The following is a 72,089-nucleotide window of genomic DNA, read 5'->3' as shown; positions in this document are numbered from 1 at the left end:
GGCTAAAATTAGAAAGACTTACAGTTTTAGGGAAAATGAGTGAAGGGACTTAAGAAGAAGTTTTGTTTGAACTACAATGGTTATTAGACCAATGAGTAAGACGGGGTACCTATAATAGGCAAGTAACAACAAGGAGAGACCATTGGAAGCATATCAGACACTGATCTGCAGATCAAGCTGCCCATAAAAAGACCTGAGATTTGACAACAAGGTATTTGTTCAGATTTTGCCAAATGGCTTTAGTTGTCTGAGAGGGATAGAAGGCTAAGTTGTACTGTACTAGACTTTAGAGGTCTTGTCAGATAAATTGTGACCTGAAGATGAGATGAAAGGCTTTTGTAGAACAGGAAAGGAGTCTCTCTCTCTCTCTCTCTCTCTCTCTCTCTCTCTCTCTCTCTCTCTCTCTCTCTCTCTCTCTCTCTCTCTCTCTCTCTCTCTTTCTGTGTGTTATATAAGTATAAAAATATGTCACTTAGATGTGTATTTACTACAAATATTTTATTCATTTTACGATAAAACATTTCTATATTTTTGGACATAAATTGACTGTCAATTAGGAAATAACTTGTCCACAGCACTGTAAAAGGATTAGGGTGACAGTTCCTTCTGTTTTCCAGAATTCTAGCTTCAAAACACCATACTTTTGATTAAATGAAATACATAATGTGATTTTGTTTGTTTGTGTTCATTTTTCTTGCAATAATAAGGGAACTCTGAAAGATTTATAATTGTAGTTTATTAAACATAGCATTCACACTGAATCTGACAGCCAATTAGTCAAGAGTATGTTGAATTAAGTAAAAGAGCAATTCACACACTGTAAATAAAATAGAAATGAAATAGAAATAACATTAGTTAAAGAATTTATAAGATTTAAAACTTTTAGAACTGACCTTTTTTTCACATTAGTGCACTTATGTACACAGAGAGAAATGTAAGAATAGAAGATGTACCTTTAATTCAATTAAAAGAATGGCCCAAAGTCCCTAATTATGTTGTTCATAGTGGTAAGCAATTATTGTCAGTTTTAATGCCTCACCACTGTATCAGCCTTAGGCAAATGCTGTCCGTGTTCATGAATATTGGAGAAAGCATGTCATAAATCTGTAAAGTGAAAATGAGCATCTTTCAAGCTGTCCAGCCTCTTGCAGAGTTTGCAAAGCTAAACATATATTTTAATCTGTACATCTGCTGTTTATATTTGGTTCCATCCATCTTTCTGTCTGTCTTGTTGCATCCTTCCTTCTATTGATCCATCATTCCTCCTAACTAAGGGCAAGTAAGTTGACAGACAAGACAGGCATTGACTGTCCTTAGCCACAGAGTCCAAGCAGAAATAATTACTGTGTATGAAGCTGATGCAGTCTAACAGTACCAACACCTCAGGTCTCCATGTCAGTCAGCTTACTTGTTGGAATGACAATAATGGAATGTAGGGAAGGGCAGGGAACAGAAATCCTACGTTATTATTTAGGTTTCTTCTCTTTTTAATAAATGAAAAAATAAATTTTAGGTTTCTCTGAGTTTATAATTGAGAGCATAATTTCTAACTATATACTCTACCTACTACAAGCAATGCAACATTGGAGGGGAAGAGTTTTAGAAAACTTCTATATGCTAAGTGACATCATATCTTTGATTTTTCTTTTACCACAGGTCTTGTTAATAGCACTAACTTGTAGCTGGACTATGATAAAGGTGTTTATATATTTAGCCATAATTATAAGGTGAATTATGTATATTATTGCATACATAAACATGTGTATATCAGTATATGTGATTTTACACATTTATCACATTTCAAATTTCAGTTTCAAACCAAATAGCATAAATTGTAGATCTTTAATGTGAATATTGAGTTAGCAGTTTAAAATGTGTTTTAAAAATTCAAATGAACAGTACAACCATATTGCATGTAATATAATGATGAGATCATGTTAAATGTAAGAGATGCTTTTCTTGTCCTGCAGTGATAAATACCAAATTATGTTTATAAGGAAGAATTAATACCAGTTTTAACTAGTTTTAGGGTTTTTAACTCTATCATAAATTCAAAAACTCTTAAATTTTTGAAAAGATTAAGTTGCTTTTTATGTTTAAGGAAGAAAATATGCAAGACAGTTGCCATGCATATTTTGAACCATTCAATGAATGAAATGGAGAAAACATCAGGGACTCTTGCTGGAATCCTATAGATAAGGGAGCCTACAGTAGAATTTAGAGGGAGAAACAATGAAGTAAAGTTGGCTAAAACTCTTCAAAAGTAGGTTCCATTTATAAACTCTTGAGTCAAACTATTAAGACATTTACAAAATAATTAAGCAATAGGAAATCACAATAATAAAGCCATGTGAGTTAACTAAAACACTTTTCATTATTTTGCATCTAGGTAAGTAAATATAAATGAATCCTCATTCTACTGGTATGAACTTTATTTTGAAGGCAGCTATATAACTTTAAAGATGTCTGTTATAGAGGTAGAATGTTGGATAAAAGAAGAAGAAATTATCAGATGAAGTCAGTTATTTTGACTATGTGTTGAAATAAATCAATTTAGTTTCATGGTAACTGGTACCATAAACTAAGACCTGTTGTTAAAATTAGGGCATATTATCATGAAGTCTTCAATAGCAAAAAGTGGCCACCCTTTCTACCCAAGTGAGATTTTTTTCTCTCTATTTATGTTTTCAGTACAAGTTCACTTTGTGTTATCAAGCTAGTCTTGGGATTGGGACCATCCCTGGTATGTGCTCACCTACCAAGTGCCATATCATTAAAGCAAACTGACTTTCCCTGTCATAGCAACTATCAAAATATCAATAACTCCTTGGCTAAGAGTCAATTTCACACCTACTCTCCCTTTTCTGTGCTGAAATTTTTGTCTAATTTGAAATTATACAAGTCTGTGCATGCTTCCACAACTGCTAGAAGCTCCTAAATGCCTCTTCTCTTCTGTGTCTAGAAAACATAGTTGGTTTCACTGAGTATCTAAGAATGCTATTACCAAGATGAAATGACTATTAATGGCATGGTTGCAAAGATTTGAAAATCACTTGTGATAAAATCTCATATGCGTATTATTTTAAATGTTGCCACAAGTCACAACAAAAATACAAAAATCTAGATCATAGTACAATGGATTGGAGTGTATGTTTTTCAAAGACAATATACAGATGACTAGTAAATAGATGAAGAATAATTTATGGGTAGTAAATATTTCAGATCAAGAACATTCTGGTATTTCACTTCTCATCCATCAGAATGGCTGTTTTCAAACGATTAAAAAAAACTAAAACAAACAAAAAAAAAACATAAAAGTTGTTAGAAAAGTAAAAAGTTTGGAAGCCTGTACCTTGTTGCACAAAGTATGAAACACTTTTTTATAAATCCCATCCTATTTCTTTAAATTGTTATATGGCCCTGCTATATAATTATGTAGTTCCAAACCTAATGTTGAGTTAATGGTGCTTAACTCCTTGATCTTTTATATTCTGCACCATGATTTTTTTTAAGTGGAGGAGGGTTGACGCAACCACTTGAATAGGAATTGGAAAGATACTAGTCAAAGGTAACATGTGTATGTGGTTAGAGATGTTCCAGTCTTGGAAGGAAGACAGGTCTGACACAGACAACATGGCCAATCCTTGACAGCATTATGCTAGTGAAACAGTCCAGTCAAAGAAAGTCAAATACCACATGCTTCTATTAGTTGGATGACTAGAATGAACAATGTATGCTACTGTTCAATCTTAGTAACCAGAAAAGATCCTTGTATTCAAACGTTGGTTCAGAGAAAGGCAATAGTGAGACATGTAGGAATCTCAATCTTGCCCTGGAGGTATGTCTGCAAATCACTGGATGGTCAACAAGAAGGAAACAGGAGACTACTGTTCTCTTCCTTGTTTTCATTTCCTGCCTATAAGAGGCCCTCCTCTATCACACACTCACTGTCCCAGTGTGATTCCTCATTTCAGCCCCACAATGTGGTTAATAAAATCATGTATAGTAACTTCCAGACCTTTGAACCAAAAAAAAAAATTTCCCTTTATAAATTGATGTTACCATGATAAAAAAGATGAATAACACACTTAACATACATGCATGGAATAGAATAGTGGTTTCTCGGGTCCATAAAGTATGGAGAATTAATGAACTTGGATCACTGAGAAATTTTCATTTGAACAGCACACAAAGGTTCTGGAGAAGAATGCTAATGACATTTTGTTCTGAACTCTCTTCAAAAAAATGGTTAAAACTTCAATTTTTTCCGCAATACTAGAAACATTAAATGGATGAACAGTCAACCTTCATCATACAAAGTCTAGTTCTCTAATTTTTTCTAATTCTCAAAGTATAAATCAAAACACTGTTTATAAACTACCAACCATGTATAAAAGTACTGTTTGAAAAGGTATAGGTAAGTTTTCATCTTATATAATTTTTGGTGCTAACAAATTATTGTTTTTCAAACAGGTCTATTGAGTTTCCATATGGCTGTGACACAGGTCCTATTATTGTTGGAAGGTCCTGCTGTAAAGGTCACAGGGCATCCTTTTGGGATAGTGCTCTTAGTTAGGCATAAAAGCTAGAACTCCCTTTTCAGTGGGGCTTCCTCTTTCCTGCCTAATCTCAACTGGAGTGTGTATCTAAGCACAGATACCTGAGCTTATCTGAAAGGTGATCCTGCACGAAGCTTCCTTCCTACAGTGCTCTAACCTGTATAATAATTAGGAGCTGTGTCAGACATTCCTGCCCATAACTCTGAGAGCCCTTATATACCTTACCCCTGAAAAAGTAAAATGAGCTGTCTCTCTGAACCTGACTCCCAGAAGTTCTTACCAGCAAAGTCACAGCCAACTGTAGCCTGCCTGCCTCTTCTGCCTCTTCTGCCTCTTCATTTGGCCTCATGGGCCTGAGGCCATCAACCCACAGGATAAAGGGAGACCCACACTACAAAACAAGAACATAAAACAAACAAAATTATTTGTAATATATTCATTACTTAAAACAATGAAAAACAAATGTCATTGAATGGTCATTTATTAACTGTTAGATAATGTAAGAAGCATGAAGCCTGGAACAGCTATATAATGATAGCATAGTGAAAAAGGAGCAGGTATGTACCCAGAGCATGGGCTAGCTCTGGCTACATTTCCCAAATTTCAACTTCTACTATTCAGGTAATTTAATTTTAATATTTCTCACACTTGAGGTTAACAACATATACATCCATTTTACATAATACTACAATGTTAGGGAATTCATTGTGTAATTTACAAATTTATAAAATAAACTTAGTGCCATTAAGTTCATAATAAATAAGTAAATGTATCAATTCTAACATGTTTTTTCAGTTAGAAACAAAAACTCTGACCCCTTTGATTCAAAGTACACCAGCAGGCCTCCATCTGTGTAATATCTAGGAGTTATCTGAGGAATCTTCCATGTCTTGAAGATGCAGGTAAACACTAAATCTAATGTACACAGTACAAACTTAAGATTTACTCACGTAAACATGCTGATTTAACCTCTCTAACTTCTATTTGTATCTTGGCCACTTGGGTTTTATTGCTATGAAAAGATACCAGAACCCACATAACTCTTAATAAAGAAAACATTTAATTGGTACTGGCTTCCAGTTTCAGAGGGTTAGTCTGTTAGTGTCATAGCAGGAAGCAGGGCAGCAAGTAGGTAGGTATTGTACAGAAGCATCTGAGAGTTTTACATCTCAATCTGAAGGCAGTAGGAGACTGTGTACCTCATTGGCATAGCTTAAGCATAGAAGACCTCAAAGCCCACTCTGGTGGTGGCACACTTCCTCCAATAAAGCCACACCTACTCCCACAAGGCTGTACCTCTCAATAGTGCCACTCCTTATGGGCCAACTATTCAAACACATGATTTGGACTGGGGGGGATACTTATTTAAACCACCACATTCCACTCTAGCCTCATAGGCTTGTAGCCACAATATAATATACTGCAAAATTCACTTAATCCAACTTCAAATGTTCTCATAGTTTATCACAGTTTCAACAATGTTTAAAAGTCCACAGTTCAAAGTCTCTTTGGGGATTAAGGGCAATACCCTATGAATTAAAAAAAAAAAAAAAAAGCAGATCATATACTTCCAACATACCATGCCACAGGATATTCACTGTCTTTCCAAAATGTAGGGAAGGGGGCATTGTGAGGAAATACTGCACCAAAGCAAGGCCAAAAACCAGCTTGGCAAACTCCAAACTTTACATCTCCATGTCCGTTGTCAAAATGCTCTTCAGATCTCCAACTCCATTAACCTTTATTGACACTTCTTTCCCTTTGGCTTGTTCCACACCCTGTTTGCAGCTTTCCTCAGCAGCTTTCCTCAGGAGCTGTCCCATGGTTCTAGCCTCTCTCACCTTCTGGGATCTCCAAGGCAATTCAGGCTTCTGCTTCAAGGCTTCACAAAATGGCCTTTCACAGTTTCACACAATGGCCTCTCTGGACCTCAGTGCCAGGACACCCTTGCCACATATCTGGGCTTGGTGAATTTTCTTAGTTGAGTAGGAAGATTCTATAATCCTCCCTTTGTTTTTTTGTTTTTTGTTCATTTGTTGTTTGTTTTGTTTTGTTTTGTTTTGTTTTGTTTTGTTTTGTTTTGTTTTGTTTTGTTTTGTTTTGTTTTGTTTTGTTATTAACCTTGACTCTAAAGCCAGAACCATAGGGCTAAATTTTCCAAGTTCTTCTGATTTCTGGGGCTGGAACATGGCCCCCTCATTTAATTACATTTTCATTGGCTTTCTGGTTTCTATGGTTTCCTTTACTGCTTAAGCTTGGCTATCCTGGAGTATGCTCTATAGACCAGGCTCGCTTTGTACCCAGAGATCTGCATGCCTCTGTCTCCCAAGTGCTAGGATTGAAGGTGTGTGAATCATGCCTGTACCTAAGCTTTTCTTTGATTTCTTTTCAAAGACGAAAGCTTATCTGGGTGGGGGTCTTGCCTAGAGATCACCACTTTCTTAATTCCATTTGATATCTTTAACCTATTTATCTTCTTGAACACAGGATTTAGTTCCATTTGACTTCCTAGTGTCCATTTAATCCTTGAACCATACATTTTGTATTTTTCAAATACTTTTTTCACATGAGTGAACAAAAGGAAATAGTATATACTGGATTGTCTTGAAATTTCCAATGAAATGATCTCTATCTTTTCAGCTTAGCCTCAGGTAGAGTCTTTTGATAAAAGCAAAAAGCAGCCACATTTTCCACAAAATATTGCAATAGTCTCTAGGCACCATATAAAATTTTTTTCCTTTGAAATTTTTATTATTAATACTAATTTCTTTCCTTTTTATTAATCATTCCATTTGTTTACATCCATTTGTTTACTGATATCCCTCCAACCTCCCCATTCCACATTCACCCTCTCTTCTTTTCTCTTTTTTGCCTCCATGAGGGTGTTCCCAACCCACCCACCCCCTTCAGTCCCACCAGTCCAGCATTTCCCTACTCTTGGGCATAAAACCCCCACAGGACAAAGCAATTCCCCTCCCATTGCTGTCAGACAGGGCCATCCTCTGCTACATATGTATCTGTAGTCAAGGAGCCTTCCCTGTACACTTCTTCATTGGTAGTCTAGTCTTTGGGAGAGCACTGGGTGGTCCAGCCAGCCAATGTTGTTCTTCCTATGTGGTTGCCATCCCCCTCTGCTCTTCGAATCCTTCTGCCAGCTCCCCAACCAGGTCCCTGAGCTCAGTCTGATGGTAGTTCCAGGCATCCACATCTACATTGGTCAGTTGTTGGCCAGACCTCCGAAGGAGCAGTCACACCAAGTTCCTGTCAGCAAGCACCTCTTGACTACAGCAATAGTGTTGGGTTTGGTGTCTGCAGACATGATAGATCCTCAGGTGGCCCTTCCTTCAGTCTCTGCTCCATTTTTTGTCCCTTTTCTTCATTTGGACAAGAATGTTCCTGGGTTAAAAACTTTGAGATGGGTGGGTGGCCCCACTTGACCGGTGGGCCATGCCAACCTGCTGGAGGTGGTCTCTACAGGTTCTATCTTTCTCTTCTCTGTGTATATCAGCTAAAGTCATTTCTATTGGGTCATGGGAGCCTATTTTTTCCATGGTGTTTGGGATCCTTCAAGTGGCTATTCCCAGTTCCTCATTCCCCTCCCCAGCCCCCCCCCCACTGATACATTTTTTATTTGATTTCCTGACTCTTTGTACATCTCCCCCATCCCCTCCAGTACCTGATACTGCCACTTATTCCCCCCCCCCATCTCTCCCAGGTACCCCTCTCCCTCCAACTCTGTCAATGATCCTGTTCACTCCTTCAAGGTAGGAATGAAGTATCTATACCCTGGTCTTCCTTCCTACTAAGCTCCATATGGTCTGTGGGTTGAATCATGGGTATTGTGAATCTTTGGTCTAATATCCACTTATCAGTGAATACATACCATTTGTGTTCTTTTGTGTCTAGGTTACCTCACTCAGGATGATACGTTCAAGTTCCATCTATTTGCCTGCCAATTTCATGAAGTACTTGTTTTTAATTGCTGAAATTACTCTACTGTGTAAATGAACCACATTTTGTATCAGGGACATCTGGGTTCTTTCCAGCTTCTGGCTTTTATAAATAAGGCTGCTATAAACATAATGGAACATGTCTTTATTATATGTTGGAAGATTTTTTGGGTATATGCCCCAGATTGGTATAGCTGGGTCCTCAGGTAATACTGTGTCCAATTTTCTGAGGAACTGCCAACTTATTTCCGGAGTGGTTGTACCTTCTTGCAATTGCACCTGCAATGGAGGAGTGTTCCTTTCTCCATATCACCCTAACCACTACTGTCTTCAGTGATTTTATTATTATTGTCCATTAAGACCCACTTAAAGCATTCAACCACTTTCCAATGTCCCAAAAGTTCACATTCCTCCAAACAAAGTCATGGTCAGGACAGTCATAGCAACACTCTGGTCCCTTGTCTGTTCCTTCTGCCTTAGTTTGGGTCTGATTTCTGTGAAAAAAATACCATGACCAAGGCAATTCTTAATTAAAAAGGAAAATATTTAATTGGGTGTGGCTTGCAGTTTCAGAGTCCAATATCCTTATGGAGGGAAGCATGGTAGTGTGCAGGTAGACATGGTGCTGGAGAAGGACTTAGGAAGTCTATATCTTGATTCATAGGTAGCAGGAGATTGGATACTATACTGGGTTAAGCTGCACTCCCTCACAAAGCTCACTCCCTCAGTGACATACTTCCTTCAACAAAGCCACAGTGCCATTCTTTATGGGCCACTCATGAAAATGCATAAGACTATGGGGGCCTCATCTACTCAACCACCTAGCTTAAAACAAAACTTACAATACACACATTTCTTTCACTAAACCACTTTGACATTTCTAGATATTTAGTCTATATGTATTTTTCCCATTTCTCCTAAAATTTTACTGCTTGCTCATAACACTAAAGTTTGAAAGAAAACATTAATTATGACATGCTTTTAAAGCTTACCTTTCTTTGACACTCATGGGTGTAAATATGGCAGCTTATGTAAATCATATTAACTTAACTACTTTGTGCCTGCCTCTGCCTCCCAAGTGCTGGGATTAAAGGCATGGGCCATCACCGCCCGGCTGTGTGTTTTCATACAAGTAATATTATGTAGTTTTTGTGGTTTTTTTTTTTTTTTTTGGTCTGGCTCCTTTCATTTAGTATGACCTTCACAGTTATCTTTGCTACTGCAAATGACAGAACTTCTTCCAATGTTTAAAGATATTTCGTGTTAGTATACTAGTATATGTATTTATGTGTCACAGATATGAAAGAATGTCATACTTGCTTTATTTGTGCACCCACTAACAGTCATTTGACCTGCCACTGTACCTTGGTTTTCATTGGTAATACTGACACTAACCTGTGAATTCAGGGAGTTATAACCTCTTACAGCCTAGGCAGACTGGTTCAGACCTTATGCCACTGAGGCGGGGCCACGTACCGGTGCAGCTCCTCTGACTCAGCTAGTTTCCTTTGATGTGACACTGCCTATCACCTGCCATGAGGCCAAACCGGTTCTCTGAAAAGGCTGTGCTGACAACTTGGCATCAAGAAACTTGGCATGGCAGGGGATGGGTTCCCCCCTTTATAAGCGAAGACTTTTATTAAACATTTGAGCTTTGATCAGGAATCTTGACTTAGCTTCATTTTTTTTCTCTCGTCCGCCAAGTTTCCCCTCTCTTTTCAGCCCCAGCTTGCCTCCCAGGTGAAACCCAGTTCATGTTAGCTGCAGGCCGGCTTCCAACAGGTAGTTTCAAGATACTCATTTTATTTCATTTCAATATATGCCCAGAAGCAGAACAACTGAATCATGTACTATACCTGTTTTTAGTTTTCATGAACTTCTGTACTGGAATTTGTATTTCCAAATACAATTTGTATTTCTACCAACATGGTACAAAAATTACCTTTACTAGGAATTCTCAATCTTGCTATTTGCCAAAACTGTTATCATCTAATCTTCATGAACTTTATATCAACATGAGATTGCATTAGGTTGTAGTTTTGCATCTCATCTCTTGGGAATGCTATACTCAACATTTCTTCTTCTTCTTTTTTTTTTTCTTTTCTTCTACTGGATATTTTATTTATTTATATTTCAAATGTTATCCCCTTTCCCGATTTCCCCCTCAGAAACCCTCTCTCCCACCCCCTTCTCCTGTTTCTCTGAGAGTATGCCCAGACCCACCCATTCACTCCCAACTCCTCACCCTCACATTCCCCTATAATGGGGCAGCAAGCCTTCACAGAACCAAGGGTCTCTTTTTCGCATTGATGCCCAACAAAGTCATTCTCTGCTACATATATGGCTGGAGCCATGGGTCCCTACACGTGTATTTCTCCATTGGTGGTTTTGACCCTGGGAGCTCTAGTTGGTAAATATTGTGGTTCTTTCTATGGGGTTGAAAGTCACTTCTAACTCTAATTTTCTCTAACTACTCCATTGGGGACCCCGTGTTCAGTTTAATGGTTGGCTATGAGCATCTGCCTCTTTGTCAGGCACTGGCAGAGCTTCTCAGGAAACAGATCAGACTCTTGTCAACATTTCTTTAGATGACCAATGAAACAAGGGCTGTATTGGTGCTATTGGTGGAGACAGGCAGAATAATGAGGAAGTTGGGTACCCAGTCCAGCTCTCACTGATTCTATCCATCCCATCATGATGTAGTCTATGCTATAAATGTACAGTCCAAATTTTAACAACAATAGTTCCCCAAATAAAGTGAATTTGGCATGAATTAAAGAAACATTGATAAGTTGCATCCTTCTGTTTATGGATGAAGCTCAAAACAAGTATAAACCAAGATGTTTTACTATGGCTAAAATTCACTTAACTTTATACATAGAGAAAAACTCCAAACCAATTTCAAGACGCATACCTGGTATTATTAGTATGTGTACTGGAGATGGCATCAGGTATAGGCAAGAAGAGAGGAGAGTGGTAAGAAATGATTTACCCTTTTATGGCCACTGTGTGAACAAAGCAGGAGAGGAGTCTGAGCTGAGTCTAGGACTGTGGGTAGACAATTTTAATAAGTTTGAAACCTGCCCATGAATTCACCCAGTAGGTCATTAAGACATCTGAATTTAATGTTTTTAATAATTCTGCTAATTAAATATTTTTCTCTTTTATTTTCTACGTTATATAGAAATGATCTTATTGTGTGTTTCTAACAAAGATATAAATAAATGAAAATGATTTTATGAATCAAAATACTGATAATGATCAATTAGAATAAGTTATACAGAGAAAATAAAAATACCTATTGTTAATTTTCTGTCTTATAGTTCGATAGGTCAAGATGACAAAGGGGAGTGGTTCCTGTATAATTTGGGGAAAATACAACATATATCTACTCAACCCTGGGAACTTCGTATTTGTTTTATTTTCTGCCCCAATTAGTGAATAAGAATGGATTCCTACAAATCTTGGCAAGGTTCTCAGCCTGTATTTTTTTTCTCTCTTTCTTTCTTTCTTTCTTTCTTTCTTTCTTTCTTTCTTTCTTTCTTTCTTTCTTTCTTTCTTTCTTTCTTTTCTTTCTTTCTTTCTTTCTTTCTTTCTCTCTTTCTCTCTTTCTCTCTTTCTCTCTTTCTCTCCCTCTTTCCCTCTCCCCCTCTCCTTCTCTCTCTCTCTCTCTCTCTCTCTCTCTCTCTCTCTTTCTCTCTCTCTCTCAGCTATTAGTGGCACATCTGCTTGAAACATTTAGCAATGCTAAGGGTGCACTTAGATCCTCAAGAGGATCTGCAACTTAAGTTCAGAGAACAACAAAGTGAGCACATGACATAGTTGTGATGTGTGCTTCTAAGCTCATTTTGACATAACTGTCCTTCTGATTAAAGAATTAATATCTTAAGATAAGTACTAGAATATGCCTGCAATGCTGATTCAATTTCTCAAAAAAGGTAATTTATAAAGTCTTGCCATATAATTTTATCTTTGAGATCAAATTGAACAATCCAATGAGTACAGTGTCACAATGTGATTCAGATCCACCTGTGTATTTATATTTTCTCAACTTTCCACAAGGCTTTAAAGAAAAAAAAATAACAACACATCTTGGTTTGAATATTTTAATACATATTTGTAGATAAATATACATAATAGATACATTTTATCTCAAAAATCACTTCATCAGAGAAAATAGTTTATTCAGTTTGTAAGGAACTCAAGCTACAAGGTCATTGTAACATAATATGTGAGAGAAAAATGAATAAATCAATCGTCCTAGAAACTTCTTCCTGAGAGAAAGACAATAGTGACATTAATATATTTATCTACCTTTCTATGAGTCTGTATTCAAATTTTTCTTGCTAATTTTGAAGCATTATGAATTAAATTTAATATTTATTTTCTTGGGATACTTTACTAAATAACAGAGAAAATATATGTGAAACTCTATGAAAATTAGTAAAAACTTACAGAACTGACTTAGTCGGTAATCAACTAGAGCAGTGGAAACACTCACAATATATATGCTGAGTAAATTATGAAAGAATTTTAACAACATGTTTAAATATTTCAAACATTTTTGGAAAGTTACCAGGGTTACTCCCTGAAAAAAAAAAAATGGTGCTCATCAGCCATTGACTAAGTGTAACTCTTGATCTGTTGGTGACATCTCCCTCCATACAAGATGCATGGGAACTAGTATTGTCATTATTCATGTCTTGTGCAGGAATCAATAATCATTATATAAAAATTTTCAAGGGCTGGCGAGATGGCTCAGTGCGTAAGAGCACTGGCTGCTCTTTCCAAGGTCCTGTGTTCAAATCCCAGTAACCACATGGTGGTTCACAACCACCCATAGTGAGATCTGATGCCCTCTTCTGTTGTGTCAGAAAACAGCTACAGTGTACTTATGTATAACAATAAATAAATCTTTTAAAAAAACTTTCAACAGAGGCTTATAGGTGACATGGACAGGTTTAAACTTGTAGGCATGACTAATGTGTAGTCATATATGATATTCTCCATTTAAAAATAAGTGGAGGCTCATGCTGATAATCTGAGCACACAGAGGTGGAGCCAAGAAGTTCAGAATTTAAGGTTTTTTTTTTTTTTTTGTTATAAAAAGTTCACAGTCTGAGTGGTGGCGCACACCTTTAATCCCAGCACTCAGGAGACAGAGGCAGGCGTATTTCTGAGTTCGAGGCCAGCCTGGTCTACAAAGTGAATTCCAGGACAGCCAGGGCTACACAGAGAAACCCTGTCTGGAAAGACAAAAACAAAAACAAAAACAAAAAACAAAACAAAAACAAAAACAAACAAAGAAAAGAAAAGAAAAAGAAAGAAAATAAAAGAAAAGAAGAGAAAAGAAAAAACAAAAACAAAAACAAACAAAGAAAAGAAAAGAAAAGAAAAGAAAAGAAAAGAAAAAGAAAGAAAAGAAAAGAAAAGAAGAGAAAAGAAGAGAAAAGAAAAAGTGTTTTGGCCTAAAATTGGCTATATTTTAGATAGGTTAATTTATTATTTTCTTCAAATAAAATAGTTGTAATGAGCTGAATATTTGGTTAATATTGCAAGATTTCTTATTCCTAAACATTATTTATTCATTAAATATAAAAGGTATTTCTAGGTTTCTACTTAGGCTTGTGTTTAATTATGCACTCAATGCCTTTGTAATAATTTTGATTTATGGGCTCACAGAGAAAAATACATGACCACAAGGTGGCAGTAGCACACAATGAGCATTGCTTTGGAAGCCTTTGGACCTGCGGTAGGTGGATGAATATCTTTCAGAGTCTTCATCTCATAGACTACAGGACAAGATCACAATCTAAAAGAAGCAGAACAAGGGTTTTATAAGGAAAGAGAATTGAAGAGTAGGATTGATTCTTTATTACCTTTTACTGAGTCTTCAGATATATCATTTGTGAGAGAAAATTATGAAGGAAATATCTTGAATGTTTTAATGAACTTGGAATTTATCTTTTCTATGAAGAAAGAATTGTTCAATGCAGTTTCACATGGCATGGAAAGCAGATAAGGCGTAGATGGCTTAAGTGCCCTGTTGGCTCATATTTAATACAACTACGTGGATAAGAATTTGAGTTTGGCACAAGTAGACATTTGCACTAACAGTTTTGTCTGCAAATTAAAGAATGCACAAAACAAATCTTAGGTATTGTAAACACTGAAGTATCAGAAAAAAAGCAAAACAAAACAAACCTCTATCAGTATGCTAGTGCATAGGCACTGTGTATATGTGTGTAAATATGTGTACATTACATATATATATATATGTGTGTGTGTGTGTGTGTGTGTGTGTGTGTGTGTTTATATATGTGAGGGTGCATATATATACTCACCAATCATAGTATAAGGTTTGCACAGCTCCAGGAATGCACTTTTCACTGTTTACCAATGCCAGAATTCCAAACACATGCCCAGCTGAGAACATAAACTGAATACTTCTACAATGCATGCCAAACTCTTCAGAAACTGGTGTCTCTCTTTTTTATTTTATTTTTTTTAGGTTTCCTGTTTCCTGTACCTTTTGGCATTCTGCCCTTGGATAACCCTACATAGTTTAGGTGTTTTCTAAAACATGTCATTATTTTCATACAATCCAGAGGCTGAGATGTACAAGAAGTTGTTCGACATTTTTGCTTCCTTCTAAGATCTCTCTTTCTTTATTTTCTGAAGATCACTTTCTAATCTATCCTCCTGGAAGTATTTCACGGTGAGTACACATTCTTCCACCTTCACTTTAAGGATAGAATTTCTCTTCACAACTCCACTCTGACTTCAGGGTATCCTTAACTACCCCTTTTAAAGGCTCTTCTAAATAACAGAGTATTAGGGAATTATAAGAATTTACATGTGAATGAGTAAGATACTGCATCAACTGAGACAATATTATTTAACAAAGTTACCTTACGAGATATGGCCATGACATTTGTGCTCCCACTTCTCCTCGCCTGTATTTTCTGCATTTTAGTGCTACAGAGTGTTGAGACTCACATCTCTCATAATGGCTCCATTCCCACTACTGTGGAGTCTATCTCTAATAACATCTCCACTATTATGAACCAAAATAAATCTGTTCTCCTTTAAGTTGTTTCTGTCATGTCTTCTGTTCCAGTTGTGAAAATAAAATGAAATGTATACAAGTTTCATATGGAGTTTTGGTTTGTATTTTCATAATTCAATCACAATGAATCATTTTAATTTTGGGGTGGAGGGTTTCTGAATTCTGATAGATTATAATCTGCTCCCTGTGTTATTTCATACTTTTCACAGTGTGTGTTATATCCCACATGTCTGCTTTCACTGAATGAAAAGTCAATGCTCATTAGCTCCTGGGATTCAGCTCATTTACATCACAGTGCTGCACAGGACTTCCATCAGAACTTACAATTAACTTTCATTACAGTGTCTGCTGAATACTCATCTCAGTGCTGATGCTCATAGCAAGTGGAGTGGCCATGCCATTAGGAGATTCAAATCATGATGAAGACAATGCTTCATTGAAATCAATGAGTTACATTAAAATATCATTAAAATGAATGAACTAATTAACGTTTTTAAAAGTAGCAATGGCTATGTGTTACTGAAACTTTAATTCTATAAAATAGTTTATTATTATTATTAATTTTACTGATTTAAACAAATAGAAGCCAACCTGATAGCATTATTGATAAAATAACCCTATATTAAATGTACTTTTCTCTACCAACATTTTATTAATTTAAAATTTATATTTACACGTATAGCTCTTTTCTGGGATCTCAGGACCGAAGAATAAATAAATATACTTACTGGTCTCATGAACATTTGTTCTATCCCAGATATAACTAATCAAATACTAAATTTGGGTCCACAACTCAGAGCTTTTCAGGGTAGTTAAAACATATTTATCAATATTCAATTCGTAAAGATACATTAATACAATTGAACACACAAATTCATATACTATTACATTTCAACAATGTATACATAATACATTAGTATTGATATACTAATGCATTTCTTGGTAGACATAATATTAAAAGAAAAAATAGTAAAAACAAGTATTCAGTTGTATTTACTAATTGTAAATAAGAACATGAAAAACGAGTCAATATATCATTAAGAAATTAGGCTTGTTGGCCCTTGTGCTCACATATAAGCACTTGGGGAACAAGGAATGTTAAGTTTCCAAGGTTTTCTTCTCAAAAGAGGAGATCTATACCTGCTATTCACACAGAAGGCTGGGAAAAGCCTTAGTGAATAGCCTAGTAATATTTGCACTACCTGTGTGTCCAGGCTACAGTAGTTTCTCCCCTGAATTATTATCTTGAGCATGTTTGTCTCAGTTTATCTCTAGTGGAATTCTTCTTCAGGGTTTTTCTTAAACTTGTCTTCTAAATTAATCTGTAGCACCCATCTTTATGAAAAATGTCACTTGTGCTTCACAAATAATTTTAATGTAGTCATGTCTAAATCTGTTTTCTTCATGATATTGAATTACTTATCCTCAGTAGACATTTTTTTTCAACTTGTTCTTAAACACTTCTAATGTAAAGTATTCAAGGTAAGACATGAAGTTGGAATGAACAACGGTTACTGGGTCATATTGGACTGAAATACCTCCTTTTTCCCCCATTAATTAATTGATTGATTGATTGATTGATTGATTCACTTTACATCTTGATCACTACTCCTCTCCTAGTATCCCTTCCCACACTCCATCTAAATGCCCCCCTCTCCTTATTCTCTGAGAAGGTAGATTCTCCCCCACACCAGGTAACCCCACCCCCCACACACACACATACCACTAAACATCAAGTCTATATAAGAATTGACTTGATTATAGTGGGTTTTTTTTTTGTTTTTGTTCTTTTGTTTTTGTTTTTGTTTTTGTTTTTGTTTTTCTTTTTCTTTTTCTTTTTCTTTTTCTTTTTCTTTTTCGTTTTTTGTTTTCACAGCAATGGAAACCTTAACTAAGACAGAAATTGGTACCAAGATCTGGGGTATGGCTGTAATAGGCCTGGCCATGTTTTTATTTGGAAGAACATGATGTTGGGACTTTGGATTTGGAAAGCAGTGGAGTGTTTTAAGAAGGATTTATTGGGCCATCCCACTAGGAATACAGAGGATACGGGTACTGAGGGTGATTTGAACTAGCTCAAGAGTTTCCAAAGGAGAAGAATATTACTATGTGGGCTAGATACTGTTCTTGTGATACTTTGGTGCTTTTTCTCCTTGTCTGAAAAGTCTGCCTGGGCTAAAGTGGAAAGATTTGGATTACTTGCCCTGACAAAGGTAGTCTCAAAAAAACCCTAGTTTAGACATCGTGCTGTGATTCAGTTTTATGAGGAGTGTTTTGATGAAGTATAGCAAGCCTAAAAAGAGAATGTACAAAATGTATGGTCCAAGTATAAAGGGGGCAGCAAGAAGTGAAATGGAGTTAAATCCTGTGTACATTGTGATAAACAGAATAAGGGAGTGGTGACTTTGTGGCAAGATCCCACCCAGCTAAACTTATTGTTTGCTTGGCTATTGTTTTCATTTGGACTTTTAATCTGGAAAGAACTACATTCCAGAAATGGAAAACACATGCTGTTGATATGGATCCTGAGGTATAGTGGCCATGAAAAGCTTAGGCCCAGGCAAGGTAGTACACACCTTTAATTACAAGAGCCAGGGAAAGAGATCAGCCTAATATAGAGCAAGTGACAAGAAGAAAATGCCTAGGCCCAGGTGTGGTGGTACATACAAATGTTAATCCTAGAACTCAGGAGAGAGAGGCATGCATATCTGAATTTAAGGTCAGTTTACAGAGCAAGTTGCAGGACATCCAAGCTTAGGCAATAAAGGATATAATAGAACCAAGAGGCTGTGTTCCAGCTCCAGCAAGCAGCAGAACGTTAACTTCAGCCACATGGCTCTGGCTTTAGAGTCAAGAATAGAAGGAACTACTGGGACAATTGATGCTGGCTATCTGGAGATAAAAAAAATTAGCAGTGATTAGAAGAGGGCAGCATCACTGAAGTGAAATCCTCTGGGAAGTGTGTTATGAATGCACAAAGCAACTGTGTTCCAGAAATGGCTAAGGTTTTGCTTCATGCTGCAGCTGGACTTGGAATGTGTAAGAATCACCCAGGTGATGCTCCTTTTGAAAGTGTGAAGGGATCATGAAGAGAAGCTGATGCATGGCTCTGTGAGAGGCCATGAAGGTCATTAGTGAAGGTGCAGTGTCATTTACAATTGATGGCCCAGGACTGAATGAATCATGCAAAAGTTTGAAGCTTGATACCATGATTGGAGATTATTGAAGAACATTGATACATCCTAGTTGCAACGTAAGACTCTAGAGAATTGAATATGCCAGTACCTTGGGATGATCGACAAAAACAGTAGCAAAAGTAGAGTAGAGTCCACTAGAGCCTAGAGTGCTCAAGAGGACAGAGATGGAGAAGTGACCCAAACCCTTTAGAGGATCCCAGATAATATATAGATTCCAGACATTTGAACAAGAAGCTGTGAAGTTGAAATTGCCTTAGAAATTCCAAGATATTTGAGATGCCAAAGCTCTGGGATACCTGTTAAAGAATGTAGCTTTTAAAGAATGTAGTCAGGAAGTAGAACCAGCCAAAGAAAAAGAATTATACTGTAGACAACAAAGAAGAAATGAGTTGGACATCTGAAGAGTGCTTTAACATTAGACATGAAGAAACAGAGCTTTCCCAGCTAGCTTTTGGTCTTGCTATGGTCCAGTATCCTCACTATGATGTTTTGGAATGGTAATGAATAACTTTTAATGTTGGAGGTCTGTGATCTCTTTTTTGATTTTGGTTTTATAAGAGATTACAGTTAAGACAATACCTAAATCCGAGACTTTTAACCTTGGACTTTTAATATTGTGGAGACAGTTACAGACTATGTGACTTTTGAAGTTGGACTAAATATATTTTGCATTATGGTATGTGCAGGTAAGGTCACCATAGACTCATGCATTTGAACAAGCCTATGGGGGCCAGGGAGTGGAATGTGATGGTTTTGAGTATGCTTGGTCCATAAGGAATGCTATTGTTAGGAGGTGTGACCTTGTTTGATGAAGTATGTCACTGTGGTGGTGGGTTTTGAAATTCTTCCCTGTATAGTTGAGTCAGTTTTTCTCCTGCCTGCCGTCAGGTTTAGATTCAGAACTTTCAGCAACTCCTAAGACATGCCTCTCTGAAAGCTTCAATGCTTCCACCTTGATAATAATTGACTGACCTCTGAACCTATAAACCAGGCTCAATTAAATCTTGACCTTTATAAGAGTTGCCTTGGTTATGGTGCCTTTTCACAACAGTGGAAACCCTAACTAAGGTATAGGAAAAGTGAAGATTTTTTTCTCCCAATCTGTAGGTTGATAGTTTGTCCTACAGACAGTGCCCTTTGCCTTACAGAAACATTTCAAGTTCCTGAGTTCGCATTTATCAAATGTTGATCTTAGAGCTTGAGCCATTAGTTTTCTATTCAGGAAAATGTCTCCTGTATCCATATGATCAAGACTAACTTCCACTTGCACTCCAATTATATTTATTGTCTCTGGTTTTGTTGAAATCTTTGATCTACTTGGACTTGGGTTTTGTGCAGTGTGACAAATATGAATCAATTTGCATTCTTGCACACACTGACAACCAGTAAGCAGAAACATTTGTTGAAGATACTATTTTTGTTGTGAGGTGTGTTTCTTATATGTAACAGAATGATGTTTAATTATCCACTCTGTAACTCTGTTCCTTTTTATTGGTGAATTGAGTCCATTGATGTTAAGAGGTATTAATGACCAATAATTTTTAGTTCCTGTTATTTGGATGTTGGCAATATTAGTGTGTGTATGTTTCTCTTCTTTTGGTTTTGTGTTAATTTCTTCTTTTTTCTTGGGTATAGTTACCTACCTTGTGATGGAGTTTTCCTTCTAGTATTTTCTTGTAGGGCTGGATGAGTAGAAAAATATTGTTTAATTTTTGTGTTGTCATGGGGTATCTTGGTTTCTCCATCTATGGTGATTAAAAGTTTTGCTGAGTAACATATACTTAGCTGACACCTATGTTCTCTTTGAGTCTGCAAAATATCTCTCCAGGATATTCTGGCTTTTAGTGTCTTTGTTAAGAAGTCAAGTGTAATTTTGATAGGTTTGCCATCATATATTACTTGGCCCTTTTTCCTTGCAGCTATAACATTAATATTCTTGCTTTATTCTGTACATTTACTGTTTTGAGTATTATGTGGTTGGAGGATTTTCTTTTCTGACTCAATCTATTTAGTGTTTTGTAAGTTTCTTGTGTGTTTGCAGGCATGTCTTTTTTTAGGTTAGGGAAGTTTCCTTCTCTGATTTTGTTGAAGATATTTTCTGGGCCTTTGAGGTGGGAATCTTCTTCTCTTCTATTTCTATTATTCTTAGCTTTCTAATTTTCATAACATCCCAAATTTCTTGGATGTTTTGTGTTAGAAACATTTTAGGTTTCACCTTATTTGATGATGAATCAATTTCTTCTACACCTGAGATTAACTCTTCCATCTCTTGTATTGTGTAGGCGATGCTGGAATCTATGACTTCTGTTCTCCTTCCTAGGTTTCCCATCACCAGGGTAACCTACATTTGTGTTTTCTTTATTGCTCAGTTTTACGTTTTCAGGTCTTGAGTAGTTGTATTAATTTCCCTTACCTGTTTAATTGTATATTCCTGTATTTCTTTATATTTATTTGTTCCCCTTTTAGAGGCACCTAAGGTTTGTTTGTTTTTTCTTTAAGGGCTTTATCCTCTTCATAAGTTGATATTAAAGATCATTTTATTACTTCACATGTATGCTAGTGTACCCAGAACTTGCTGTAGCAGGAGCGGTAGCTTTTGATGGTTCCATATTGCACTGGCTTTTGTTGATTTTGTAACACTTATATAAAGAAACTATTGTCTCATGTTTGTGTAAACTATTTTTAAAATTTATGCTTTGCCTGCCAATAAATGCTAATCACCCAAGGGAATTGTTTTCTATTTTTAATCTGGAAATATGCTTTATTTTGCTTCATTTATGTGCCCCATACACCATTTTTTTCCTCTAAAGATATCCTATCACTGCCTTATCAATTTCTGTAATTCTTCCAGTCTTTCTCCCATTAGAAGGAGTTAGTTGTTTTTGTACCCAGTCTTGCCTCCTCTACTGAGTGATTCAGATGCAGTTTCTAAAGATGTTTTGTTGTTGTTCTTGTTGACACTATGCTATTCTAATCATCTGTGATATACCTGTGACATTAAAACCTGATGTCATCACATAAGAAGTTTATCCTTTAGATTTATGCAAAGAAGTAACAAAGAAAAAGAATCACAGAGAGGCCTTATAGTATTTTAAGTATGCTCATGAATCTGTGTTGAGCTACATTCTTGGAAATACTTGGTGTCATATAGCTGCAAGTGACATGCTGGTCTCAGTTTGGATGTGCCTGCTGGTATAGGTCTATTTATAATGTGTGACAGAAACCTTGCCCTTAAACATTTAAAGTACAGTTTACCGAATCATCAAAAAACTATGCTGAGATAGAAATTCTTAGGTTCTGCTTTGTAATCATAATGAAAATAATGGTAGAGTGTAAAAAAAAAAAATTGAAGGTGATGACCATGTTCATGTCACAGGATAGTTAGGTGTGTATTCACATGAAAATTCTTCAATGGTTATAGATTGATTTTAAATAGCAAATAAGTTTAGAAGTATTTTATGTAGGTTGAAAGTTTGATATTTTACATAATTTGTATTAACTCAATTTTGTCTCTTGGTTGTTCAAGGTTTATGTTTCTCATATTTTTATTTATACTAAAATAAGGTTGAACAACAGTTTCTTTGATTTAGCATGTTATTTCCTATATTTTAGTTATTATTTGATTTATGTCTGACAATAAAGTGTCTACTTATCAATCCTATTGTAGAGATAGCCTTAAGTCCCTGAACCTATTTCAATACTGTGAATCAATTTGGATATTCTCTCTCTCTTTTTCTCTCATGTGTGTATGTAGGGTGTGTGTGTGTGTGCTGAGTACAATATCAATGCTCATTCATGTTGGTTACAAATGTGTAATATTCTTTATTTCCTGCTTTGCTTACAGTTCCTGATCAGGAAGACCTTAGAAAATATATTATCTCAGGTTTTGTGAGACTATGCATGGACTAATAATTGATGGCTCCTGAGATATATGGGGATCTTGCAATGCTCCCTGTGCACATGTCAACTTCAATTTTTCAGTTTTTACCTTCTTGGATGTCCTTTTGTTAACTCCAACTGCTAATGCCACCTTAAATAACTATAGCATTAGACAACAAATACTAATTACTTTTAGCAAATTCTCTGCAGGTAGGACTGTGGTCATACAGAGAGCTCAAAATCAAGCCAAATAAAGAGAAATCCTGGGAACAGAATCTGTTAGCAATGCCCAGTCTTATCTCTTGGTCTATGATAATTAAATTCCATCAGATCTATGAGAATGAGCATTTGCAGAACTCAGATGTGTGTTTCCCTGCTTCATCATTTCTAAAGACTAATGTATCTTCTTGAATGTCTGCTGATTTCTAACCCTGCTATGAAGGCTGACAGAACAGGAAGGTATCAGAACAATTTGAAATGCATACATATTTAATATTCACCATCATTTCCTTGAATGTATCTAAGCTAAATATTTTAAAACATTTTCAGAAAATCTATTTTAACCTTTATGTGCCAGGCTAATGATCAGTTTTCATAAGTCTTTACACAGCTATTCCAGCAGTTGGTCCCCAGATATTGTTTCATGATTTTTGTGCAACTTAGCTTTCTTCAGATTATAACAAAACAACACTTGACCCAATTATAATTAAAGGTTGTGCTGTTCAGCACTTTTCAGGGACAAGGGGGAAACATGAGTTTGATATTAGTTCCCACTTCAGTACAATGCTGTCAGCAGAAAGCGACCTATAGGACACACAGTGTGATAGGTCTCCTGTAAGTATATTATCCAGGAGAGATAGAGGATGGTTAGAAGGAAAAACTATGACTTTAGTACATGGGAACCAGACTGACTGTCAACTTTAAGCTCACCTGAGTGACAGTCAGTAAACTTGCAATAACGACAAAGACTCAAAAAAAAATACAATTAAGTCAGATGACCCTACATATTTTCATATTGTGAAATGAGAGTTGTTTGCCATCTTTAAAGTACAAGTGGAGGAAAAGTAGAAAATTGGTGATACCCAATGCATAGCCCCTCATGTTTATTTTACAACACATTTTTAAATGCACTCTAAGTTGTTGACATAAATAGAATCTGATTGCTTAGATGGTAACAAATTATTTTAAAAAGGATTTCATTACCATTCTGAGTAATTAGCAATATATTAGTACAATAAAAATATATTTTATGAGGAGGTTTTGATTAAGATAAATGTTAGCAGGTTTCTTAAACTAAAACCACATTTAAATAAATTAAAAATGCATTAATAATACCTATTACATATAAAACTCTTAGTATTTTTTTAAGACATTTTAAACTAATTTCACTAACATGAGCCTTTCTACCATGTTATTTGTCAAATATCAGAGAACTAATATTCAGTGACTATAGTGTTCCTCATTTCTGGTTATTTTTAAGATATTTCTACCAAGGAATTGTTCCATGATAGGTTATAAAATCCCAGAATATTGACCCTAAACCATGATCCTAAGGATAAAAATAACTAGTATTGATTATATATATATGGGAAAAAAAAGGTAGTTGGAAGGCTGAGGTTTGCCGGTCAGTGATAGAGAACTTGTCTACTTTGTGTCTGTAATACCTTGGTTTTAGTCCCAGTACTGTAATATGTAGTCATGGCATAGTAATAGGAGAAGCATACTGAAGATTTCTGTTACTTGGTAAGTCAATACATACTGTTCTTTGTTCAGTCAGGTAAAACTATCCTGATTTTACATAAACATGAAGTAATAACAGAACAGTACATTTTGCCCTTTCTTTTGCTTATTTGTTTGTATGTTTGTTTGTATTCATTGGGAATTGAATTACCTGCTTTACAAAAAGCAGGTAAATGTCCTACATAGGTTTTAAATAAAATCTGGGGTGTCTGACTGTTAGTAGAAACTATTTTAAATTGGGTAGCTATTAGTAGTATAAATTACTTGTCACAATTACAAATACAGATCCTGTAATTAGAAATCAGTATGGCATCATATTCAGTTGACAGAGAAATAATGAGAACAAAAGGTATTTTAAAATATTTTTATATTATAATTATATTATTTTCCCTTTATTTTTATCACTCCAAGCCCTCCTACATACTTTGTCTTCTTCCTTTTCAAATTCATATATTTTTTAAATTAATGGTTGTTAAACACACACAGATATATAAACATATTTTCATAAATATAATCTGTTCAATTTACAAAAATTATTTATATACATGTTTTCAGTACTGGCAATCTGGTTAATGTATATGAGTTGCCACTTGGGACTTATCATACACGTATTAATGTATTTGAAGAAAAGAATAAAATCATTACTTTTGCAGTTTAGAACAGTTACCAGTATGGCAATAAATGGATTTAGCATCATGACAAATATTGCAACTTATCTCAATGATTTCTGTGACTGTGATGGCATCATTCACATATTCTTATTTATTGAATTCTGAAGAATATAACGGGATGAATAGAAACATAATACCTAAATGTAAAAGGATATAAGTGTAAACTACAAAAGGTCTTGCTCTACTGGACAAGACCTTCTGGTGACTTTTATTAGGAATGCAGAAAGCACCAAACAGTTTCCTGGCACATATTACTTTATGTCTTTAACTAAAAGAAAATTAGACCCATAAAGAAAATATGCTTGCAATACTAAGGTAGGACTTCCCCTATAAAATCTTAAACTCCGATGTAGATTTCTTTCCATGAGTCATTGCTCCTGAAGATTATGTTTACTCTAACTCTTTGAAAGTCTAATTCCATAGGAATATCTCCTTCTTCTCTATTATGACTGATTGGATCTATAAATCTTAAAGACAACATGTAATTCAACATCTCTCAACAATTTTACTTCTGGCCACCTGACAGATTTCTAGATTTAAGTCAAACCATTAAACTATGGGATATATTGGTTTTGGAAACAAGAAATGTAATCAAATAATTTACAAAATTCTATGATACCTGTCAGATGCAGTTTGGGAGATATAGGTAGTTCTTAGATTAGATGGCTATTCATCAAAAAGTGAAATATAAAATTGGAACAAAATAATTTATTTACCTAATATCCTCTGGAGGAAACTGATTTCACAAAACAGCATAACTCATAACTAATAAGATAGCTCCCAAAATCATAGTATACTAGTGACCTAGCTGAGAAACTTCAAGATGCATGAATTGCCTTGACAGATGATGGATAAAGGAATTAAAGAGTTCAAGAAAGTGGACTTGCTAGAGTGGATTTAATATGTGCAGCCATAAGGCACAAAGGATGATGAAGTTTCTTAGGATAGCCCTAAGGAAATATGATCCATCAAATACAAGAAATGTCCTGGTTTAAAAGGCAACTGAAACACCAAAATGCTCAAAGATGATTTTCTGGTACAAGGCTGGAAGGAAGAAAGGTGGTTAGTAGAACTTCTCAGATTGATTTCTAAAAATACTGGGATTGAAAGAACATTGAAACATTACAGTTCCAAGTGGTAGCACTTATCCAACAGCAATAAGGAATTTTAGCCACAGATGGTGTAGTAACTGTTCTGTCTGGGTAGCAGCCCCAAGCACCAACTCAATAGACATTTTAGGGCAGTTAAATGAATGTGATATTCTTAGGTATACAATATGCTGGTGGAAAACTAACTCAATATGTTGCTTAAACCAAAAGAAATAAAAGCTGTGCTGCAGAGGTTGTGAATGGTGTATTTTTAATGAAATAATATTGGTTTTGTATAGCTACTAACAATTTTTCTTTTTGTTAAAATTGAGGCCTATCAAATACATGATAGTTTTCTCAAACAAACTATGCTGGTTAGTTTTTGTCAACTTTACACAAACAAGAATCACCTAGAAAAAGTGATGCTAGTTGAGGAGTTACCTCTATCAGATTGACCTGTGGGCAAGTTTGTGGGGCAGTAATCTTGATCAGTAATTTTGTTCATTAATTGGTAATGATTGGTGGGAAAGCACTTAGCCATTGTGGCCCATGCCACAACTTAGCAAGTGACCCTCAGTCGTATGAAAAAGCCAGTTGAGCAAGTGAATGGAGGCAAGCTAGTAGGCAGCATTTCTCCATAATTTCTGAATCTATTCATAGTCTTCCCTTGATGACAGTTTTTGATTCAAGTATATAAATCAAACAAAGCTTCCATCTCTGAGTTGTTTTGGTTCTGTGTTTATTGCAGCAAGAAAAATCAAAGTAGGATGAAAAGTGATGTTCCTGTACTATAGTATGCATACATGCTTACCATTTCTTCATTACTCACACAAGATGAAGTACAAACATTTAGTCAATTGTACCTGAGAGAACAGACTGCACACATATGTGTACCATGAATGTAAGATGAGTTGGTCAATACTCTGAAGCATTGTTAAACACTTCTTAACCTTGGAGGCACTTGGGAAACCAATAATAAAACAGTTTACACAAATAATTGTAGGCAATCTATGAAGCTTGACTGATTCGTTGTCCTTTTGACATTTAGAATTTAGCACTCTTTCCTACTGGTTCCTTGGTCACGGAAAACTTTCACAAATTTGAAATCTAAATGGAATCTTATGAAAGTGCTAACTCATAATAATGCTACTTAGTGGGTATGTAATATATTATATATACTGTATATAATATATACAGTGTATTTGTGCATATATGTGTGTGTATATATATATATATGCATTTGTGTGTGTGTGTGTGTGTGTGTGTGTGTGTGTGTGTGTGTTCGTGCATGCAGGAAAGAGTAGAAGGCATTTGAACTTCCCAAAACTGTGGAGATAGTCATTCTTATTCTATTTTCACTTAAGGTGTCTGGAATTTGCTTTGAATAAATTTTTGGAAAGTAGTTGTAAAATAATGTCAGCTACAACCAGTGTGTGCTCTTTCTTTCTGTGACAAATATTGGAACAAGTTTTATGGATCTTTATACAACACATATATTAGTGGGTTTTTTTTTCATTTTAAATGAATAAGTTTAGAAAGAATATTCATATAAGATGACGATATTTTCAACATTTTCTCTTAGGCTATTTTAACATATCTTCCATCTGCTATAACATAGTTCAAATTAATTTGAAATATCAAGACATTTCAAGGAGCATAAAGGGAATCCATTGCATTGAGAGTAGCATGGTGACCTGGACAAATGACTCACAGCATGGCCATTGGAGTGAGAAGTAGTTATACAACATGAGTAGAGAGGCTGTTGGCAGGGATACAAGCCAAGAGTCTTTATCCCCTCTGACCTTCAAGAGGCAGCCAAGATGCAAGCAAAACCGCTTAAAAACATGAGGCCTTAAACAAAGTTGCTATATTCTATTGTAAAGAGTAACATGGTCAGCAACAAAGACAGTAGCTGAAATGAGTCTGTTAGAAAAAGAAATGCCTATAACTAGGAATCAAAAACTTAAAGAACAGGAATTAATTGTGCTCTTGTCAAAGACCTAAATTCACAGTGACACAGAATATAATGTGTTCATACAATGCGAATTTTGAAGAATGGGATAATTCAAGCTACAAGAAGATAAAATGTTTTTGTATTTAAACATGTAAGAATCTGTTATGAGTATAAGAAATACTAAGTACTTAAATTTTCTTATATTAAAAACCCTTATGTTGCTAATAAATCAACTTATTTATTATCTTTGTTTTCTTCTAGTATTTTTGTATAAAATTTAAATACAGTCTATTTTGCTGTATTAATAATGTATGTATGACTTGTAGTATGAATAAATGTATGGATGGCTTTTATAGTAGGAGGGGTTAAATTTATTGTTAAAATAATTCATATTGTTACGTTTATTTTGCTTCCTGTATTTTTATGAAATTCAAATATATCTTTCTAATTTCATTAAAAATGTATGCATGGTTGTATGTATGGCTTTTATAATATGAATGAATATATGTATAGCTTTTTCAATGGGACTGGTTAAATTTATAGATCATCCTGGCAGTGTACGCCTGAATGGGGTTTTAATGTTAGTGGTCAAACTAAGGAAAACAAATGACTCACCCTGATCTTGGAGGCATCAACCACCAATTGAATACTGAATGAAAAATAATTTGAAAAGGAGAGAACTAATGGGTTACTATTGAACAGAGCACAATCTTTTTCTGTCATTAAAATAACTAAAAGAAACCTTTGTAAAATTGAATTTAAACTTGTTAGAACTTCATATATGAACACAATATTTCCACTATTGTCACTGCCTCCTCTCCTTCCATCTCTTCCTTAAACTACCCACTCTCATTCAAATCCATCATTATTGTTTTACAAGGACACACACACAACCAATGTAAATTCTAAAAATTTCCATGTAGGCTGACACCAATTGGCTTATATTTCTTTGCTAGTTGAAAATTTGGAGATGTTTAGTGAACTTCTGTTATCACCTGAGTCCATTGCAAATGTATATGTGTCACAGTTGGCTTTCTATTGTTTTGATAAATACCATGATCAAAGATAACTTGGGAAGAAATGGTTTCTTTGATTTACACACCCCAGATCATAGTCCATAGCAGAGGAAAATCAAGGTAGGACTTTAAGGCAGGAACATTCAGGGAGGTAATGAAGCAAAGACCATGGAGGAAATTATGCGTACGGGGTTACTCTTGATAGTTTCTTCAATTTGCTTTCTTACTCAATATAGGACTATTTACTAAGGTGTAGTACTAGCCACAGCTGATTGTAAACTCCCACCCAAATCATTAATCAAGAAAACTACATAGCCGGGCGTGGTGACACATGCCTTTAATCCCAGCACTCCGGAGGCAGATACAGGCAGATTTCTGAGTTCCAGGACAGCCAGAGCTACACAGAAAAGCCCTATCTCGAAACATAAAACAAAACAAAACCAAAAAAAAAAAAGAAGAAGAAAAAGAAGAAAAGAAAATTACAGTCAAATTTTCTTACAGGCTAAACAGATGGGACATTTTTCTCAATGTGGATTCTGTCTTCCAAGATGATCAAAGTTTGTGTCAAGTTGATGAAAATTGGTTAACACAATATGTTTCTGAACACATATCTATGTGCATCTTTATCTACCATTTATTTATTTTCCATAATCTACTTACCTATCACCCATTATCTATCTAGTATCATTAATTATACCATATTTCGTTGTTCCAGTATTTCTGACAAATAAACTAGATATTTACATTTCAGCGGAGAAAATTCTTTTGTAGAAAATAGTGTTTAGCTTCATTTTCAAAGATGATACTGCTTTGTGCTGTCTTAGTTTGGTACCCAAATAAGGGTTCTGTTGTGTGGTAATGGCTGAGTCCCAGAAAAAAAAAAAAAAAAAAAAACAAAAAAACAAAAAAACATGTCTGGCACTGGAACTGTAGTCTTCTCTCCTATGTTCTTGACACAAGAATAAGAATGTATGTTTACATGTGTGCTCTGACACATGTGTGATATTTTCTATGCTGTTCAATAAAATATAGAGCTAAAGAGCTAAATCCTTTGCTGGTGACAGGCAAACACACACACACACACACACACACACACACACAGTATAGAAATAACTTATATTCACCAGATGCAAATGTCATCACAGAGACTTCCTGTTGAATAAAATCACCCTTTCTAGTACTTTTCAAACTCCGGCTGGCTGGTTCAACTCAGCAGTTCTGGCTCAGACTCCTCTCCCAGCTGTCTGATTCAAAGTGACATTACTCAGCTTCTCCCTGAATTGCTCTGCTTATCCTCAAACTAATTCTCAAAATTTGTTCTAATCTTCTGGCCCTTTTTATTCTCTGAATTCAACTGCCTCTGATGGCCTACACTTCACTGCACAAACTGCAAAAGGTGAACAGAACTCGGGAACAATCTCAACTGAGCTTCACTACCCTGCACAAACTGCCCTGACTGAACTCAACTGAACTCCACCACACTGCCTGAACTTTAATGAAGTGAACTCACTGAACTGTCTTCCTTTTCTGACTCATTCTGTGCTGCTTTTTAAGAAGCTGCTTTTTCCCATCTGTTCTCAGAGAGTTCTCAGACAGGTGTATCCTACCTCTGACTCATTCTGTCAAATCTTTCTTTGATTTGTCACTTTGACTGGCCCTCAATTAAACATCACTTTCATACATGGCTGCTTCCTTCTATAACCTAAACTTACCTTCATTGTTTAGGATTAAAGGTATGTACTAAGGGGATGTCTGCATTCCTGCTTAGTTATATAGGCTTATATGATCTGCCTGGAAAATAGACATATCCTGGTTCACATAGACCTATAATGACTTTTGATGCGATCCCTTACCATAGAAGCCATGTTACTGTATTAAAATTCTTTTATGTACACACACACACACACACACACACAGGAGGGGGAGAGAGAGAGAGAGAGAAGGAAGAGACATAGACAACAGAAAAGGGAGAATGAAGCAGAGAATTCAAATACTACTGGCTCTTGGTTAAATGACACCATGGAGGAACTGCACTGATGTCATTACATATTTGAAAAGTGAAAGTTAATAGTGACTCAGAGTTTGTTATTAATGCATTCAAACTGATTATGAATATTGAAAAAATTCCACATTTTCATTGAAAATTTTATACATTTTAATTCCAGTGACTAAAAGCGGTACCTGAGATGTATAACTCAAATATAATTTTAAAATTTACAGATCAAAGTTGAGTTGTTCATTTGCATAAATGTTAGTATTTTCTTGATTAATTTTAATATAAGAATTTATTGGTAAAGCCAAGAAATCATGAGCTAAAAATCCGAGGAGTCAGTAATTCTAGTTTCATTCTCCCTTGATCAGATTTCTGTTTCTCTAGGGCACAGAACACTTTCTTTTTCTCAAGACCTTCCCTCAAATAATTTCAAAAAAGTATTAACAGCACCATGACCCATATCACATTGCTGAAGCATTAATGTGCAAATTTTATTTGCAATTTTTTAGCACTGCTTAATGTAAGATATATTTACCCCATCTCCAAAGAACCTCAAGTGTCAAGACTTTGTGCAGTTTGCTACATTAAGTCCAATTACCCAATGTTTTACAAATTAAAAAAAAAAAGAAAAACAAAGTTGATATTTACTCAGAGAGACCCAGAAACATAGTAAACTAGAACCCTACTGAGTCCTTTAGTTTTATTTAAAACCATTTTTGAGGTGTAGCAAGAAAAAATATTTGATTAAGATACTAAATATTTCCTTTCCTGTAGCATCCTCTATTCAAAAAATACCATATAAGCAATGACTTACTGGATGAAGAATAGTTTGAAATAACACTATATTTTTAATATACTTTTTCTCCTTAATTACTACAAATATTATTTTCTTCAGTATGTTGATAAATAATTACCTTAAACAATGATTTTATTGGTAACATGTTAGAATGTGTTGCTAAGTATCTAAAAAGTTACTAGAATTAATTTTGACAGCCTATGGGTACCTACTGTGCTGTGGCTACCTTTCCTCAACACCAAATCATTATGCTAATAGAGACTGTGTGATATAAACAGTTTAAAATCACACATTCTTAAAAGATTCTGATAATTTTAGTAAAAATATGTTTGAAATTTATAGATAAAATTACAGATGGAATCAAGGGGTTTTCACTCTTTAAAATCTAAACTCTAGTGTATGTTCAACAATTTCTTTGAATTTCACTGTCTACTTATTGCACACATTCAATTTATCTTTCTCTGTACCCTGTGAACCAGATTCCATTGCCAGTTGACTGGTAGCAGAATTTCCCTCTCTGCTCTTGATTCCCAGTGCTGTCACTAGAGAGAAACGACTCTGTGTTCTGTTGAGGAAAACACCCTCTGATAAATTGAAACATCCATATGAAGAGACAATTCTCATGTACACATCATTATGTGTGTGTGTTAGTGTGTGTGTTCATGTGTGTGTGTGTGTATGTATGTGTATGTGTGTTTGACTGTCACCAGCAAAGGCCTTAGCTAATATTTTTAAGTCATATGGGCTTTTATTATCTATTTCATTGTAAGGATGAGTGAATTTATTCTTTATTAGGTAGATTTTAATATGTTGAGGATTTTTTTAGTTGACCCTTCTTATTTCTATAAAGGTTCCTATAAATGTTTGATTATGGTTGCACATGTACTATTATGCAATACACTATCTGACAAAGGAGGTGAAGCATTGTTTGATATAATATTTGCTGCTAAATGATTTGGTTGGCCATGGTGAGATGGAGCAATGTGTATTGGGGGTACCTCCAAACCTGACAACCTGACTTCAAAACTTCAAATCCCATATAAATCCCACACACATACAAAAATAGCTAAGGTCTAGAGAACTGGTGCGAGTACTGAGAGCACATTTCACTCTGATGGACTAGCGTTTATTTCCCAGCACTCATGTACAGTACATTACACCTGCCTATAACCTTAGCTCCAGAAGATCTCATGTTCTCTTCTGAGTTTACACACACGTGCACACACACATGCACGTGCACACACACAAACATACACATATACATACATGTATATAGAAATAAACATTACATGTTTCAATAACCTGTGATTTACAAATTAAAAATATGAGTTTTGGGTTATTACTTATAATTAAATTCATAGATGATCTTGAAAAATTCTAAGAATGGTTATTTTATGTTTTTTTTTTATGTTTGTACTGAAACCATTCTCTATTTAAAACCTTTTCAATACTACCTAGAAAATAAATAACTTCAAAAACCCTTGCAACAGTCTTTTATAATTAAAATTCCTATAAAATTTTTCCTCCAAAATCGTCTTTCTTCATACTTTTGTTCCAAAAATAGGCTAATAGAATTCACCAGAGATCCATGCTAATAAATTTGTATTTCTCTCTCTCTCTCTCTCTCTCTCTCTCTCTCTCTCTCTCTCTCTCTCTCTCTCTCTCTCTCTCTCTCTCTCTCTCTCTCTCTCTTTATTGGATATTTTCTTTATTTACATTCCAAATGTTTTTCCCTTTTCACGTCTGTCTCCCGTTCTGAAGCCCTCCTCCCCCTACCTCTATGAGGGTGCTCCCCCCCTCTCTAATTTCTGCCTTCCTGCCCTGGCATTCCCCTACACTGGGGTACTGAGCACCCTCAGGCACAAGGGCTGCTACATTTGTATTTCTAAAAGCATTATCTAACTAGAATAAATTAATTCATTATTAAGGACTAAGAATCTTTTCTGTCCAATATAAATCTCCTAATTTCCTTTTTTTCAAAAAAAGTAGAGTTCTTTGCATATATTTAATATTAAACAAACTTATTTTAGAGAAAATCTAAGAAATGACCTATGTATCAAGTACAGATTTCAAAAGTTCTTACTTAATACTTTTATTACAAATCTGTGTTTATACAAATTAAGTAAAATCCTGTCTTTGATTGGTCATTTCCTACTTAATTTTCTTCATTGGCTTAAACAATTTGAAAATGGTTACAAATACTGAGAATTGCCATTATAATAGGAATATTCTTTTTGTTTTGTTTGGTTGGTTGTTTTTCTTTTTTTCTTTTTTCTGTTTTTTGACACAGAGATCTGTGTAGTCCTAGATGTCCTGAAACTTGATCTTTAGACCAGAATGGACTCAAACTCACAGAAATTCCTCTGCCTCAGCCTCCTGAGTGCTAGAATTAAAGGTGTATACTACTACCACCAGCCAAACAGGAATATGTTTGAAGCAATTATGCACACAATGTTGTTCAGGGTTCTTTGGTCAGTTTGCTTGAGTTTTAATTTTATTCTTTGCTGTATGTGCTGCATAGGATATGCTACATAGTTTCTTCAAATGGTAGCCCCGTTTGCTCTAAAATGGAGTAAATTTTGAGCTCCAAGTGTTCACAATATGGCTGTGAACTTGTGAACGTAATTATCATATAATTCACACTCTGCTCTTTGTCCAAGATATTTGTAAAATAATATTTGATGTTCCATTTTCTTTCTTTACCTCAAAACAATTAAGCTGTACCTTTACGAGGAGATATGAAAGTCTTATATTTTATCACCTTGGCATCAATGCTTTGTCAGAGGATAGTTGATTCTTTCCTATCACAGAGCTAACATATCTTTTTTTTCCCTTTGAAAATGTATGCTGCTATTAAATATCAAAAACCAAGTCATATGGAGAGACCTTTCTGTCAGGGTGTGCTGTTAGTGTTATATCATCAGTTTGCACCATCATTAAGCACAAATGCTTTGAAGTCAGACCGAAAGCCAAAATCCTCACAGATGTTACATGGAAATAAACTTCAAAAGAGATGTTCAGTGTGCATTCATAGACAGGTAAACATCTGTGGGACAAAGAAAGGAAAGCAAGGTAGAGACTTAAAGGCACAGCTGGGAGTAGAACAGGCTCAAGGCCTTCTATTTCATATTGATGTCTCTATTTATATGGCTTCCTGTGTCTTGGGTATTTCTGAAGTCTCACATTTGAAGTAATTTCCATTGACCCTTTTCTTGTGTTCCCAACAGTTCTTCTCACAGTGAGGTTTGTTTTCTCTAATGAGCCTCATCTACAAACAGGAGTGACCTAGAAAGAAATCCCTTGAACAAATCCCATCTTAACTTAGGTTTATTTGTATAAGAAGCCAGACCATGGGAAAATAGAAAACCACACACTTCTTATTGCTGTGGCCAGGAAAACATCATGTTCCAACTAATTACTAATGTTTTTGGTAATAAAATACACTTTAGCTGCTTGGCTACAGAGTCATATAAACAGATCCATAGAAAGGATACTTATAGGCAGTGAACTCTCTATATTTTGAAAACGTGGCCAATATTTACTTGTTCACATTAATAAGGGACTTTTGCATCTTTATCCCTTTAGTCTTATCACACAGGTGTCGTAATTCTGGTGCCATTACAAAATAAAAGCAGACACAAAACTAACTTTAGAATAGGTCAATCTATTAGCATTTCTTTTCCCTTCACAATGCCTAAAGCTTACTCAAAAAGTCCAAATAATTTCATCAAACAGTGTTATAACTGAGACAAACGGCCCAGTTCCTTTGAATTTTCAAGCCCGAAGTCTTTCATTATTAGTTTATCATATGATACGTGTTTCAAAAAGGAAAAAAAAAAGGGGATCTATCAAATTCCTGCCAGTAAATGTTTTAGTCATTTGATCTCCATTTATGCTTCAAGGCAAAACAGCCAATGCCATGCTAGGCTTTTGAAATGCATATTGTTAGCCCTTCCTTTACCAGCCAAGCTTCCCTTACCTCCAAGCATTCTGAACACTGCCAATCTCTGCCTCAGAGTGTGCTTTCTCTCACTCTCAGTGAAATGTAACCAGAGATGGGGAAGATCAGGTCGTGATGATGCTGAAGTCTGGGAACAAGGTTGAACATTTCTGAGCTCTGCTGAGGGTGCTTAACCTTGACTCAGTGTTTCAATTTTCTCCTTTCTTCTGTGGATGCCATTAGGATTGCTTTGCCTCCTAGCCTCAGAGACATAAGAGGGTGTCTTTCCTTTTTGACTTCACTGTTACTGGCTCATGGTGAGATGTAATAATATCTCTAATTGAGACCTCATCAATGGAAAACTAAAAGCATATTAATGGAAAAATAAGCTGCCTATTAATCAGATGGTAAGAAATGACATTTCTCCTAGAAATACACTATCTTAATGCTATTGTTGCTATTATTATTACTATTTTTATCCTCTATTCTATCTGTTCAAAATTCATGAGAGTCCGACTAGATTCATAAGCATTGTTATAAAGGTAGTTGTATAGGCTTTCAAATGCTATTCTGCTTGTTTATTACAGCAAATTCCACTATTATTCAAGTGAGGAAATCCTACAGGCTAAGTACTGTTGTTATTGTTTTTAATTATCTGAATATTCTGAATATGCCCTAAATATAATTCCTTCTCTGTATTAATTAAATACACTTATTGTGTATTAGGAGTTCTATGAGCCCTACATTTCCTGTAGTAATCAGCACTTCATTGTTTGTAATCATTGTTCCCAGAAGTTTATGCCAGTTTTTGTCAGCATTGCCTTTTGGGGAAAAACATAAAATTATATATATATATATATATATATATATATATATATATATATTGTACCGTTCTTGTAAAAGAATTGCATATTTTTATGACAAAGACCAGACAAAATGGGAGGAACTGGGGAAGTTATGTTTAGAGTGTACAGAGTACACTGACTCAGCATCAGCCAGAATATATCTGAGTGTTCAAATGCTGTATGAGGCAAAGATTCTCTTCTGTAGTCTCCATGAAAATAACTGACCTAAATAAATGTAAGGTAGGCATCTCACTTTCATAATCATATACAATGGTCCAGTTTCTACCAAATCAGTTTGTAGAAAGAATTGTAATACTACCAAAGATAACTGATATATTGCTGTTTGTTTGTTTGTTTGTTTGTTTGTTTGTTTTCTTCTCAAAATATCCCTGTGCATGCTGGAAAGCTAGGTCAGTAGACTATTAGAAAATGCAAAGTGAACATCACATTTGATTCATTGGGGACTGGACTCATTATGGAAAGCAAAATCATATGCATGGAAAAGGCAGAAGAGGATTCATGCCTGGATATGTGAATACCCAAATCAATAAGCTAATTATTCCAGGTATAGTTCTGAAACATGGTGATTAATAATACATTGGTAGACAGTCTGAAAAATTGCCATATGATCCATAGATATACTCTGAAGAAGGGGTACAAAGAAATGTGAATTCATGCTGTGAAGGTCTTCTTTTCACTAACAAATCATCAGCAAACAATCTAAGTAAAAGTCTTCATATATTATATCAGTTGACCTTCCCAATTCCTGGACTATGTGTATAGATTTTCAGGGTTATTGTTCCTATTCTCATAAAATGAAAAGGAATGATAAAGCTGAAAAGCAAAACCTCCTCACAGAGACATCATAAGACTTAAACTAGGACTGCCTGCATGGGATGCAATAGAAGAAGATGTGCTTAGTGCTACTGGGACTGGATGTCCCAGGGTGAGGCAGCGTCCCCTCTCTGAGAAGATGGAGAGCAATAATGGTGTGAATGATTTGTAAGTGTGGGACTGGGAGGAGAAGAGGGAGGGAGGAGGCTGTGATAGGTTGTAAAATGAAGAAAGGAAGAAAGAGAGAGAAAGAAGGAAAGAAAGAAAGAAAGAAAGAAAGAAAGAAAGAAGGAAGGAAGGAAGGAAGGAAGGAAGGAAGGAAGGAAGGAAGGAAGGAAGGAAGGAAGGAAGGGGAAGAGGAGAGACAAAGAGAGAGAGAGGAGAGAGAGAGAGAGAGAGAGAGAGAGAGAGAGAGAGAGAGAGAGAGAGGAGAGAGAGAGAAGAGTAAGTATCTTGGTTCAATTTCAGAATTTCAGAATTGGTTCAATTTCAATTCCAGTGTAGTTTCCAACACTCAACTGTCTATTACTCAAGCTGTAGGCGATCTGATGCCCTTTCCTTGCCTCTGTGTTTACACTCATGCCAAACGCACACACGAATGTAAATAAATCTTAAGTCCAAAAGAAGCCATGTACAACTGTTTAGCCTTAGGACCGGAAAAAAGCCAAAGGGAGGGGTCTTTATGAAGAGCAGGCCCTCACCAGATATTGCATCAATTGGAGCCTGTTCAATTAACTTTCCAAAAAGTAACAAGTCCATGTATGTGTTTTACAAGTGATGATACCAGTGCTTGGTATTTGTAAAGCAACTGAGGAATGAACTCACTGTAAGAGAAATAAAAAGATCTTTGGAGAACTAGTGATCTGACTAGAATTTGTTGGTGAAATAAATATGAATATTTGTATATATGATTAGAAACTTCTCACACTAAAATAAAGAGAGAAGGAAGAAGTATGGGAGAGGGAAGAGGGAGGTAAAGTTAGAAGATTCAGTGGATATACCATATACATCTTTCATCCCAGTATTTTGAAGGTGGAACTATTTTAGGATCAATTGGTTGACATTGTATTACTCTGCCACAAAGGGGTGAAATAATAAAAGAAACATTCAAAAAATTAGAGGATAATAATCCCCAAACTGGAGGACAGATATAAAATTAAGAGAAAATAATGAATAGGACAAATTTGTCAAAGTGATCATGATAGAAAATTGGATATAATTAATTACAGTTACCAAAGCTCAATTCAAGGCAGTTCATAGAACACTATAAAAGACTATTAGATGTGTTATATTCAGACTGGCAGACAATTGAAGACAAGCAAAATGAAAGAAGTTGAAAAATGGTTGATGAACTTTGTAGAACCCAGGCAGAACTGCAGTTGGCTTCTTTTCAGAAAACAGCAAGAAAGAAAACAAGTGGAAAATATAGAGTTTCTGAGAAACTATCCCTAGAAGAAGAGACAAAATGTCTTTCTTTCCAATAAAAATCTAGTGAATTTGCTTTCAATAAATCTGCTTAAGAAAGTGTATACAAAGATGTTTCTTAGAAGTAAAATAATGAACTAGAGAAGAGACCTTGGTCTAATTAAAGATAGGAAGAACAGTATCAACGGAATAAATAAATCAAAACAAAGTCTTTCACATTCATTAGAGGCCTCTGCCATTTTGCAGCTATCTGCTGGAATTTATTAAAAAGTGAAATACCCTTAGAGCTATTTGTTTCAAAATCAAGAAGTCTTTATTACTCATAGAAATATAAATGAAAACAGTGAAAACTTATTAGATCCTTGTTTCTTTTTAAATTTCATAGAAAGCCCTGATAATGATGATAATGGAATTTCTATTATCACAAAGAGTTAAACAGGCCAGATATGTATGTTGCCTCTGGCTATACCATAGTCACTATTTCAATGAAGAATTCATACTTGGACTACAAATATAGGTTTTAGTGTAAATTAATTTTTTCCACTTGATATATGCTGATTCCATTTTTCCTCCCTCATCTCATTGAAAATCATCTCTACCTCTCTATCTCCAGCTTCTTTTATCTTTCTCTTTAACAAAGAAACGGCACACTACAATCCATATAATCACAGAGGTTGAATATAATAAAGGAACTAGGAAGGAGTATGGTATTTCCCAAGAAAGGGGGAATAAACAATAATTCTTCATCACTAGAATACAAGGTAATTACCAATTTCTTTTGTTACTCCAGAAACAGTACTGGGTTAATCAAAATATGAAGACATGAAGTTGAGGGAACCAATGTGAGGGTCAGGACATAAGGCAGTCAGACAACCACAAATGGAGTAGCATGGAAGCCAGGGTTGGTATGGAGAGTCACAAGTCCTTAGTGGAAACGGGCAGTAACTAAGATGAAGGTAGGGAAAGGTTTCTCCTGGGATGTTGATCAACAATTACATAGATAATGATACCAATGCAAAGGTATACTGAGTGAAGTAGTTCTCATAAGGATTTATGGTTTTCCTGTGTTCAGGACCTGAGCATGAACATAAACACTTTGTTATAGCATAGTTTTATTTTTCTTATTTTGTCTTGTACATTTCTTTTCATGAAATTTCTACCTTTCTAATTTTCTCCCTTCATTTGTAACTTTTCTTCTGTCTTTCCTCATTTCTGTTCTCTCTTTCTCTGTATTTGTATGTGTTTTTGTCTCTGTGTGTGTCTCTGTTTCTCTATCTTTTCTTGGCTCCACTCTTTCTCCCTCTCTTTAGATAAATTCTTACTATGCAATGCAGACGACCTCCAAACTTTTGGTTCTCCTGCTCAAGCTTCTACAGTGACAGAGACCCATGGCACTACAATACCAAAAGTATAAATTCCTTTGACAAACATTATATGAAAGAACAAAAAGTATAATTGTGATTTGGTATTTTTTAACATGAAGTCCTTTTTTTATTGGTTATTTTATTTTTTTACATATCAAACGTTGTGCCTGTTCCTGGTTTCCTCTTTGCAAACCCCCTATTCTATCCCCTTTCCCCTTTGCCTCTATGAAGGTGCTGCAACATCCACCTTCCCATTCCTGCCTCACCAATCAAGCATCCCTTTATTATGGGGTATCAAGCCTCCACAGAACCAAGGACCTCCCCTCCCATTGATAAAATTGTGATTTGTATTTCCTATACTGATTTTTAGACAATGCCATCCTTCAAAAAGCTGTTTGAAAATTTTGTATAGTGATTACTGAATATATTACTTTCGAATTTAAGATATATTCTTAGAAGTCACAATATTGTGCTTACTAAAGCATATTACATAAATTGACACTTGCAGAATTTTAATTTAACACCCTTTATTTTTATTTGTGAAACTTTTTTTTTTTTTTTTTTTGCAAATCTCAAAGCCCTTTTTTATTAGATATTTTCTTTATTGACATTTCAAATCTCATCCCCTTTCCTGGCTTCTGAAAACCCCTCATGCCCTCCCCTGCTCACCAACCCAACCACTCCTGATTTCCTGGCCCTGGCACTCCTCTACACTGGGACATAGAGCCTTCACAGCACTAAGGGCCTTCCTCCTCCCATTGATGCCAGACTAGGCCATCTTCTGCTACATATGCAGCTGGAGTCATGTGTCCCACCATGTGTCCTCTTTGGTTGGTGGTTTAGTCCCTGGGAGCTCTGTGGTTACTGGCTAGTTCATATTGTTGCTCCTCCTATGGGGCTGCAAACCCCTTCAGCTCCTTGGGTCCTTTCTCTAGCTGCTTCATTAGGGACCCTGTGCTCAGTCCTTTATATTTCATTTTTTGCCTGGAAGGAGAAGGAGAAACAGAGAGATGGAGAAAGAAAACGGGGGATAGAGAGAGATCATGAAGTGGAGTAGGTAGGGAAGACATGAGATGAGTTAGAGGAGGGAAAAATATTATCAAAATAAAGTGTGTAAAAATATTTAAATAGACTGTTCATTGATTAATTAAAAACTACTCTGAGTTAAACACTTTGAGAAATATCCTTTCTTCATTTTGCTTTTTTCAATATGTTTCACAACATGTTTCTTAAAAACATACACCATATTTTATTACATAATTTCTGTTTTTCAATTTTAGTTTTGCTTAAAATAGGGACTGAGTTATTTTGTGGAAAATATGTAAAGGATATATTCATGGAAGGTAAATGAAAGTATTACCAGAAAATTAAGGGAAATATTACTGTATAAAGTAAAAAGAAAATGTGGAAATGATCTAGAAACCATTTCTGAAGTACATTTTGTTCAATCTACCCTTTCTTACATTATGATACATCAGTTTTATTTTTCCTTCTATAACAACTTCCTATTTCAATTTAAACAAATTTTCTTGCACATTTTGCATGGTAACCTCATCCCTTTTTCTCTTAAGGTGTGGGGTAGCTTTCACTTTTTTTGTATCTTGTGTTGTTTCATCTCATGGGAAACGCAAGTACTTACCCAAATCAGAACCTTGTTCCAGATGAATCCTTCTATGTATAATTTGAAATTTTCAGCTGAATGTGGAGGCAAATTAAACATGTATTTTTTCACTTCACTGTAAATAAAGACAATGTATACATGAGCTAAAATATATCCTAGTTTTGATGTTCAGATTCTCAAAACCTCAACATTTAAAATGACACTATATGTAAATATTTTATGAAAAATATACAAATACTATCCGTGTTAATTATAATTGATTATCAATAGATTAAAAACAAATACAAGAAAATACTATGAAATTTTTCTCTAAACTAAAACCATGTATAGGAAATGTAGGCAGAAAGTTGCTCAAACCGACAGGATTCAAAATTAAATGATGACTCTAAAATTCAAGCACTTGTATTTAAGCTTACACATGTTTTATTCCAAAGTATATTTAATTTAATAAACAATGTATATATTATTTTGGCACATTGGTAGAAATGAATTTAATAGCATACAAATTTCATTGTTACCCAACCTTTATTTTTGGTTTATGATTTCTCTTTTGGATTATAAAATCTCAAAAGACTCAAACTTTTATATTATAACTAATATGTTGGTATAAGTCTGAAAAGTTGTAAATAAACAGTATTTTAAGTAAGTTTAACCCTATATACAAGCAGTATGTAACATTTCATTACCATGCGGGGCTAGTGTTGAGTTTACACAATATTTTAAACGCAACTCATCAATTCAGCAACTTAAATATTTAATTTCCTAGGATGTTAAGCTGTTATCACATTGGAAAAAGAGTTAGACACACAACTGAAGCTGTAGTTTGAATAAGAACCAAACACGTTAACAAGTACAAGTTAAGGTGTACTGGACGTGGATATTGAATATGCCTTTGACACAGAACTTTTAGGGTTTTCTATGAACATAGTTGTATTTTTTAAAAATTCAACGAAAAGATCAGTCACTATTTTTATGGTTAAGTATATAGCTATAAAATGATATCAGATAGAGGGTTGGATTCATATACTGTATTTTCTGTCTTAAATTTGAGATCCATTGCACCTGTCTACACTGAGATGCCTAATGAGCTGTCCTTGGACCTTCCTGTTTATTTCCATTAATTCCCCTGTGCCTCTCTGGTCAAGTTTGAAATGGTTTTTCCCAGCTTTTCCACTAATAATCTTGTTCCAGATACTCTTTTCATCTCTTACTCTTTGAATTGCATATCTGTGGCTGTATCTATGAGGTAATACACAGATATTGTATATGCAGACAAGAAGATAGGCTTGAAAATTGTCTTCACTTACTAGTACGTCCAATCTCCCTCTTCTCATTCATTGTCACATTCAGCGGGAAAGGGTGAGGGACCGGTATTTCACTCCTGGCAGGCATTTGAAAGACTCGTCCTGCTTTTTACTTTAAGATGATGAGATTTTCCCATCTGCTCCACAGAGATAATATTTCAAGATGCACCCTCCTCAGTCAACACCAAATGCACAAATATCTCTACTTAAGGATGTACTTTGTTCTTTGCAAAGAACAGAGAACCTGTGGTCATACTTATAACACCCTGGGAGTTCAGAAGGCCAGTAGTGTGTTGGAGATAGCAAGTTATTTTTACTTCTTCTGGTATATGTCAAATAGAGCAAGTGGTTTCAAGATTGTTGAATTTGAAGAATTTCCACAACAGTGGGAAAGAGGGGCTTTGCTTAGTTTTTTTCCCCCTTGCTCTGTTATAATTTAGTGTGAAAGTATTATAACTTAGAGTATGAGAATATTTGGTACATGGTTATGCATGTGGATATAATTAGTTGTTTAAGGAGAACTAACAGGCCATGTATAATTTGTCCTCTGAGCATATTCATCAGAAGCAGCTATGACTCTGAGAGACTCTTGAGATTGGGCCTGTTGGCTGGTGAATTTCTCTAAAGTGGGTAAATGTTACTCCTGCAAATGTTTTTGCTAGTTATGGCTGTGGTTTGTGCAGCATGTCCCCAACAGCCTAATATGATGGATGCAGATGCAACAGTGACAGCTACATTCATAGAGACAACCTGAGCTAGTGAGACCCAGGGATCCAAGAGTGCATGTCGGGAAAGCAGGGTTTTTTCCCTCCTTATTCCCAATGTGAGCTGAGCAGACTATGTTAGGTCTACTGAGTTCACTAGGAATGAAGAAATGTGAGAATCTATGCAATGGCAGAAGCTTACAAGGAGCTGAATAAGTTAGTTTCTCCTATTTATGCTTCTTACCCAACCTGTGTTATTATATCACTCTGTAGATGAGGAGTTAAAAATTGTGTTGAAAAAAAGAAGGTACACAGTTTAAATCCAAAACAGAGGTGCTCTCAAAGCCTGAGAGGCCATAATGATCTTTGTAGGATACAATAAATACAAATTCATGGAACATTTTTATACTGTATTAACCTTTGGTTCTGTTTGACCTCATTATTAGGTGTGGGCTTCTGGGGTTACCCACTAACTTGCTCAGATTATATGATAAGAGACTTTGTTATTGGTTGGTGGTTCAGGATGTTCTCCTATCCTGCTCATCTTCTGGAAAAGAGTTTGTTATACAGAAATAATGCTGATCTCTGAGTGTTTTGCAGATTTGGAAAGCTACTGGTGAAATAACCAGATACAATGGTATTTCTATTTACTTTACAACCCTGCAGGGACTGGGTTAATTAAAAGATAATATGGGTTGTTAAAACAATAGCAACAGAGTTTAAATGCAGTGATGCCCTACATGGATAAAATAGGTGCTCCCAGTGGTTACTGAAATAAAGTCTCAGTGTCAGGAGTGTGCTCATTCCTTTGAGTTGTTGGCCAAGGAAGCCCCCGAGGCCACATAAACCTATACTTACTGCGTTTGGTTGTATGATAGAACTAGATAGTAAAACCATATTGCTGAAATCTCTACCTGGGGATGCTCTAACTACAGAACTTGTGAGAATAATGGTGAGACTGAACTGGAAATTCCTGCCCTGATGAATGGGTTTCATCACATCAGAAGACATCATACAGAATGTTAGTGGGGAATGGTCACCAACACCCCTACTGGACTATGGACCCTGTGTGCTAAAATACTGACATGCAAGACAGGATTTGCCTGTTTCTGCAATAGTGGCCCTGCTATCATGAGTGTGACCAACAGTTTTTAGGTTGAATTTACCTCCTGCTCTGCAAGAGGAAGTTCATATGTGGTATTGTAAACCAGGAATATGGCTTGAAGATCCAAAGACATGATGTGGAAACAACACCTATTATTTTACTACATGGATGTGATGTGCTTGCCCAAATGCCACCTAAACATTAGTCTTTAGGTCCACAGATCACCACTGTTATCAGGGCAAACTCATTAGAACTCATGAAGCTCCTGTGTACAAGTGGAGATGGACTACCTCTTAGCCATAGCTAGACATCAACAGTTACCCCTCCCAAGGCTCCAACAACAATGTCTTGGAGGGTATGGAGAAATGTAAGAGATGGTAAAAGGGCTAGAGTGTTGTTAACTGCCCTCTGAGACAGGAAAATGCTTAAACAGCAAAGGAAAACACTCAAAATAGCTTCCCGAAAAGTAAGAAATTGAGTGCATTTTTGTCTTAGTGTTTTACTGCTGTAAACAGACACCATGACCAAGGAAATTCTTACAATTAATTGGGGCTGGCTTACAGGTTCAGAGATTCAGTCCATTATCATCAAGGTGGGAAGATGGCAACATCCAGGCAGACATGGTGCAGGAGGAGCTGAGAGTTCTACATCTTCATCTGAAAGCTGCTAGAAGACTGGCTGATCTTGATTTAACTTTGATACATGGTATCTGTCTAGAAAAATTATCCATTTCATCTAGATATTTCTGGTTTTTTTTTTTCGAGTATAGGCTCTTGCATTTAGAAATGATGTATTTAATTTCTTCTGTTTCTAATATTGTCTCTTTTTCATTATTGATTTTGTTATTTGGGACAATGTCTCTGAAACTTTTAGTTAGTTTGGCTAATAGTTTGTCTATCTTGTTGATTTTCTCAAAGAATCAACTCTTGTTTATTTTTGTTTGTTTGTTTTGTTTTCATTTTTAGTTATTGATATTCTTTATATTCTCTTTGTTTCTAATTGGTTGATTTCAGCATTGAGTTTGATGATTTCCTGCTGTTTAATGCTCCTGAATATGTCTAATTATTTTTGTTCTAGAGTTTTCAGATGTGCTGTGAAGTTGCTAAAATAGGATTCTCTAGTTTCTTTAAGAAGACACTTAGTGCTATCAATTTTCCTCTTAACACTGTTTTTTTTTTGTTATGTCCCATAATTTTCAGTATATTGTGCCTTCATTTTTATTGAATTTTAGAAAGTCTTTCATTTCTTTATTTTTTTTTCCTGGCCACATTATTATTGAATAGAGAGTTGTTCAGTTTCCATGAGAATGTGAACTTTCTGTTGTTGTTGAGGTTCAGCTTTGATTTGTGACAATCTGATAGAATGGTTGTTTCAATCTTCTTGTATGTGCAGAGATTTAGTTTGTGTCTTTTTATATGGTCAATTTTGGAGAAGGTTCCCTGAGGTGCTGAGAAGATGGTGTATTATTTTGTGCTGGGGTGAATATTCTAAAGATATTTGTTAAATATATCTGGTTCATAACTTTTATTAGTTTCACTGTATCTGTTTAGTTTCTGTTTCAATGATCTTTCCATTGATGAGAGTTGGGTGGTGACATCTCCAACTATTTTTTTCTGTGTGGGTCATTGTCTGTTTTGAGCTTCATAAAGTTTCTTTCATGAGTGTGCGTGCCCTTGCATTTGACGCATATATGTTCAGAATTGATACTCCATCTTGGTAGAGTTTTCTTTTTATGTGTATGATGTGTTCTTTGCCATCTCCTTTGAGATAATCTTATTAGATGCTGAAATTGCCTTTGACAAAATCTAACACCCTTTCATATAAAAAGTCTTGGAGAGATCAGAAATGTGAGACACATACCTAAATATAATAAAAGCAATATAAAGCAAACCAATAGCCAACATCAAATTAAATGGAGAGAAATGGAAGCAATTCCATTAAAATCAAGTACAAGACAAGACTGCCCACTCTCTGCCTATCTATTCAATATAGTACATGAAGGTCTAGCTAGAACAATAAGAAAACAAAAGGATATCAAGGGGATACAAATTGGAAAGGAAGAAGTCAAGGTATCACTATTCCTAGATGATATGAAACTTTACAGAATTCGTCCCCAAAATTCTACCTGAGAATTGCTACCACTTATAAATATGTTCAGAAAAGTGGTTGGATATAAAATAAATTCAAGAAAATTAGTAGCCTCCCTTTATACGAATGATAAATGGGCTGAGAAAGAGATTAAGGAAATAATACCCTTCACATTAGCCACAAATAATATAAAATATCTTGGTATAAATCTAACTGAGCAGGTGAAAGATCTATACTATAAGAATTTCAAGTCCTTGAGGAAATAAAAATGAAGAAGACCTTAGAAGTGGGAAAGATCTCCTATGCTCATGGACCAGAAGTGGTAACATAGTGAAAATGGCTCTCTTACCAAAAGTGATCTACATATTCAACACAATTCCTATCAAATTTTCAACACAAATTTTTACAGTCATTGAAAGAGCAATTCTCAATCTCATATTAAACAATAGTAGCAGCAGCAGCAACTAATAACAACAACAAATTCTGATACCAAAACAATCTGAACAATATAAAAAATTCTTACCAGGCGTGGACATGTATAGCAGATGTGCAGCTTGATTTTCATATAGATCCCAAACAATTAGAGTTGGGGCTGTCCCAAAATCTGTTACCTGTATGAGGGATATGTTCTTCCCTTTTACCATGGCTGCCTTTAATCCCAGCACTCGGGAGGCAGAGGAAGGAGGATTTCTGAGTTCGAGGCCAGCCTGGTCTACAAAGTAAGTTCCAGGACAGCCAGGGATATACAGAGAAACCCTGTCTGGAAAAACAAAAACCAAAAACCAAACAAACAAACAAAAATTCTTGAGGAATCACCATCCATAATCTCTAGCTGTATCACAGAGCAATAAGGGGGAGCAAGGATGGGATAGGGGACTTACAGGTGTGTGTGGGGGGGTGTAAGGGATTGAGAAAAGGGATAACATTTGAAGTGTAAATAAAGAGAATATCAAATAAAAAAAAAGAAAAAAGAGTTAGGGAAGCGGAAACCAGCCTGAGTAGGGCCACAGGCCTCATCCAGCCGGACCAGCACCCGGGTAGCTAGAGCACAGGGTCGGCTGACACCCGCCAGCTACCCACGACCCCCGCCACAGGATTTTGAGACTGCTGGTGAGTGGAACACAGCTTCTGCTCCAGTCCAATCACGCGGGACCTGAGACTGCTCTGGTTGGGGAGGCAGAAATCCGGCCTACGTGGGGCCACAAGCCTCTTCCGGTCAGAAAAGCACCGAGGTAGCTAGGGCGCAGGGTCGGCTGACACACGCCAGCTACCCACAACACCCGCCACAGGATCTTAAGACTTCTGGTGAGTGGAACACAGCTTCTGCTCCAATCCAATTGCACGAGGGACCTGAGACTGCATTAGTTATGGAAGCAGAAACCAGCCTGAGTAGGGCCACAGGCCTCATCCAGCCGGACCAGCACAGGGTAGCTAGAGCGCAGGGTCGGCTGACACCCGCCAGCTACCCACGACCACCGCCACAGGATTTTGAGACTGCTGGTGAGTGGAACACAGCTTCTGCTCCAATCTTTAAACAGTGACAATGACAACAACTAACCCCAGAGATTACCAGATGGCGAAAGGTAAACTTAATAATCTTACTAACAGAAACCAAGACCACTCACCATCATCAGAACCCAGCACTCCCACTTCGCCCAGTCCAGGGCACCCCAACACACCAGAAAAGCTAGACACGGATCTAAAAGCATATCTCCTGATGATGGTAGAGGACTTCAAGAAGGACTTTAATAACACACTTAAAGAAATACAGGAGAACACTGCTAAACAGGTAGAAGACATTAAAGAGGAAGCACAAAAATCCCTTAAAGAATTGCAGGAGAACACAGCTAAAGAGTTACAAATCCTTAAAGAAAAACAGGATAACATAATCAAACAGGTAAAAGTCCTTAATGAAAAACAGGAAAACACATCCAAAGAGATGATGGAAATGAACAAAACCATACTAGACCTAAAAAGGGAAGTAGACACAATAAAGAAAACCCAAAATGAGGCAACACTGGAGATAGAAACCCTAGGAAAGAAATCTGGAACCATAGATACCAGCATCAGCAACAGAATACAAGAGATGAAAGAGAGAATCTCAGGTGCAGAAGATTCCATAGAGAACATCAGCACAACAATCAAGGAAAATGTAAAATGCAAAAAGATCCTAACTGAAAACATCCAAGAAATACAGGACACAATGAGAAGACCAAACCTACGGATAATAGGAGTGGATGAGAATGAAGATTTTCAACTCAAAGGACCAGCAAACATCTTCAACAAAATTATAGAAGAAAACTTCCCAAATCTAAAGAAAGAGATGCCCATGAACATACAAGAAGCCTACAGAACTCCAAAAAGACTGGACCAGTAAAGAAATACCTCCCGACACATAATAATCAGAACAACAAATGCTCTAAATAAAGATAGAATACTAAAAGCAGTAAGAGAAAAAGGCCAAGTAACATATAAAGGCAAGCCTATCAGAATTACACCAGATTTTTCAACAGAGGCTATGAAAGCCAGAAGATCCTGGACAGATATTATACAGACACTAAAAGAACAAAAATTCCAGCCCAGGCTACTATACCCAGCCAAACTCTCAATTAACATAGATGGAGAAACCAAAGTATTCCACAACAAAACCAAATTCACACATAATCTCTCCACGAATCCAGCCCTTCAAAGGATAATAACAGAAAAAAACCAATACAAGGACAGGAACCACGCCCTAGAAACAACAAGAAGGTAATCCCTCAACAAACCTAAAAGAAGACAGCCACAAGAACAGAATGCCAACTTTAACAACAAAAAGAACAGGAAACAACAATTACTTTTTCTTAATATCTAATAATATCAATGGATCAACTCCCCGATAAAAAGACACAGACTAACAAACTGGCTACACAAACAAAACCCAACATTTTGCTACTTACAGGAAACTCATCTCAGAGTAAAAGATAGACACTACCTCAGAATGAAAGGCTGGAAAACAATTTTCCAAGCAAATGGTATGAAGAAACAAGCTGGAGTAGCCATTCTATTATCTGATAAGATTGGCTTCCAACCCAAAATCATTAAAAAAGACAGAGAGGGACACTTCATACTCATCAAAGGTAAAATCCTCCAAGAGGAACTATCAATCCTGAATATCTATGCTCCAAATACAAAGGCAGCCACATTCATTAAAGAAACTATAGTAAATCTCAAAGCACACATTGCACCTCATACAATAATAGTGGGAGACTTCAACACACCACTTTCACCAATGGACAGATCATGGAAACAGAAACTAAACAGGGACACAGAGAAACTAAGAGAAATTATGAATCAAATGGATCTGGCAGATATCTACAGAACATTCTATCCTAAAACAAAAGGATATACCTTCTTCTCAGCACCTCATGGTACCTTCTCCAAAATTGACCACATAATTGGTCACAAAACAGGCCTCAACAGATACAAAAATATTGAAATTGTCCCATGCATCCTATCTGATCACCATGGACTAAGGCTGATCTTCAATAACAAAATAAATAATAGAAAGCCAACCTTAACGTGGAAACTGAACAACACTCTTCTCAATGATACCTTGGTCAAGGAAGGAATAAAGAAAGAAATTAAGGACTTTTTAGAGTTCAATGAAAATGAAGCCACAACATACCCAAACTTATGGGACGCAATGAAAGCATTTCTAAGAGGAAAACTCATAGCTCTGAGTGCCTCCAAAAGGAAACTAGAGAGAGCACACATTAGCAGCTTGACAACATACCTAAAAGCAATAGAACAAAACGAAGCAAATTCACCCAAGAGGAGTAGACGGCAGGAAATAATCAAACTCAGGGGCGAAATCAACCAAGTGGAAACAAGAAGAACTATTCAAAGATTCAACCAATCAAGGAGCTGGTTCTTTGAGAAAATCAACAAGATAGATAAACCCTTAGCCAGACTCACTAGAGGGCACAGGGAAAGCATCCTAATTAACAAAATCAGAAATGAAAAAGGAGACATAACAACAGATCCTGAAGACATCCAAAACACCATCAGATCCTTCTACCAAAGGCTATACTCAACAAAACTGGAGAACCTGGATGAAATGGAGAAGTTCCTAGACAGATACCAGGTACCAAAGTTGAATCAAGATCAGGTTAATGATCTAAACAGCCCTATATCCCCCAAAGAAATAGAAGCAGTCATTAATAGTCTCCCAACTAAAAAAAGCCCAGGACCAGATGGGTTTAGTGCAGAGTTCTATCAGACCTTCAAAGAAGATCTAATCCCAGTTCTTCACAAACTATTCCACAAAATAGAAACAGAAGGTACTCTACCCAACTCATTCTATGAAGCCACAATTACTCTGATACCTAAACCACAAAAAGACCCAACAAAGATAGAAAACTTCAGACCAATATCCCTTATGAATATTGATGCAAAAATCCTCAATAAAGTTCTTGCTAACCGAATCCAAGAACACATCAAAACAATCATCCATCCTGACCAAGTAGGTTTCATCCCAGGGATGCAGGGATGGTTCAATATACGGAAATCCATCAATGTAATCCAGTATATAAACAAACTCAAAGACAAAAACCACATGGTCATCTCGTTAGATTCGGAAAAAGCATTTGACAAGATCCAACACCCATTCATGATAAAAGTCTTGGAAAGATCAGGAATTCAAGGCCCATACCTAAACATGATAAAAGCAATCTACAGCAAACCAGTAGCCAACATCAAAGTAAATGGTGAGAAGCTTGAAGCAATCCCTCTAAAATCAGGGACTAGGCAAGCCTGTCCACTTTCTCCATACCTATTCAAAATTGTACTTGAAGTCCTAGCCAGAGCAATTCGACAACAAAAGGAGATCAAAGGGATACAAATTGGAAAAGATGAAATCAAAATATCACTTTTTGCAGATGATATGATAGTATATATAAGTGACTCTAAAAATTCCACCAGAGAACTCCTAAGCCTGATAAACAGCTTCGGTGAAGTAGCTGGATATAAAATTAACTCAAACAAATCAATGGCCTTTCTCTACACGAAGAATAAACAGGCTGAGAAAGAAATTAGGGAAACAACACCCTTCTCAATAGTCACAAATAATATAAAATATGTTGGCATGACTCTAACTAAGGAAGTGAAAGATCTGTATAATAAAAACTTCAAGTCTCTGAAGAAAGAAATTATAGAAGATCTCAGAAGATGGAAAGATCTCCCATGCTCATGGATTGGCAGGATCAACATTGTAAAAATGGCTATCTTGCCAAAAGCAATCTACAGATTCAATGCAATCCCCATCAAAATTTCAAATCAATTCTTCAACGAATTAGAAAGTGCAATCTGCAAATTCATCTGGAATAACAAAAAACATAGGATAGCAAAAACTCTTCTCAAGGATAAAAGAACCTCTGGTGGAATCACCATGCCGGACCTAAAGCTTTACTACAGAGCAATTGTGATAAAAACCTGCATGGTACTGGTATAGTGACAGACAAATAGACCAATGGAATAGAATTGAAGACCCAGAAATGAACCCACACACCTACGGTCACTTGATCTTTGACAAGGGAGCTAAAAACATCCAGTGGAAGAAAGACAGCATTTTCAACAAATGGTGCTGGCACAACTGGTTGTTAACATGTAGAAGAATGCGAATCGATCCATTCCTATCTCCTTGTACTAAGGTCAAGTCTAAGTGGATCAAGGAACTTCACATAAAACCAGAGACACTGAAACTTATAGAGGAGAAAGTGGGGAAAGCCTTGAAGATATGGGCACAGGGGAAAAATTCCTGAATAGAACAGTAATGGCTTGTGCTGTAAGATCGAGAATTGACAAGTGGGACCTCATGTAACTGCAAAGCTTCTGCAAGGCTAAAGACACCATCAATAAGACAAAAAAACCACCAACAGATTGGGAAAGGATCTTCACCTATCCTAAATCAGATAAGGGACTAATATCCAATATATATAAAGAACTCAAGAAGGTGGACTCCAGAAAGTCAAATAACCCCATTAAAAAATGGGGCTCAGAACTGAACAAAGAATTCTCACCTGAGGAATACCAAATGGCAGAGAAGCACCTGAAAAAATGTTCAACATCCTTAATCATCAGGGAAATGCAAATCAAAACAACCCTGAGATTCCACCTCACACCAGTCAGAATGGCTAAGATCAAAAATTCAGGTGACAGCAGATGCTGGCGAGGATGTGGAGAAAGAGGAACACTCCTCCATTGTTGGTGGGATTGCAAGCTTGTACAACCACTCTGGAAATCAGTCTGGCGGTTCCTCAGAAAATTGGACATAGTACTACCGGAGGATCCAGCAATACCTCTCCTGGGCATATATCCAGAAGATGTCCCAACCGGTAAAAAGGACACATGCTCCACTATGTTCATAGCAGCCCTGTTTATAATAGCCAGAAGCTGGAAAGAACCCAGATGTCCCTCAACAGAGGAATGGATACAGAAATTAAGGTACATTTACACAATGGAGTACTACTCAGCTATTAAAAAGAATGAATTTATGAAATTCCTAGCCAAATGGATGGACCTGGAGGGCATCATCTTGAGTGAAGTAACACAATCACAAAAGAACTCACAATATGTATTCACTGATAAGTGGATATTAGCCCAAAACTTAGGAAGCCCAAGATATAAGATACAATTTGCTAAACGCATGAAACTCAAGAAGAATGAAGACCAAAGTGTGGACTCTGTGCCCCTTCTTAGAATTGGGACAAAACACCTAGGGAAGGAGTTACAGAGACAAAGTTCGTAGCTGTGATGAAAGGATGGACCATTTAGAGACTGCCTTATCCAGGGATCCATCCCATAATCAGCTTCTAAACGCTGACACCATTGCATACACTAGCAAGATTTTGCTGAAAGGACCCAAATATAGCTGTGTCTTGTGAGAGGATGCCGGGGCCTAGCAAACACAGGAGTGGATGTTCACAGTCAGCTATTGGATGTATCACAGGGCTCCCAATGGAGAAGCTAGAGAAAGTACCCAAGGAGCATAAGGGATCTGCAACCCTATTGTTGGAACAACATGATGTACTAACCAGAACCCCGGAGCTCTTGTCTCTAGCTGCATATGTATCGAAAGATGGCCTAGTCGGCCATCAATGGAAAGAGAGGCCCATTGGACTTGCAAACTTTATATGCCCCAATATAGGGGAATGCCAGGGCCAAAAGAATGGGAATGGGTGGGTAGGGAAGTGGGGGGCGCTATGGGGGACTTTTGGGATAGCATTGGAAATGTAATTGAGGAAAATATGTAATAAAAATATTAAAAATTTAAAAAAAAAGAAAAAAAATTGCAAAGTATTGGTACTTAAAGAAACATGTTGATCAATAGAATAAAGTTGAAGATATAAAAATACCCATAGGTGTTGAAGACTCAAATATCTATGGTCACTTGATCTTTGTCAAAGAATTCAAACCCACACAGTGGGATAAAAGAAAGCATCTTCAACAAATGCTGTTGTTCTAGCTGGAGGTCTAAATGTATAAGAATGCAAATTGAACCATATTCATCATCTTGCACAAATCTCAAGTCCAAATGAATCAAGGACCTCAACACAAAACCAGATAGAAGAGAAAGTGGGAAATGGTCTTGAACACATTTGTATAGGAGACAATATCCTGAACAGAACACCAATGGCTCAGGCTCTAAGATCAACAATTGATAGATGAAACTGAAAAGCATCTGTAAGGCAAAGGACATTGTCAATAGGATAAAATGGCAGCCTACAGATGGGGAAAGATTTTCACTAACCCTACATCTGATAAAGGGCTAATAACCAGTCCAACTTGATACCATCTCATGGAAAAACATTGATCTCTGACACAATTTATGATACCCTGTTATGCTTGTAGACAGGAGTTTAGCATGTTTGACCTCTGAGAGGCCTTATTCACCAGATGACTCAGACAGATGCAGACACCCACAGCCAAACAGAGGATGGAGCTTGCACACTCTTATGGAAGAATAGGGGGGAAGAATTACAGGCCATGAAGGGAATAGGGACTCCACAGGAAGACCAATGGCATCAACTAACCTGGACTTTTGGGGTTCTCAGAGACTGAACCAACCAAAGAACAAACATAGGTTGGACCTAGCATCTCTGAACATATATAGCAGATGTGCAGCTTGATTTTCATATAGATCCCAAACAATTAGAGTTGGGGCTGTCCCAAAATCTGTTACCTGTATGAGGGATATGTTCTTCCCTTTTACCATGGCTGCCTTGTATAGCCTCAGTGGGAGAGGATATGCTTAGCCTCACAGAGTCTCTATGTGCCAGGCAGGGCTGAGGGATATGCAGCAGGGCTCTCAGCACCTAAGAGGGAAAATAATGGGGAATGTCCAAGAATTATGGAAAGGAGTAACCTGGAGAGGGAAAATGAGGAGGATGCAACATGAATAAGCAAAATAAAATAAAAAACAAATGAAAAACTCAAGTGACAGCACATGCTGACAAGGATGTGGAGAAGGTCAACACTTCTCTATTACTGGTGGGGTTGCAAAGTTGATCAATCACTCTGGAAGTCAATCTGGTGGTTCCTTGAAAATGGGAGATAGATCTACCTGAAGACCTATCTATACAACTCCTGGACTTAAACCCAAAAAATGCTCTACCATACCACAAGGACACATGCTCTACTATCTTCATAGAGTAGCCTTATTCATAATAGCCAGTAACTGGAAGCAATCCATATGTGTCTCAACTGAGCAGTGGATAAAAAAAAATGTGGTTCATTTAGACAATAGAGTACTATTCAGCTATGAAAAGCAAGGACATCATGAATTTCACATGCAAATGAATGGAGCTAGAAAATATAATCCTGAGTGAGGTAACCCAGACCCAAAAGAACATTCATGTTAAGTACTCACTGGTAAGTAGCCAAAAGGTTAAAAATACACGTGATACACCTCACAGATCCAAAGAAGTAAAACAAGAAAGAGGGCTTAAGTGAAGATGCTTAAATCCTACTTAGTAGGGGAAGCAAATTAATAATTGGAGGCAGAGGGAAGAAGGTAACTGGGTAGGAGAGGGGAGGGAGGGAGAATAAACTGGATAGGATTAGGTAAGTGAGGGAGACAAGAGAGGGGCTCAGCAGTCCATGAGAATGAAAGGAAATGGGCAGCTGCTAGGGGTGGAAGTAGGGGAATCCTCTTGAAAATTCCAGGAACCTGAGATTAGAGAGGTTTCGAGGACTCAAAGTGGGTGGCCTTAGCTGAAAATCCTACAATAGGGATATGGAACCTGAAGAAACCTCCTTTAGTAGTTAGACAGGGATGGGGACAACCACCCACTTACAAAACTTTTGGCCTAAAATTACTCCTGTCTAAAAGAAATACTGGGACAAAAATGGAGCTGAGACTGTAAGGAATGGCTGACAAGTGACTTGCCCAACTTGGGATCCATCCCATGGGTAGACACCAATCCCTGACACTATTACTCAGGCCATGCTGTGCTTGAAGACAGGAGCCTAGCAAAGCTGTCCTGAGAGGCCTTACCAGCAAGTGACTGAGTCAGATACAGATACAGTCATTCATTGGATGGAAGTTGGGACCTCCATGGAAGAGTTAGGGGAAAGATTGAAGGAACTGAAGGGATGGCAATGCCATAAGAAGAACAACACTATCAACTAACCTGAACCAGTGGGAGGCCCCAGAATCAGAGCCACCAATTAAAGAGCATATAATGGCTGGTCCAAGGCTCCTGACACTAATGTAGCAGAAGTCTGATTTGTCTGCTCTTATTGACAGAGAATGTGCCTAATCCTGTAAAGACTTAATGGGGAAGGGTGGGAAGATATCCCTGGGTACCCTTTCCAAGGCAAAAGTTGAATCTGTTGGTCTTTTGTGAAGTCCATGGGGATGGGAGGAAGAACTCTGTAAGAGGGTTTTAGGTGGGAGGATTTGGGATATAAATAAATGAAATAATTAATTAATAAATAGAAAATAAAAGATGATAAAAGAAAGAAAAATGAATTTGTCCCCTCTCTCCAGAAGTATGATTTTAACCAATATTAAATCTTTAAAAAACTGTACTGGATTATAAAATATGTATCAAATAAGAAGTCATTAATCATGCTTTTGTGCATTTTTATATGTATAAGGAGTGATATTATCCATGTATGACAGATGCTTAGAACAGGACAGACCAGAACTGCATTGCTTTATGCCAAAGCAGCTTAGATCTTATTCCAATGCAGAATGGATCACAAAAATATGTTAATTTAACAATAGAAATTCATATTACTTTCATAAAACTAACAGCAACTATATCTGAGATGAATTCAAATTAAACATGACATATAGAATAATCAGGTAAAAGAAAAACATTCGAATGTCTTTCATTGTTAGTATAATTTATGTCTGAAGACCATGAAGCGTTACACTTAATTGGAGACCATGTTTTTCACATGATTCCACTTTATAATAAATTGGATCTAATGGTGAGAGCTATAGGGGACATTTTGAGAGGAGGGGCTGAGATAAGATTTCAAACAGAACATATATAATATAGTATATTCTCAAATAATAAATTGTTATAGTTACATCTTAAAATTTCTTAAAATTAAATTATTGGTAGAGTACATAATAAGAGAAAAGTTTTAGCAATAGTGAAAAGTGATAATAGCTTGCTATATTCTCTTATACATTGTTTTTGACAAAACAACTAATATGTGAATGAAAGAGCTATCGTGTGGTATAGAAAGAATGTTTAGGTAGTTACTCTGTAAAATGTGACTAATGTATAGATAGCTAAAATGGCTGGGCAGTGGTGTTGTACGCCTTTAATCCCAGCACTTGGGAGGCAGAGGCAGGTGGATTTCTGAGCTGGAGGTCAGCCTGGTCTACAGAGTGAGTTCCAGGACAGCCAGGGATACACAGAAAAACCCTGTTTCAGAAAAAAAAATACTGTATGTTTAGCTTTCATTCATTTAAAAATTTCCTTCACATTTTAATCAAAGTCTATGATTTCCCTCTCCCTTTCTTCCCTCTAGTCCCACTTATTTCTCCTTATCATGATCTCTCATATTGTTAATTATTTCCTTTAGTTATTGGTAATTTTCATTTTCAGGGTATTGAAGACAGTAAAAGAGCTAGCATGCAGGAGGTCAAAACCACTCTAAAATATTCACTATAAGAATATTAGAAGAGAGTTAACAGAAAAACAAGCAAATCTAGGTGAGTGTGGCTTTAAATTTATATAGGTACCATTCTTATAGATTTCCTGATTGTTCCAAAGATTTGTGTATTTGTTACTAAAAGTTAATTTTTTAAAAGATTTTTTATGCGGGTTTGAATTTTTATTTGTTATTTATTCACTTTACCTCTCAATATCAGTTCCCCCTCTCCTCTTAGTACCCCCTCACTCAGAGCTTGCCTCCATATCTCTTTCCCCTTCTCTTTTGAGGTATGAAAGCCTTCCCCCTAAGTATCACCCACACCCCCAACCCCATCCCCCACCCTCCCCCCCCACACACACCCACACTACTACCCTGACCTCAGCATATTGGGTCGCTGCAGTTCCTCTCCCACTGAGGCCAGACAAGGCAGACCATTTAGGGGAACTGGATCACAGGCAGAGGAACAACAGAAGAGCCACTAATCCTGTTGTTGGAGATCAAGTTGCTCATCTGCTAAACCTGTACTGGGATCCTAGCTCCAGTTCTGTATGCTGTTTGTGATTCAGTCTCTGGTAGCTCCCTAGGGTCCTGGTTAGTTGAATTTGTTGGTCTTTTGTGAAGTCAATGTCCTCTTCGGGTCCCTAAATACTTCTACCACCTCTTCCATAAGATTTCCCGAGCTCCATCTAATACTTGACTGTGGTTCTTTGCATCTGTTTACGTTGACTGCCTCCTCTGTTAAAGGCTGGCCCAACTGGGATGAGAGTGGTGGAGCAGGGTTCCAACATGGTTAGTCTTGGGACCCCCAACAGCTTCAACATGGAAGCACTTGGGGACCTGCAAGGCTCCTCAGGACTGAAGAGTGAGCCCAGAGGTAGACAATGGTATTCAGGGAACCACACAACTCACCTCTGCCTGCTGTGTTTCTGGCAAGCCTGACTCCCTGGATTTGATTTCTTTTAAAGTGTATTTATTTTTTTATTATGTTTGTCTTTATATATGTATATTCATGCAAGTTCAAGTGCTTGTGAAGGCTAGCAGAGAGTCTTGAGTCTCTGCAGCTATAATTACAGGCATCTGGGAGAAGCCCGATGTGGGAGCTGAAAACCAAAATGGATGCTCTCTTAACTGCTGAGCCATATTTCCATCACTGATTTTACAGCTTTGATTTATAGAAAGAATTGTATTCCTTGACTATGAAAAGTAAAACAACAAACAAATCAGGGTTAACCACTTTTATAAATATGCTAAAATGAAAATAATATTCTTTTTCTAAATAGTAAAATGGACCTAATGAAGTGTTTTAATTTTTAAGTTTAATTTTCCATGGATTTTTTTTATTAGTTTTCTATCTTGTTCACAACTTTTCCTACTCATGTCTAACATCAACACCTACCTTTTGTTCTTTACGCCTATATACTGTACTGGTGAATGGTCATTTGCAGAGCTGTTATTTACATAATATATTTGTGCTTGCTTATTCAATGTAGGAAAGAAGGTGTGTGTGTGTTAAATAATTGCTGTAGACACAATGGAATTATTATTATTCATCTAACTGTATTTGTGGGGTTTGAGCTGTCGTAAATATTTTGACATGTTACTTTATTTAATCCATGACTGTGTTATTATGCATGCATGCATGCGTGCACCATTATGATTACATGGCCATATGCTATGTCATTTTGATAGATTATCCACATTATTAAAATTGTTATTTACCCCATTCTCTACTTTTGTTGCTATTTTATTATTTTAAAAGATGTTCAAATATTTAGAAGAAATTTATGGGCAAAAAATATCTTTGTAAACATCATTCAAGATTTCTAATATAATTTGCTTCTAGCTCTAAAAACATCTGTCATTTGCTATAATGTAGTTATATGTTAATTCATAGGCATGATCATACATAAAATGAGATAGACTTTTATCATAATAAATCATGGAAACTTGGTTTTACTTAAGCAACCATACATATTTAATGGGGTTGCAAACAAGTTTAGGATGATGAATGATATTTTAATGAAGTATGTTCTATTACTACATTATGAAACTAAATTCTTCATAAACATCAGAACTCAGACATGTTACACAATTTATTTTTCCTGGAATAAATCTGTAAGTGCAGAATAGAATAAATAATTATATCTACTTCTTAGAACTGTAAACTACCAAGACAATCTACATTTTCTATAGGTTGTTTCAAGAACACTTTAATAATGATCTGTAACATGTGGGAATGAAGTTCTTGCCAGTGGAACATTGAGAAAATGCTCATATTTCATTCAGATGTAGTGAGCTCATTTAACATTTAATGGCAATGAATCCTGAACTGAAATTTAATTAATTTATTTGCTTACAGTTATATTTTTGTTTGTTTTGAGCCATAGTCTCATATAGACCACAATGACTGGGAACCCACTTTATGCTGGAAGTGTATCTTTCATTTGCAAATCTTCCTGCCTCCACCTATTAAATGTTGGGTTATAAGCACATAAAAACACATCAGAATGACTTAAGAGTTATTACAATGAAACACAATGTTAGATTTTCAAGCATCATATTACACACACACACATGTATACATATACATATATGTATATGTATACATGTGTGTGTAATATGATATACATATATGTATATATATATATATAATGTTGAAAAATTAATATTAATTTGAGTTTATAAAACCTGCATGCGTTTAACTATAGTTGTCATTCCAGGTTATTTAAAACGTATGCCAACCTGCTTTAAATTTGGGGTAAACAGAGATGAGATGCACTAATTTTTAATATTACAGTGTTTATTTGCTAATGAAATTAATTTTAGATGAATGCAAATATAGATATAGAATGCTGTATGTAGGGCATAAGTGAAAATGTTTTTAAGATACATTACGTCTACCAATAAGCAAATTGTCAAGCAGACTGCAGGTTTATCTTTATGAGATAATTTAGTCTTCAAAAATCTAAAAAGGGGAAACTATGAAGCTGAAATTAATAACACTATTTTTCAAATATTGAAATAATATAGCTAAATAAGATAATAATTACAGATATATAGTCATTTTCCCTCTTTTCAATTTGGTGACTAGGAATTTGAACAAACACTTAAAATTTCTCATTTTAAAATATTCATGTGTACATTTATTTTAAAGTACTTTTCGTGGAACTGGAAAATGACTCACTTAGCAAAATTATTTCTACATAAATGTGAACAGGAATTTAGACTCCTAAATGCACCATAAAAATCCAACTTGGTGGACTTGTAATGCCAATGGGTTTGCTCTCAACCAACCTTGTCAAATAAATGATGTCTAGTTTGGGTGAGAAACACTGTCAGAAAATTATGACAGAGGGAGCCTGAATAAGAAACCCAGTACTGAACTCTGGTCTCCACAAAAAATTGTGTATAACTGTATACACATGCCTGTGCATTTAACAGTAAGTACACAAAATAAGTACAGTGCATGCAAACATATGTGCTTATGTGAAGCAAAGAAAATCCAAAATTGACTACTCATGATATGAATTTTCTTTCAGTATGTGCCTTTAGCAAATGAACAAAATGAAAGCATCGTACAAAACATGTTGTTCCTTTAAGGTAAGGATTATGTTTTGTTTTCCATTAAATAAACACAATTAAATAAAAACACAATTTTATAGTGCAATAATTTTATACTAAGTCACTCAAAGTAAATAAGTCTTATATCATCAAGTTAAATGTTTTATTTTATCTTTGCTGGGAGATGGTTTTGAACACTGTGTATTCAGATGCTAATTCCTATGCACAGAGATCTGATTGCAGTCCACAAATTGGCCTTGTCAAGCATCTCCTGTCTCAATGTTGTATAAAAACTGTTTTTCATTACCATTAATAAAGTGCTGGTCAGTTTAGAACTTGGCAAGAGATAATAAGGTGGCACTTCTGTGCCCAGAGATAGGAGGAATGGGACCAGGGTGTGGGGGAGTGTTCACCATGAAGATTCATCATGAGCAGGTCATCACCATGGGGACACAGAGGAAGGAGGCAAGAGCTAGACCAAGATGGCAGGTAAGGGGAATTGTGGATGGCGAGTTGGCTGGCAAGTATGTCAGGTTAGCATCATCGGGGTAGAATAGCTCAAAACCTGCTCAGCATGGGGCATGAAAGTCTTAGGAATATTCCAGGTCTCCTTGTCATTTAACAGGGAAGAAGTATGAGCATAGAAAAGCCCTATACTTTTCCATCACTTAACTCACTTTTCTTCCTTAGGATATTTTTTTTTCTTCATATGCACACTTTCCTTTTGATATTAAATTCTGACACAGTTCTGTCATTTACCATTTTTTATCAACTTTGTCAGATTTCTCAAGTTGGAGGTGACCCATGAATTCTATGACTATTTCAGTCTAGCAGTTCTGACCTAATTTATTCCATGATATATAAAATATTATCTAATATATATCCCAAAATAGCATCATTTTGGTAGAAGTTTTGCTGTTTTCAAACACGTAGTTACCGGCTTTCTTTTGGAGAAATTTAAAACATTCTCAGCTGTAAATTATTTTCATGCAAACTGTTTTAGAATCAAAGTATAATAGAAGAAAAAGAAATATTGAGGGTTATTTAGTTGACATTTTAATAATTCGAGTGTTCTAATCTATATATCTTCTGTTCAATCTACTTGCATTGGAAACATGATATTTCAGGGCATAGCTGTCTGTAAACTTTCCTCTACAGGTACAAAAATAACCTGGAATTTAAAACACTTTGTGCTTTCAAAAACTTGAAAGCATGTACTTACCAAATAGACAGAGTTAAAAATTTTCCATAATAGATTTTCATCTCTCTATAACTATCTGATGTAAATAGCTTTTCCAGTTTAGTTATCAATAATTTGTAAATAAACAGAAATGCTATTTGTTTTCTGAAGTTTCTAACAGTACTTCATAAAATTTAGTTAATTTAACCCACACTAATATTTGAGTGAATTAACACTGGTGATAGACTGCTGTAAAATTTGACGTTATTTCATTTTAAAATTTCTAATCACCCTCTGAAGATTGTTAAATTTGTGCCATATGAGCCTTTTCTCTATCACATCTCTTTTATTCTTTATGAATTAGGTAATTTCACAGACTTTGTCTTTTATTACTTGGGAATTACACATAATGCACACTGCCTTCAGAAGAAATATATCCAATCCAGTTTGTACTGTCCGTATATTCATTGGAGCATGATCAAAATCAGAATATATAATTTTTGAGAATTTTATACATGGGTACTGTAATAACATTATTCCCTGCTTGCCTTCTCACTTCCAGTTCATCTCATTATCAAATTCTTTCTGAAAAATTCATTATCGTTTTATACTCACATAAACACACACACACTCAAAGACATGTATAATGTCTTACTGAGTCCATTCATTGTTCACTATATAGCCATGGGCTTAGGCATGAACATGCTGTATTGAATAATTGATCAGGGGGCTTCTCTGTGGATTAAACTACTTATCCACTCTCACAGCCAGGAATCGTTTGAGTTTTTCATCTAGGCCTGTGACGGTATGAAACATTACACATGCACAAAGTCGTGTATACTAGTATGATGTTTTCTATTTACAGAAGCTTGCTTTCTGGTGCAGTGCTAATGAAGGTCTTGTTAGGCAAAAGTTCCGTGTCATGGCTGGAAGACATTATCTTCCAGAAGCCTCCAAGGTCCTCTGACTTTTACAATCTGTCTATCCCTTCTATTTCTTTTACATCTTAATGTATTGATAAAGGATATTATAATTATTGTAATCTTTCATGGCTTCTAATCTCCTTCCCATGGATATTAACCTCTGATCTTTGCACAAGCCTCTCTTTAGCATTATTTTAAATCAAATAAGCTTAAAGAATGTCATCTGTGTGATCATTGACTTAAATTATCCATTGAAGCATGTCAGGCTCCTTAGTGAATAAAAAAACTGAAGACAGTGGTATCTTTCTACTCTTGACAGTTCACACAACTATTTCAAGATTATCCCAAACTTTGGGAAAGTCCGAAGTTTCCTCTTGACCAGTGTCATCTCTTAAAATTTGAACAACTACGTTTCTCTATGCTATGCTTTTAGTATTTTTTGGTTATATTTTTATTGGATATTTTCTTTATTTACATTTCAAATATTATCCTCATTCCCCATTTCTGCCCCTCTCCAGCCCCTAATCCCCTCCCCCTGCTTCTATGAAGATGTTCCCCTACCCACCCACCCACTCCCACTTCCCCACCCTGGCATTCCCCTAGGGGTCAGTATATTTGATAACTTTACTTGGCAAGTTTGAAAGCACAGGAATCATTGATTCACGGACGCATCATTTTTCTCTCTGGATAAGCAAACTTTTGCATAAATGGCTTAAGACTTCATTGATAACTGTTTTGATTCTTGGTTAATTGACCTCACTTGCTAGTCACAGAAATTACTGATATTGTGATGATAAGTAAATACAACAATGATATGAAATGCTGACTTTATGACCATATCTTTTAACTTCTTTCACTAATATTCTGAAAGGGAAACATTTCTGTCAACTAAGTCTGGATGCTTATTTATGTAGTTGACATTTCTTCATTACAGCATGAAAGATTCTTATTTTCTCAAATGATGGTAATATAGCACTGTATTTCCATTCAGCCTGATCTTGAACTTCTACAAGAAGCCTTTCATGGCTCTCTTCTTATATTTTAATATTTCTTATTTTTTTGTGTAATATTTATGGTGATGACTATGTAAGTGCTATATTCATTTAGTGTATGTCACATATTAAGTTTCTTAACCTTTTGGCTCTATTCTTGTTTTAAGTTTTGTCTGGTTTTAATATTTAAAAAAATGGTATTTATATAACAGTATGTTATCTCAAGATACATTGATAAATGCTGCAGGGTCTTTTAAGGTATTTCTTTGTTTTCCCTCTCATATGTAAAATAAATCATCTATCTTCTATCACACATTTTAAATATCCATTCAACTATCATTTATCCATCAATCAGCTGTCTTCTGAGCATTGAAATTTATTCATATTTCATCTATTGTACCATCAATTTATTATGTATGAGCAGTCAATATTGTGAGTATATACTGATAATTCTAATCACTACAAAGTCAAAAATGTCTTCCCATTTTTCATCCATTTTCCTTTTCCATCTTCATATACCATCTGTGATACCTCAATTCATCATTATATCAATATTCTCTTACTTTCACCATCACATAATAAACCCAAAAATTGTCTCAAAATTCTTTATGTGAATTAGTGAGAAAAAATGTTATTCATAAAATGTAGTGTCTGAGTACATATTGTTTATTTTAACATTCATGATGAGAACATCATTATATCACTGAATCATATTTTAAATGATAAAAAAGTTACAGAAATCTAATTTTTGGAATTTAATTCTTTTATATGTGTGTTTGAGGAGACAGATTTTATATTTCCTTATTTGCTACTGCTTAATAGGATTTATTTTTATCCTGTCCATATAAATCTCAATGTTTTATTCCTGTTAACCTTAGATTCCCAATTTTAAACATTTCCCCTTACATATAATAGTGGGCCAGTGGCACAAGGTATGTTTCTCTTTCAATCTGTGACCACACTAGAAAAGGAAGCCAGCATACGATCTTTATTGACAGCAAACCCTAAGCAACCAGCACTTATTTATGTACTTCTGCCTCAGGAGGGAGAACCCTGTCATCAGGCAAATATGAATGCTTGCAGGGATAGAAAGATGTGTTCAATCTCTGTTGCAAAAGGGAGACACTTTTGGAAAAATGCAAACTCATATTTAAGGAGCTACATTTGAATGAAGACTCAGCCTACAACATGAGAAAATTTCCTGGCTATGCATTTGACAAAGGGTTAGTATTTAGATTATAAAGTAACAACAATATGAACTAACCAGTACCCTCAGAGCTCCCTGGGACTAAGCTACCAATCAAAGAAAACAGAAGGTGGGACTAGTGTCTCTAGCTGCATATGTAGCAGAGGATGGGCTTTTCGGTCTTCAATGGGAGGAGAGGCCCTTGGTCTTGTGTAGGGTGAAGGTTCTATGACCCAGTATAGGAGAATGTCAGGGTCAGGAAGCAGGAGTGGGTGGGTTGGGGAACAGGGCAAGTAGTGAAGGGATAGGGGAGTTTGGGGAAGGAAACTGGGAAAGAGGATAGCATTTGAAATGTAAATGAATAAAATATCTACTAAAAAAATCTCTGAAGGGGGAAAAACTAAAATATCAATAAAACAAATAAAATATGGCTCATGGAATTAAACAAAGAATTTTATAAAGATTAAATAAAAATTGGTTGGAAAAATTCTTAAATCATGTTTAGCCATAATGAAAACATAATATAAAAGGACCCTATGAAACCTAAGAAGAAGGAAGACTGAAATGTGGATGTTTCAGTGCTTTTTAGAAGGGTGAACTGTAAGGAGCCGCCCTCACATTGGCCATTACAAGATGGCGCTGATGGCACTGGCACCTGTGTTCTAAGTAGTAAACAAGCAAGCTGCGCATGTGCCGGGGTAGTTTCCCACCCCATGTGCTCTGCCTTCCCCGTGACGACAACTCCGGCTGATGGGCTGCAGCCAATCAGGGAGCGACACGTCCGAGGCGGAGGACAGTCCTCCATAAAAGGGATGGGTTGCCGCCATTCGAGGATTCTCTCTATCTGGCTCTCTCTCTGGCTCTCTTCTCCACTGGCTCCTGAAGGGGTAAGCAATAAAGCTTGTGCCGCAGAAGATTCCGGTTGCCCTGAGCGTGTTCTTACCAGGGGGAACAAAAGCGCGGGCAATAAATGGCGCCAAAACCCGGGAGCTACTACATCACGGGGAAGGAGCGGTTAATGAAGTGTTCCCACAAAACAGACTGTTGAGAAGGATCCGGTGTGGATTCAGAACTCTTCAGCTGGGGAACTGTGGTAATGAAGTGTTCCCGCAAAACAGACTGTTGAGAAGGATCCGGCGTGGATTCAGAACTCTTCATCTGGGGAACTGTGGTAATGAAGTGTTCCCGCAAAACAGACTGTTGAGAAGGATCCGGCGTGGATTCAGAACTCTTCAGCTGGGGAACTGTGGTAATGAAGTGTTCCCGAAAAACAGACTGTTGAGAAGGATCCGGCATGGGTTCAGAACTCTTCAGCTGGGGAACGGAGCGGAATCAGAACTGTGGGGATGGGACATGCGTTACAGCTTTACAAGGTATGTCTGGTCTTGAACTTTCTCTAGTGTTAAAAGCCCTTTTATTTCTTTTCATATGTCAACAAGTGGTTAAGGCGGGATGGAGAATTCTGGACAAAATTCAAGACAGTCTATCAGAAGTAAAGCAGGGAGAGAGAGCAGGAAAAAAGAGGAAACATGGTGCACCAAATAAGTATACAGGCCTTTCCACGGGTCTTGAACCCGAGGAAAAGTTAATGTCAGGGAAGAACACCTGGGGAGAGATTAGAAGGAAAGAGGAGAAAAGAGATGAGTTTAAAGAGCCAGTTCTTAGTAGCTGTGAATCAGATGAAGAAATTAGCCCTTCTGAGGAAACAGACTTGGAGGAGGGAGCAGCTCGTTATGAGAGAGAAATGAGAGCTTATAGGTCAAGAAAGAAGCCAAAAGCGGCTGGCAAAGGCCAGCTTGCTGCTCAGCCTCCGGGCAGTCGGCTTCAAAGTCAGTGCACCTCCGCCCTATGCGGAGCCCTCCGCCCTGCGTAGTGCGTCAGCCCTGCCCAGAGAGGCAGTGCACAGAGAGGCAGTGCACAGACTCGTTCATTTCAAGAGAGAAACAAAGGAAGATACAACAGGCATTTCCGGTCTTTGAATGAGCCGAGGGTGGGCGTGTTCACGCTCTGGTAGAGTATATATTGTTACATTGCTACAGGTGGTTAGTGTTAAATTTGATAACTCAAGTTTAGAGTCCTTTAGACACGTGGCATAAGGCAGGCCAAGGTCTCTAAAGACGTTTCTAATTTAAATAATGATTAATGTGGTTCCTATCCTAAATAGTAAAATTTAAGATAAGATTTAAAGCAATGCCTCTTGATTAAAGTGTTAAAGCTTGCTTTAATAGGTATTCATAAGTATTAATTGACATCCAAACTTCATAATATGATAGTAATGCTTCTAATATTGATTTTAAAGATGATAAATTGTTTTAAACTTAGGTTTTTGCTTTCACAAGGTTGTAGGCACAAGAAACTTAAAAATTATGGTTAAAACTGCCATTGTTCCATTGACTACAGCTTGCAGTTTAATTGCAAATTTTAAGATTGAGCCTGAAATTCCAACAGTTCTGCCGTCAAATGGACGTGACCCACCTGACTAGACTTCCATCTAATAAAACAGAAAGGGGGAGTCGAGGAGGCTCTACCCCGAGTACCAAGAGTGTCTGTGTCTACGGCACTCTTTACACTCAATTTTTTAAATCTTGATTCTCATGGCCATACTGCGGCTGAACGACATTGTTCAGAGCCAGATAGGCCCAATGAGATGGATAAATGGAAAGATGTTTTAAATAACAAATGCAAAGGACCGGATCCTATTTTGATAAGATCCAGGGGAGCTGTTTGTGTTTTTCCACAGAATGAAGACAACCCATTTTGGATACCAGAAAGACTCACCCGAAAAATCCAGACTGACCAAGGGAATCCTGATGTCCCTCATCGTGGTGATGCCCAGGGCGACAACAACAAAGGGAGAGCAGCGTTGGGAGATACAGAATTGGACGGCTAAATTTGAACAGACCTTCAAAAATTGAGACTTGCCCAACGCACTTGGATCTGTCCCTGACCTAAGGACTATCTTTTCAACATTTTCCTTCTTTAAAGAGTGGGTGGGGGTGGAATTATTTGGAGCTGTTCTTTGCTGTGGATTAGCGTTGCTTCTCTGATTGGTCTGTAAGCTTAAGGCCCAAACTAGGAGAGACAAGGTGGTTATTTCCCAGGCGCTTGCAGCACTAGAACATGGTGCTTCCCCTGATATATGGTTATCTATGCTTAAGCAATAGGTCGCTGGCCACTCAGCTCTTGCACCCCACGAGGCTAGTCTCATTGCACGGGATAGAGTGAGTGTGCTTCAGCAGCCCGAGAGAGTTGCACGGCTAAGCACTGCAGTAGAAGGGCTCTGCAACATTTACGAGCCTATTCTAGGGAGACATGTCATCTTTCAAGAAGGTGGAGTGTCCAAGTGTCCTTCCCCCAGGAAAAACGACACGGGAGCGGACCAAGACCCCTTCGGGTGATGAGCCTGGGAGGAGGTTTTGTGTAAAGCCCCTATTTTGCACACTGGGGATTTGACCTCTATCTCCACTCTCATTAGAATGGGTGGCCTATTGCTCTTAAATAAAAGAAAAGGGGGAGATGTAAGGAGCCGCCCTCACATTGGCCATTACAAGATGGCGCTGATGGCACTGGCACCTGTGTTCTAAGTAGTAAACAAGCAAGCTGCGCATGTGCCGGGGTAGTTTCCCACCCCATGTGCTCTGCCTTCCCCGTGACGACAACTCCGGCCGATGGGCTGCAAGCCAATCAGGGAGCGACACGTCCGAGGCGGAGGACAGTCCTCCATAAAAGAGACGGGTTGCCGCCATTCGAGGATTCTCTCTATCTGGCTCTCTCTCTGGCTCTCTTCTCCACTGGCTCCTGAAGGGGTAAGCAATAAAGCTTGTGCCGCAGAAGATTCCGTGTTCTTACCAGGGGGAACAAAAGCGTGGGCAATAGTGAACAAAATACTCACAGGAGGAAATATGGAGACAAAGTATAGAGCAGATTCTGCCACATATATCTCTGCCAGAGACTACCCCACCTAGGTATCCATCTCATATACAGCCACCAAACCCAGACTTTATTGTGGATGCCGGGAAGTACTTGCTGATAGAAGCCTGATAAGGGTGTCTCCTGAGAGGTTTGGCAAGAGCCTGACAGATACAGAGGAGGAAGGTCGCAGCCAACCTTTGAACCCGAGTTCAGGGGTCCCTGATGGAGGAGTTGGAGAAGGGACTGAAGGAGCTGAGGGGGTTTACAGCTCCATGGAGGGAGCAACAGTGTCAACACGCCAGACCCCCTGGAGCTCCTGGGGACTGGAACACCAACCAAACAATGCACATGGAGCAACCTATGGCGCTGGCCATATATGTGGCAGAAGATGGTCTTGTTGGACATCAGTGGGAGGGGAGAGGCCCTTGGGCCTGAGGGTGTTCAATGTCCCAGTGTCGGGGAATTCTTGGGTGGGATGTTAGGAGTAGGGGAGGGGAGCACCCTCATAGATGCAGGGGGAGGGGATATGGGATACAAAGTTCCAAAGGGGAGACCTGGAAATGGAAAAACATTTGAAATGTAAATAAAGAAAAATATACAAGAAAAAAAATATATGACCCTGAGATTTCATCTTACTGCCTCAAGAATGGCTAAGATTAAAAACAAAGCAACAACAACAATAAAATAACTAATGTTGGTATGGAATTGATGAAGGGATTAAGGGATGAAGGGATGAAGGGGAAAAATGATTCTTAGCTTCTGAAGGGTGTGCAAACTGATTCATCCACCATGGAAACCAGTGTGATAGTTTGTCAAAAGCAAAAAATATGCCTTTCATTTTCAATATAGTATAGCTCTGCTACTCTTCAGAAATACTCCTAATATTCTGAATCCTAAATTAGAGATATTTCCTTATCCATATTGCAAGGTGCTGCATTCAAAACATCCATGTGTGGTAATTTGAATGAAAATAGCCTCTAGTATCACAGGGAGTGGCACTATCTGAAAGAAATTGGTGGCTGTGACCTTGCTGTAGTAGGTGTGGCATTGTTGAAGAAAGATGTCACTGTGTAGGTGAGCTTTGATGCTTCAAAAGCCCAAAATTGTTCTCATTTTACCTCCTGTGCTTGGTTTCAGATGTAGGACTCTGAACTATTTCTCTAGCATAGCAATGGATTAAATGTTGGATTTGTAAGCCAACCCCAATTAAATATTTTTTTATAAGAATTGCTGTGATCATGATGTGTCTTCACAGAAATAGAACGCTAACTAAGAAAAAAAAAAATGTAGCGGAGAGCATGGTATGGTTGTGAAAGACCTAGCCATGAACTGGTTGGAAGAATATGAACTTTGTAAAAAAAAGTAACTGACGATTTTAAGTAGCTTAATGGGCCATAGATAGGAGTGTGGAAGACTGGTACTGAGAGCAATCCAAATTATGATGATCCAACTTGAGAGGTTTCAGAAAAGAAGAACATGAGTAAGTAGTCTAGAGACCATTCTTTTGGTGAAGAATGTATATATTTTCTGCCCTTGTACAAAAAAATCTGCCCCAGGCTAAATTGAAGAGTTTTCTATTAACTGTGTTATGAGAGATTTCAAGAAATTCTAGTATTGACTTTGTTGTGTGGTTAATAGTGATCACTCTTGTAAAAGTATATTTTATTAACCTGCTGTTTTGTCACCTTTGAGGTTTACTGCTGAATAAGGTCATCCTGTCTAGTACTTTCTAAACTCTGATTGGCTGGTTAAACTCAGCAGGTAGGGATCAAAAATTCCTCTCCAAGATGATTGATTCGATCTGCCTTCTCTTGACTTCCCACTGAATTGCTCTGCTTGGCCTCAAACTATCTCTGGCGATTTGCTCTAGTCATCTGACCCCATATTTCATGTCTTCACCTGGGTCTGCTGCCCTGCAATGAATTGCCTGAACTCATGAAGGATCTCAACTCCACTGCACTGCACTCACTGCATTGAACTGCACTGAACTGCATTGAACTGCATTCCTCTGAACTAAACTCAGCTGAATTCTATTG

The sequence above is a fragment of the Mus caroli genome, unplaced genomic scaffold (assembly GCF_978045245.1).
Source record: "Mus caroli unplaced genomic scaffold, Mus_caroli_1 scaffold_16, whole genome shotgun sequence".
NCBI lineage: Eukaryota > Metazoa > Chordata > Mammalia > Rodentia > Muridae > Mus > Mus caroli.
Note: the sequence above shows the minus strand (reverse complement) of the source record.